The sequence below is a fragment of the Nomascus leucogenys genome, chromosome 16 (assembly GCF_006542625.1).
Source record: "Nomascus leucogenys isolate Asia chromosome 16, Asia_NLE_v1, whole genome shotgun sequence".
NCBI classification, from domain to species: Eukaryota; Metazoa; Chordata; class Mammalia; order Primates; family Hylobatidae; genus Nomascus; species Nomascus leucogenys.
Window position 1 is genome coordinate 62,425,306 of NC_044396.1, and position 72,089 is coordinate 62,497,394.

Genomic DNA, 72,089 nt, shown 5'->3' on the forward strand with positions numbered 1-72,089 from the left:
TGTACAAATTAGCTTTCGGACAGCAACATTGTGGAAAGGATCAAAATGGAGAAGGGGCAAAGGTTATACATACTTTCTCTTTTAAAGTGTGTTCTTGAGAGCTGTTACCATTGTTTCCACTTTAGTCTTTTTGGTCAAAACTTAATCACATAGCTTCGTGGTTCTCTGCTAAAAGAAATTAGGAGAGCAGATATTGGGATCAGCAACTATTACTCTCTGACATAAAGTACCTGCAAAATGGCAGCTTAATAGTCACATATTAGAAAAATAATTAAACATAATTAAAATGTATTAGCTATGAGAAACATGTCTGACCAAGTAAATACATGCAAATCTTATTGCCATAATATGATGATTTTGTAATAGCTGTCTTAAAATATGTGAAAACGTTAAATATTTAAATATGCAAAATAATGTGTAGTTGAAAGACTAGTAAACCAAAAGCATGTGACCTGGGTGATTAATACAGGACAAAATATCTAATTCTGACACTACAAGCAATTTGGATCAGTGGATGATTATCTAGTTGGATTGTCATATTGTGATTTCTGAGACAGTTCTCATTCTGTGCAATTCCAAGTCAAATATAAATTTATTAATTATTCTGATAAATCCATGATGTCAACATTTAGATTAGAGCTAAAGTATCCAAAGATTTCAGCTACTAATGAATTTAAAAAATGTGTTCTGGGAAATGTGGGTGCAATGAAAATATCCTTTCATTCTGTCCTACCACGTAATATAATCCCCTAAATCAGAACTTAGGGCTTCTTGGTCTTTCTTAAAAGAAATCTCCCATCATCAGGATATGGTGAATACAATCAGCCCTCCTATCTGTGGGTTCTGCAACTGTGGATTCAACTAACCAAGAACAGAAAATATTTGCATAAAAGAAATGTTGTCAGTTCTGAACTTTTTCCCATGCCATTATTCCCTCAACAATACAGTTCAACAACGATTTATATACCATTTACATTGTATTAGGCATTACAAGTAATCTAGTGATTATTTAAAGTATATGAAAATAGGTAAAAATAGTACACCATTTTATATAAGGGACTTGAGCATCCTTAGATTTTGGTATCTATAGGAAGTCCTGGAACCAATCCCCCACAGATACCAAGAGAGAGCTGTATAACACTAAAATGCTTTTTCTCTTATTATCTTTCATATCAAATGACATTCAAGTCAAGACCAGCAAACTTTTTTATTCTATTATGGAGAAGAATTATTTATCTCGAGCTGTTAGAGGTATATTGTACATACTTTTCTTGTTTTCATGTGTATTTTTAAAAATAACTCTCCCTTTTTTTAAATATCTGTATGACATTTAATTTATGCTTTAAAGGAATTAAATTACTTGAGTTTTGGAAATCAGAGGATTTAGAATACAGTTTGAATAACTGAGGGCAACTCTAGGTAGTAATTTCTAACTTGAATTATTGTTCTGAGGATTGAAAAATGGTAGTTGATATAAATTCAGCATGTGAGGAAAGGAGAGGAGAAATGTACAAGAAAATGCAAAATCAGTTTCAGCAGTGAGAAAAACATTGTGTATATAAAAGAGGTTGAGAAATTTTTTCTTGTCATAAATTGCGGAAATCCACAAATCATAAATTAGGAAGGTGTAAATTTTTAAACATCTCTGTCTATAGCTTACAGTAAAATATAATCCCAAGCCTTGAAGTTGTTAGCTGCCAATTTAGAAAGTATTGTATCTTATTCCTATGAGTATGGGGGCAGGATGAATATAGCTGTGTAAAATGGGACATCTTCTCATGAAGCAGATATGAAATTTTTCCTGATAAAAGGTATGTGATTTTCTAAAATTGAACATTACTCTTCTTCACTGTTGAGAACTGACCTAAGCCCTTTTGACCATTCAGCAAATGTCAGGGATCTGTTGATAAATATTCACAGTCTCTGGGGTTGAGAGGGAGGTGGGAACTATACTTCCTTTCTTTCAGATCCTTACTACTAGGTGGTAGGTATCAAAAAAGCAAATACTGCCTAATGTACAAATATTTAATAGCAAGTATTCAGGAAATGGTCATATAACCTATCTGGTAGTTTGGACAAGTACCTCTCTCTACCTTAGACATTCTCCCTAGTACTTTGCATGAAGACTCCAAGTTGGACTCACGGATTATTTAAGGAAAAAACTGACCAACCTTATAATGAGGGCAAATTTAACTTCCCTGTGAATTTGGATGTAGAAATGTACCAGTGTACAATGACTCCAGTAGTACTTCATAATAGACACAAATTCTCAATGACATTTAAGAAAACTTAAAAAATATATATTTAGTTCATGTTTCTTAATGTTGGCAGGTTAGGGTGGAATGTCTGGCTGATCTATGTTAAGCTTGGCTGGGTGGCTCTGCTTTAAGTTGTAGCTCCAGCTGGGCTTGGCTCCTAGCTGAGATGGGATTTCCTCTGGGTCTCAGGCAATTGTAGAAGCAGCCCCCTGGGGGAAGCTCATCTTATGGGAATAGTAGACGTAAAAGAAGGCACACTCAATTGGACAGGTGCTTGGCAAGCTTTTGGTTATATCACTTAACACTAATATTCCTAATATTCCTTGGATAAAGCAAGTCATGTGGCTTTATGAAGTAATCAGTAATGAAGAAGCAGAGTAATATACTTCACCTCTTAAGTCAGAAACATAAAAGTCAAATGGCAAAGAATGTGCATATTGGGAAAGGGAAAAATCTAGGCCCATTAAAATAACCCACTACAAGGATCAACAAGGTTTTAAAACTCAAAAGCTGTAGGCCCTACTTTCCAAATTCTTGTACCTAGTCTTAGAAAAGTAACAGGTATGCAAATTTTTCAAATCACTCTTCTTGAACATCACTATTTTACCAGTGATAGTATTTCCGCTAAAATCCCCTTGCTAATGAGCAGACTGTCTGATGTAGATTTCCACAATGATATCTGAAATTCCAAACAGTATTTTGGGAATATTGATTCCTGATTAAGGTAATCCAACGGCTGTCAGAATAATTCTATTGATGTGGACACATACACATCATATCACTTAGACTGAAATAAGTAAGTTACCACACAGGCAATTCAAGAACCGTAGGACTTTCAATGAAACATTACCTACTGACTTTTGTAGGGCGGTCTCAACTCTGTTCTAGCAATACAATCAATCAAATTTTATATTATATATGCTGGGTTAAAGAGAATTTCAGGTTTGTCAAATAACTTGAATTTAGTAGAATCCTAGCCACATCAAACTACTTCTTGAAATTCTTCCTCATAGTTCACTTTCTGTTACCTCCCTTGGTCTCGGGTATCCAGTGTCACCCATTCCTGAAATGTGACCACCCTGATTGATTATAAATTAATTAACAACTAGCCTGGAAACCACTAGAAAGTTTTAAAATCATTGGTAATATCAGAACTACATAAAATTTCTTTTAATAAGGAGTTTACCCTGGAGGAAAACAGAATTATGGTTCTGGCTAGTTAGCCTGAGATGGAAATGGTGAGGAGAGCAGTATCTCAGAAATGAGTGGCAGTTCTTGACTGAAATCATCAGAAAGGAGAAATCTAAGATTAAAAAAAAAAAAGAATCAGAAGGAAACTGCTCTCCTGATGTTTCCTAACGCTGCTATGCAAGGCCAAGCAGGAGGGCCATGCAACGAAAGTTAATTGCCTATGAGGCTTGCAACAAAAGAATAAACCAGAGGGAAATCATTGGATTGAAATCTAAATATAAATGTTCTGACAGGAAATTACCGAATGATAATAAAGTCAAATGCAGGGCAAAAAAAAAACGGTGAAATACTATTAAAATGAGAGCAGACACTTGAAATGTTTCTAAATGTAAGAAAACTATGTCTTTAAGCTATAAATATATTTGTGTACTAATAAAATTTCCAGCAGTTAAAATGAAGCTACTGTTATTTGAGTAATAAGGATTGTAGGTAAAGATGCTTTTAGAACTCATGGGGTGAAAGTAGGAATCACAAAGCATCAGAATTTCTGTGAAGTGAGAAATCTGGAAAATATTACTTGAACCATTACAAAAGTAAAACTACATGCAATAATTCTGAGTAGCGGGAAAATAATCACAAAATATTTCTAAAGAAAAGTATGCTGGAATTTTTCATATAATTTCTAAGATGAGGTCCTTGAAGTTCATGGATATTAGAAAATCTCTAAATATTATAAATTAAATATTTGGTGTACTTATTGCTGAATATTTCTTACTTTGTCTTTGAAAATTATTTTTACTCTTTCTATAAAAAGAAAAACTTTATTTTTTGTAAGCTAACAATTTTTCTACCCGTAAAAATAGATTTTGAGATGTAAAAAGTTGCTATTTTTCCAACATTTCAAAGGTCAACATGTTTAACAAAATGTAAAAAGGATGTGTATATATGGGGGCAAGAGGTATATGAGAAGTCTCTGTATCTTTCATTTAATTTTTCTGTGAATCTAAAACTGCTCCCCAAAATAATGCATATATATAGATATATATATGTATATATAATGCATATATAATAGATACACAGTGTGTGTGTGTGCATGTGTGTGTATATAGCTGCTAAGCTAGATGAACTCCAGGTTCCTAATTGTAAAATATGTATTTTACAATTATGTACTATATATATTAAAATAATATATTATTGTAATATGTGTATTTTAAGATCAGTAACTTGGAGGTCATCTAGCATAACCCCCCTCATACATAAGCACTTTGTACAAGGTCATAATTTCTAGTTAGATATTAGAGTTTTGGACACTCTGACAACTGACCCTGAGCTCCAAAAATCTCAATAATGCTGAGACCAGCTCGGTCGTGGAGACCTTAACCCAGCGGTGCTAGAGGAATTAAAGACACACACACAGAAATATAGGGTGTGGAGTGGGAAATCAGAGGTCTCACAGCCTTCAGAGCTGAGAGTCTCGAACAGAGATTTATCCACATATTTATTGACAGCAAGCCAGTGATAAACATTGTTTCTATAGATTATGGATTAACTAAAAGTATTCCTTATGGGAAATAAAGGGATGGGTCGAAATAAAGGGATAGGCTCTGGCTAGTTATCTGCAGGATGAATGTGTCCTTAAGGCACAGATTGCTCATGCTATTGTTTGTGGTTTAAGAATGCCATAAGCGGTTTTCTGCCCAAGGTGGGCCAGGTGTTTCTTGCCCTTATTCTAGTCAACTGACAACCTTCCAGCGTGGGCGTCAAGGCCATCACAAGCATGTCACAGTGCTGCAGAGATTTTGTTTATGGCCAGTTTGGGGGCCAGTTTATGGCCAGATTTGGAGGCTTGTTCCCAACACAGTAATATTTCAATCAGATAAAAAATGATTCATGTAGATAATAAATGAAAACATAGTCTTTACTGATTGCAAATTGATAAATATTTTTATGACTACATACTGGAACAAAAATAAAATTTAAACTATCATTTTAAACTAAGGAGCAATAAAAAGGTAGCACTTTGTATGAAAACATTAGTATAGCTACATTATTCCAGTGAAAATGAATAATTTAAATACCAAGAATAAAAAACTAAGGGGCTGGCCATTGCGGCTTGTGCCTGTAATCCCAGCTACTAGAAAGGCTGAGGCAGGAAAATTCCTTGAGCCCAAAAAGTTGAGGGCTGCAGTGAGCTATGAACACACCACTGAACTCTAGCCTGTGTGACAGAGCAAGAGCCTGTCTCTAAAAAAATAAAAAGAACTAAGGTACTTATTTTTAAGGATTTAAGGATATGACAATAAAGTGAATCAAAATAATAAAAAGAGAAAATTCACCTGAAAATGTATTGAATTTAATTGAAAAATAAAAGAATAGGTAAATAAATTCTAAAGTTGGTTTTTAGGAAACAAAAATGCCAAAATTTTTATAGTAATCTGATTTTAAAAAAGAAGAAGAAAGAAATATATAAAAGTTTAGGAATTAGTTTGGAAATAAAATTACGTATAGAAGACATTACAATAAGTTATAAAGTTTATGAAACAATCAAATATTTAAACAACTAGAGAAAGCAAGTTTCAAGTAATTTTTCAAAATTGGCCCAAGAAGATTTTAAATCTTGAATACCTTTCTTAGCAATGAAGAGATAAAATTGAAGATTTTGAAAATTGATGCTTTAGTCTGGGCATGGTGGTTCACACCTGTAATCCTGGCATTTTGAGAGGCAGAGGCAGGCAGATGGCTTGAACCCAGTAGTCCCAGACCAGCCTGGATAACATGGGGAAACCCGTGTCTACAAAAAGAAAAATTTGCTGGGTGTACTGGTCTGCAATTGTAGTCCCAGCTACTTGGGAGGCTGACATGGGAGGATCCCCTGAGCCCAGGAAGTTGGCACTGAATTGAGCCATTATTGTGACACTGTACTACAGCTTGGCCAACAGACTAAAACACTGTCAAAGAAAAAAAAACAAAAAACAAACAAACAAAAAAACAAATGTTTATACCTGAGTATTAAATAACTTTTTTTTTTTTTTTTGAGACAGAGTCTCACTCTGTCGCCCAGGCTGGAGTGCAGTGGCGCGCTCTCGGCTCACTGCAAGCTCCGCCTCCCGGGTTCATGCCATTCACTTTTAAAAGCAGGAAATGTTAATGCTCTTCACAGTTTTAGACCTACAAACACATGAAAATTTCCACAATTCATATAATGCAGCTAGCATAAGCTTAACATCAAAATATGTTTGAGATAACTAGAAAATATAGTTACTTCCCATATGAATGCAGATGCAAATATTCTAAGTAATATATTAACAAATATAGACTAATGATGTGATGAAATTTGATTATATTATAACCAAATATAATTCACTTCAGGAAACCAAGCGCAATTCAATATAAGGAGATCCATTCATTCAATCTTTCTAGCTTTATTTAGCATCTAACATTATTTTAAAGATTTTATCTAATATATTGACATTAGCATTCTTTCATTCTTCCAGTATTATATAATTGTGGTTTTCAAAAAGGCAAGATTGAAGTGACAATCTATCAGAAGCATTAAGAGAATTTAACATGACCGCTGAATGCAAGCCAAATATGCAAACAATAAATTGTTTTATTCTAGCGACGACTTGCTGGAAGAGAAAAGTTATTTAAAAAGATCCTTAGTAAAATAATAATGAACATTAAAAATATCTGGTAATACAGGTAACAGATATTTAAGATTTATGTGAGAAAATGACATTATTTTATTGAAATACATAGCCAAGAAATATACAAAAAATTCAATATATGTTTAGTGGAAATCTAATTTGAATCTTATGATGTTTTTTACAAAAATCAGATAAAATAACTTTAAAATTCATGTGGAAGAAAAAAACATCTAGTAATACCCAAGCTAAAATATTATACAAAGTAAGATTATTGGGGAAAGGGAGAGTAGTTTTAATACATACTAAATTTTACCTCAAAAAGGCAAAATCAAAAGAGTATGGTTTTGGAATTGGATGAAGATGTATACCAGTGGAATGGATATGAGGGTCACCAGGATGCTACTTTTTGGATAGTCAATTTGAATCAGTGCAAGTTGTCTATCAAAAGCCTTAACTATATTCACATAGTTTCATACCTCTCAAAGAAAAAAATACAAATTTTGAAACATACAAACAAATTTTAGACTAAGTAGAAATTATTGAAAAGCTGAGAGACTAATTTCTTAAAATAGATATTGTATAATCAAACGATAAGAATTATAAAATATTAAAATATTAAATATTATTCAATGATATAGGATAACATAACTATTGCTGAGAAAATGCTTAGATAAAAGAAGTTAACAAATAATATACAGATAATTAACATAATCTGAACTATATGGAAAACAATAAAGCTTCTTCATAGACAAGACTAGAAGAAAATATTTTTAAAAGTTAATGTTAGCTTTCTTTGGAAATAGAATAACTATGAGTGCTTATATTACTTTTCTTCTGTGTTTATTTGGAAAAGGTGTACTAGTTTCATTTTTATTAAATTGCTTCTCAAACTTGCCTTTTAATATTAATATACACAACATTATGGCAGGCTATTATCTTGGACCATAATTAAACTTACAAATATAATTTTAAATTGTAAGCATCATTGATGAAGTGTTCAGGCATTTTATATGCCTAATATTATTGTATGAATATGATATTAAACCTTACCTTGCATGGAAAGTGACTGACAGTTTCCCTATGTCCTTGTCATTCCTGTTCTCTCCTCCCTCCTTCTGTTCCCTTGACCTCCCTACCTTTTTAATTTGAGGGGAGCCTTAGGTGTTGAAGGTTGAGTAATTATATTCTTATATTAATCTTTTATTATATTTTGTTTGTTTGTTTCAATTATCCAGACATTTTTCTCCTTAAATAATCTCATGAATAATCATTGTTCTATGTACCCCTGTTTATACCAACAGCACACTAAAATACTAACTTTACAGTATGTTGACATTGGTTATGTAAATAACACAGTCTTGTTCTTCTTTTCCAGATTGATTTGTCTACCTTGTTTTTATATTTGCATATAAACTTTAGAAGTAATTTGTAATTTTAACAAACGTGTCACTGAGATTTTGATACTAATTTCATTGATACTATAAATCAATTTGGGAGAATTGCCATCTTCATAATATTGTTTTCAAATCCACTGACACGGAAAATTTCTCCATCTAATTAGGTCTTGCTAATTTATCTCAGCAATGTATAGCTTTTAGCATATAAATCTTGTACTTTTGTTAAATTTATTTATAATTTAAGTTTTCTTTGAAATGCTATTTTGAGTGAAATTGTTTTCTTTATCTCACATTTGGAATGGTTCTGGATGGTATACAGAAACATTAAATAACAACTGATTTTTTTTAAAGTATTGATTTTAATTCCTGAGACCTTCAAAAACTTCATTTGTTCTAATACTTTTATTGTGGATTCCTTATGACATTTAAATATTCAATCATGTAATTTTCAAAAAATGTAGACTTTAACTTTTTCTTTCCAATTAGGATGCCTTTGACTTCTTTTTTTGTTTGTGTGTTTCATTACACCTGTCAAACTCTATCAAAATGCTGAATAGAAGTGGTGAGAGTACATCCTTGCCTTTTTCTGATGTTAGGAGGAAATAAGTCATTTTATCTCTTTTAAGTGTGATGTTAGATACAGGTTTTACTTGGGAGATTTCTTTTTATATCCAGTTGAGAAATTCCCTTATGTTACCAGTTTGTTGAGATTTTTAATCATGGATTATTGCTGAACGTTCTTGATGGCTTTTTTTTCTGTCTTTTGAGGTGATCAGTTGTTTTTTATCCTTTAATCTAGAAATATAAAATATAATATTAATTGAGTTTTAGATGGTAAATCAACCTTTAATTTCTGGTAAAACATCTACAAGGTCGTCCTGTATAATTGTTTTGATGTGTTGCTAAGCTTGATTCGCTAATAATTTGTAAGGACTTTGGCATCTATGTTCATTAAATATGTTGATCCTTGTTTTATTTTCCTTCAGTGCCTTTTTGTTTGAGACCAGTGCTTCATAGAATGAGTTGGGAAATATTCTCTCCTGAAGTTCTAAAAGTGTTTTTGAAATTTTACATTACTTCTTTTTGAAAAACTTGACGGAATTCACCAATAAGTCCCTAAGATTTTCTTTGTAGAAAGGTTTTCAATTACTAATGAAATATATTTACCATTCAGTTTTTAAAATTTTATTCATAATTTTGTTCTGGTAATTTTGTCATTTTAGAAAAATTTTATGTCATCTAAATTGTCTAATTTGATAGCATTTTTGTTCAAAATATTCCCTTAGTCTTAATATCTGAAGCATCATACATAGTAATGTTTTCTCTTTTATTGCTGATTTTGGTAATTTGTGTCTTATTTGGTTAAACTGTCAATTTTGTTGATATTTAAAAAAGAATCAACTTTGATTTCATTGACTTTTTCTGTTGATTTTGTTTTCTATTTCATTTATCTCCCCTGTAGTCTTTAAGATTTCTTTCTTTCTGTTTGCTTTGGGTTTAGTTGTATTTTTGGAAAGAGGCTATGTTGATCTATTCACCCCATTATGCCAGAAATGAATATCTTTAAAAGTAGAGATATATCATTCCAGACCTCATTAATCAGAATCTCTGGAAGTGCTTTCATTGAGTGTTTACTTTATAAAATCTCCTTAGGTAAATCTGAAGTTCATGAAGATTGACATCCAATTATAATAGTTGACAGGTGTATGAACATAATTAAGCCTGCATTCAGAAGTGATTATTATGATTATTATGATTATTCAGATTCCTGCCATGTGATAATAAAGCCTAATTGATAGCATGTTTAAAATCAATAAAAAAGTAATTTGTGTGATGTGTGTATGCACACCCATACACACATACATGTGATAAGTAATAAAATTGCTGTGTATTATTATTGAACTATCTTATCAGTTGCTTATCACCTTTCTGAAGGCAAATTTAAATATGAAGTTAAATTGTAATGTAAAGGTTGTTCAGCATGAATAATTAATTAGGACAGAGAAGGCTAGGTAATTGATTAATGGCTAATTTGATTAGATTATGGGAACCTAGTATCTCCATCTAATGATTACACTCATAGTGAATTCAAATATCTGAGGCAATCAGTCAGTCTTTAATGGACAGTACTAGAAACATATTGACAGTTCTTTCTCTTTGCTTGCACCTATTTTAGATTCACTTCAGATCTTTAATTAGCAAGAATCGCTTAAGTGCAGGATTAGTTTTAATTATATGATTCAGTTTGCATATTTACGAAGTCTTTGCACGACCACATATTTACTCATCTCAGTGTGGGCTATTTCTTTATAGACCTTCCTTATGAAGGTTGTGGCATACTATCAAATGATATTAAGATCAGAATACAGAATGTTTTCACTGATGTCTTAGCAGCATTCTAGGTAAAAGAAATAAATTACTTTTTCTAACATCGTCTGGATAAGGATTAAAATAATTTTGATATAGTTTTATATCCAACAGAAAGCTTAAGTCACTATAAATTTGGGTGACAAATTGTTGTGCATGATCTACCATTCATAGCATATATACCTTATTTAATTTAGTAACGTATTAGTAGAATAAATGATAAAATTATTCTGTTTATGTAGTAGAATAAGAAAAATTTCAATCAGTATTCAAAATGGATAAAAAAGAATACAGTAAAAGTTATGAGAAAATAATCTGGTTCCTTCACTAAATATTTAAGTGAGTCCTAATTGAACACCTGCTTTTGTTACCGGTTTTCATAGTTTCATGTATAGCAAAAATCTACAAGTACAAATTCCTTGCCTTAAGGACATCACTTACATTTCCATATTTTTGTTTTGGCTATATAAACTAGAGGTTATAATTTGGTAGCTCTGGGATGAAATGGGCCCAGACATCTGCCTTTTTGTTTTCTTTTGGCCTTCACAGGATTTTTAAAAATTTGTGTGTGTGTATAAACCCAACATTTAAAAATGGAGAGATTTCACATCGTCTTGCTACTCCCTCCCCACCAAAAAAACAAAAAAAACAAAACAAAACAAAAGAAACAAAGAATAGTAACACTCTAATGTCATATTTGCTGCCACTGAAGTTGAGAAATTGCTGACTGGGTAACCATAATCCCTTTTCTCCCTACTAAAGCTGAAGTTTGAACCAGTAACAATAAATGTTCATTTTATTTTTAGAACGATAGAAAAATATTTTATATGCCTATATCTCTGTAATACATGGAAAATTCAAAGCAGGAAGTGGAAGAGAAGGAAAGAAAGAGAAATTCATGTAGGCATTTGACTTTAATCTTTCCTCAGATCAGTTTCTTATCTGACATATCAGCCGCCAAAAGTAGCAACAGTTGATTAGGTGGCAAATTGTCATGTAAGTAGTGCACACAACCACATGATTCTCTGGACCATTTTAACACAACAGAATTCTTTACACTTGTCTTGATTTCTTGTGTGTTTCATTAGAAGAAATCAGAGTCTGAATTTTTTTTGATAACTGGCTCCATCTTTCACTTCAATTTGCATTAGTTGGAGTAGAAATGTTCCCCAGCCATATACAACGCCCAGAGCGTTACACCTGCTTATTCTGCTGAGCCTCAAGGAAAATAAACAATCATTGCATTTATACCATAAAGGGCAATTAACATTGATTTATATTTTAAACAAGACATTCTTAGGAATAGTGAAATTCAATGTGTTCTTGAAAAATAATCTTCATATTTATTGTAGTAAAAAGTCAACAGTAAGTAATCCTGTCTTCATGTGGTCTTACATTTATTTAGACAGGATTTCCCATTAGCAAGGCAAGTTTGCCTCAACTAAATTACATAGAGATAATGCTTAAAAGACTCCAGAGAAAGCAATCCCAACTGAATAATTCCAAGCCGGTTTTCACATAGTGACCCATAGTCAATAGCCTAGCAGTATTTTACTCAGCTTGATTGTTGCTAAGCAACAAATAGGGGGATAGGGGTTAAGCTTCTAGAATCACTTACACATTAATTATAAGCCAGTAACATTAGAATAATGTAAGTTTCAGTAATGAATAGTATTATATATGTTGTCACAGTATGCCTTTTTTCCTACCCAAGAAGAGAAAGATCTGTGGGCTACTTGTCATGGGGAAATGACATTTCATTAACATTTGAAGGTACCAAGGGAGTAGGTTTTAAGAGAAACAATTAGGTGTTTTATTACTATCTTTCCTTTTCTTGGAGGTTTTATTTCCTAATTGCTATTGACTTTGCATTCTTTGAACTACTGAAGCGAACAATAGCGTAAGTAGGTGTTAAGTTTCCTAGTTAAGAAGTTGCTGAAGTGTTTTGATGATTGCATGGTTGCCAAAGACTTTTAGATGCAAGGGAATTAAAGACCATTAAATGCAAAGAAATCAAAGACCAATTTTTGTTCCCTATACTTAGAGATCTTTATCAGAATTTAATTTTCCCAGGAGGAAAAAGCAATGTTCTGAAATCATAGAACATCTCTATCCACAGCTCTCAAAGCAGTTACACTGCTATCTACAGTTACTCTCCTTTGTGAAGTTATGTTGCTATATGATTTTTCTCTCTTTCTAAATGGAACACGTGTTAGCTTAAGCAAATACTCCTTTCACTGTCGTTTGGTAACATGCCAATGTTTGACCAGTAAAATGGACTGTGGAATACCTGAAGTGCTGTTGGCAGTGAGCTGCTGAATGTCTTGTTTATTTAGACTCGAAAAGACTAGACTATTGATCACATACTGTGGGCCTCTCAATCAGCAAAACCTGTATATGAATGGCTTTAGTTGCACTACAGACTATCAACTAAAGCCATTTAAGAGACCTGCTACATTAAAAATGCATTCGGCCTTCACGTGTATACAAATTCTTTGGAGAAGTTGTATAGTATAGTGGAAAGAATGTGGCCTACATTCAGATAAAGATGAGTCTGATTCCAAGCTCTAGCACTTGATATTTTCATGCCCATGGATCAGTACTTTACTGATTTCTTAGCCTTAATTCACTCACATATAATGTAGAAGGGGTGAGAAGGTGGAGGACAACAATAACTTACCTAAAGGGATCATTTTATGACAATAGAAATATATTTCTCGACCAACCACACCTATCACTCTGTACCACTTATTTTTCCTGATAGCATTTATTATTAACTGCTATATGTAAGTATGTATGTTTGTATGTTTATATCTATCTATCTGGAGGGAAGGAAATGCAGCAGTGCAGGAGTGCAAAAATGACTGTGAAAGCTGAACGCATACAAAATGATCTCAATGGGAGAAATTACAATTGTTTCTGAACTTCAGACATTTTTTTCAACACATTAAAAGTTATCTTACTGTAGGTATTAGTATATGTAGATATTAAAATTAGTAAAATTAATATTTAGTACACTGTAATTTTTTTATTTATTTTATTTATTTATTTTGAGATACAGTCTTTCTCTTTTGCACAGGCTGGAGTGCAGTGGTGCGATCTCGGGTCACTACAACCTCTGCCTCCTGGGTTCAAGCGATTCTCCTGCCTCAGCCTCCCGAGTAGGTGGAATTACAGATGTCCCCCATCATGTCCAACTAATTTTTGTATTTTAATAGAGACGGGATTTTACCATGTTGGCCATGCTAGTCTCAACTCCTGACCTCAGGTGATCCACCCACCTCGGCCAGGCGTGAGCCACCACACCCGGCCAGTACACTGTTATTTAAAATGGAAACACTGGGAAATAAATTGCTTTATTTCTTGTAAAAAAATCTTATCCAACATAGTTGGAGCAGTGCTTTTCTTCTGCATTTGTCTTATAAATTACAATAGAGCGTTCTCCTTTTTAAGTTTGGTCAACTTCCAACATTTTATTCTTTGTGCTTTCAATCTTGTGAAATAACTCTAAATGGTTCATTAATGTAAAATGTGTTTTGTTGTTATTGTTGTTTTTGTTGCCATTGTCACTTTCTCTGGGACACAGAGCCTCACAACCCCTTTCCTCATTTACCTAAATAATTTTGCCTTCACTAAGTTCATCAGGCAACATATCTAGAGCCTTAAATGGTAGCAGTGTCAACATACTCACACACAGATTTCTTCTATAACTCCTTTTACCTTTGTTTCAAATTTCCCTTCCAGAATTTTAACTTTTCTTTCCTTTGCTATACTTTCTTTTTTTTATTTTTTATGTTTTTTTATTATTATTATACTTTAAGTTTTAGGGTACATGTGCACAACGTGCAGGTTTGTTACATATGTATACATGTGCCATGTTAGTGTGCTGCACCCATTAACTCGTCATTTAGCATTAGGTATATCTCCTAATGCTGTCCCTTCCCGCTCCCCCCACCCCACAACAGTCCCCGGTGTGTGATGTTCCCCTTCCTGTGTCCATGTGTTCTCATTGTTCAGTTCCCACCTATGAGTGAGAACATGCGGTGTTTGCTTTTTTGTCTTTGCGATAGTTTGCTGAGAATGATGGTTTCCAGCTTCATCCATGTCCCTACAAAGGACATGAACTCATCATTTTTTATGGCTGCAAAGTATTCCATGGTGTATATGTGCCACATTTTCTTAATCCAGTCTATCATTGTTGGACATGTGGGTTGGTTCCAACTGTTTGATATTGTGAATAGTGCCACAATAAACATACATGTGCATGTGTCTTTAGAGAAGCATGATTTATAATTCTTTGGGTATATACCCAGTAATGGGATGGCTGGGTCAAATGGTATTTCTAGTTCTAGATCCCTGAGGAATCGCCACACCGATTTCCACAATGGTTGAACTAGTTTACAGTCCCACCAACAGTGTAAAATTGTTCCTATTTCCCCACATCCTCTCCAGCACCTGTTGTTTCCTGACTTTTTAATGATGGCCATTCTAACTGGTGTGAGATGGTATCTCACTGTGGTTTTGATTTGCATTTCTCTGATGGCCAGTGATGATGAGCATTTTTTCACGTATTTTTTGGCTGCATAAATGTCTTCTTTTCAGAAGCGTCTGTTCATATCCTTTGCACACTTTTTGATGGGGTTGTTTGTTTTTTTCTTATAAATTTGTTTGAGTTCTTTGTAGATTCTGGATATTGGCCCTTTGTCAGATGAGTGGGTTGCAAAATTTTTCTCCCATTTTGTAGGTTGCCTGTTCATTCTGATGGTAGTTTCTTTTGCTGTGCAGAAGCTCTTTAGTTTAATTAGATCCCATTTGTCAATTTTGGCTTTTGTTGCCATTGCTTTTGGTGTTTTAGACATGAAGCCCTTGCCCATGCCTATGTCCTGAATGGTATTGCCTAGGTTTTCTTCTAGGGTTTTTATGGTTTTAGGCCTAACATGTAAGTCTTCAATCCATCTTGACTTAATTTTTGTGTAAGGTGTAAGGAAGGGATCCAGTTTCAGCTTTCTACATATGGCTAGCCAGTTTTCCCAGCACCATTTATTAAATAGGGAATCCTTTCATCTTTGATGGCCAAGTCCCTCTTTTTATTATCCCCTTTTGAAAATGTCACATAGATTTATCAGTGGGAGACAAGAAGGCAACACCTTTCCTATTAGATATCAATAAATAACAACATTTAACTATTGGTATGCAAAGTGAATATCACACATGCAGTGACCAATCACTGAAAGACAAAGAAGTAATGTGATTGGTCACGTATCTGTGTTTGTATTATTTATGTAGATTATGTACTGAAGCAAAATTCTACATTCTAGAAAGAAGCACATTTTGGCATGATAGGACCTATAGGATGAAAAGATGAATGACCTTTCAAGTAAGACATGTCAGAGCCAAAGGTAGGATTCAGGCTGTAAGTCGTATGTGAACAGGCAGTAATTATTTCAGGCTTGGATAGATGGGCTAGTGAGATAATTGTAGAAGAGGTGGAGCTTGAGCTGAATCTTTGAAAAAGAACTTGGTAAAGCAGAGGAAAGGCATGTAAGGACTTCTCATCAGGGGAAATGACAAAAGAATGACAAACATCTCTCATACTTCTCCTGCCCTCCCTCCAGAGCCCATGACATGCATCACTAATGAGCTGTGGCTTTCTCCTCTTCCTGAGTTTAGGGGCAGTTTTCCAATGCCCATCAATAGCTATTTGAATTTCTACTCTCAAAGACTTACTTAGTCATATCTATTACATATTTGTCTTCATGGGACGCTACATGATTTTACTGTTAATACTTAAGCATATATTTGTATATTAATAATTTTAGCATAAACCTTGTAAATCATTTTCCATTTGTCATTTACATTTATCATTACAGGGTTTTGTTTTGGGATTGTTTTCCTTTATGATTAAATTACAAGAATGTGAAAGTGTATTAAAAATATCTCTAATTTCTTTATTATTTCTGCTTCTGATTATCTTTTAAAATAATTTTGAAGACCAAGATATTACAGAGATTCACTTTTGTTTTTGAATAATGATTTCATTTTAAAATAATTTTTAAAAACTTTAACTTCAAATTTATTTCTGTATGAATTTGAAATAGATTTATCCCTGCCCCAATTGGCAAACCAAGTTTGCCCAATTGTATCAATATCTTCCATTGACTCAAAAATGATTTATTTTTACTCCTACTAGGATTTGAATTCTAATGCCATACTAATGTATTTTAATGACTGGAGAATTAAGGTTGTTTATTCAGGAACATAGATTTTAAAAAATTCCAAATGATACATTAACAATTTGGATCTAACATTATTTTATATTAATTCCATAGCATGACCCTTTCTTTAAAAAGAGAGATGCTTTAATTATATAAATCTATTGATAAACTGCATATATATATAAGTTGTATATTTTTATATAGTTTATATATGCATGTACACATATTTATTTAGTTGTTTATATTTTTAGCAGTTGCTCTTGCTACATAACAAATCACTCCAAATCCCAGCGGCCAAAACCAGTGACCATTAATTATCCCTCTGAGTCTGTGGGTCAGCTGAGCAGTGTGCCTGGTCTGGGCTGGGCTTGGCTGACTTTGGCTAGATTCACTCATGCCTTTGTGGTTTGTTAGCACTTGATAACCATACTTATATTACAGGATAGTTGGCTGGTTGTCAGCTCAGGAAGAATCTATCATCCATCCGTCTAGCCCAGACTAGCTCACATGGTGGTGATCCGATTCCAAAAGGAAGAACCAAAAAGTGCAAGTTCTCTTGAGGCCTAGGCTTGGAATAGAAAAATACTGCTTTTGCTACATTCTGTTGCACAGGATAAGGCACAAGGACAGTAGAACTTCAAAAGATCGAGAACTAGACCTCTCCTTTTACTGCCAGGAGCTGCAAAGGCACATTGTAATAATTTGTACATACAGGAAGGGAAGAGAGGTTTTTGTCGAGGTTCTTGCAATCTGTCACAATATTAATAAAGGAGAAAATAACAGTAGGATCATATTAATTATACCTGCTGAGAAGTTATTCTAGTTAACAAAAGTAGTATAAACTTTATGTAAAAGAAGAATAGAAGGATATTTCTTAAACTTGATGAAGAATATCTTTAGAACCCTAAAGATGTCATCTTCCCTTAGGAAAAGCTACAGTCAACACATGTATTTGTTTTCTAGGGCAGCTGCAACAAAGTACGACAAAGTAGGTCACTTAAAACAACAGAAATTTGTTCTCTCTCAGTCCTAGTTTGGAAGCTGAAAATCCAAAATCAAGGTGTTGGCAGGGCTGGTTCCTGTAGCAGGCACTGGGGAGAATCTGCTCCTTCCTTCCCTCCGAGCTTCTGGGGGCTAGTGGCATTCTTTAGCATCCCTGGGTTTATGTTAATCTCTGACTCTGTTTAATGTGATGTTTGTCCTGCTACGATAGCCTCATCTTAGCTAACTACATCTGTAACAACCTTCTTCCAAAACAAAGCCACGTTCTGAGATTCTGTAAGTTTTGTCTATGATTTTTCAATAGACAAAAGTAATTGTTTATTAGTTTTGATGAAGATACCTTAAGGTCTTTTATTTCTGAATTCAAAATGCTAAATGTTTTAACATTATAATACAGCAAAACCACTAGGAGAAAATGTATTTGTATTCTCTAGTAGTGGTTTATCTTCAGCCAGTTACAATATCAATAATTCATAAAGGAAATGATTGATAGTTTTGACCACATGAAACTTTTGTAATGTCTTTACAGAGAGAAAATCATGAATAGATATGAAAGGTAAATGCCAAGATAAAGGAAAATTATTGCAACAACTATAACAGACTGACTTCCTTCAAATCAATAACTAAAAAACATGCAGCCTAACAGAAAAATAGAAAACACCTCTGAAGGGGTAACTCATAAAAGAAAAACAAATGACCAAAGGCCAGCTACGAAGATGCTTAAACCTGCTATTGATCAAGTAAATTGAAGTGAAATAATTTAAACCATTAATTTGATGAAATCTGAAAGACTAGCAATACTTATGTTAACAAGAGCATAGTAAACATTCTTAGATACTTGTTCTCAGATACATAGAACAATAGCATAGTGGTTAAGAGCTGGTCTTACGAAATGAGATTGCTGGGCTCAAATCTCAGTTATGCCACTTCTTGTATTGTCATGGACAATCTAATGGACTTCTTTGGGCCTTAGTTCCCATCTCTGAAAAGGAATAATAATAATGACAATAATAATAATAATAGCAAATGCAACCACCACCTACTAGGGATTTTATTGGGATTACACAAGTTACTACATGAAAAAAAAATCTGGAACACAGTAAATGTTCAATGGATATTAGCTGTAAATGTCATTCCACATATGAGAGACTGTGTGATAAATTCTTTTGGAGGGACAAATTTGTATCTGTGTGTATACAAAATATTATGATCCTATTAAACTGAATTGGATAACTTATATTAATATAAGTAATTGACAATTTAATTATGAATAAAATTATACATTTTCCTATAAAAATAGACAACTACAAGAGTATATGATGATCTTATATTTTCATGTACACATATAGAGAGAAATTCATAATCAGAAAATATTTCCATAAACATCTAGCATAATTCTGGCAGACTAAATAGTGACTTAGAACCTAGAGAAATTAGTTGCATTGCTCAAAGTCTCCTAACTAGTAAAATAAAGAAAAAAGAATAATTCTTGAACCTTTTGATTTCAATGTATTTTTACTTCCCTTGTCTATACGTTTTTTTGCCACAGTTTAGTGGTATATCCCCATCTTCAGTCATTAAATTCCAGGGAAAGTTTTGAAGGAGTTGTATCAACTCCCCCAATTCTCAGCCAAGCACTGTGGTTGGAAGGGATGGATGCTCTTAGTGGCTCTTCTTGGACTAAGTATTCAGGCCTATGTGTAGAAAATGGGAGAAAATCATGGGAGAGTAGGAAAGAATAAATCCTCAACATTGGCAGAGCTGTTATAAAAAATGCTGAAATGATTTCAGAAAGTTAAAAATAGATGAATATTACATTTCCCACTCTTTTTATTCATCTTCATAGATATATATCTATTTATATATCATATATCCCTGCTTGCTTCCTCACATATGCAAACATACACAATTAGTATTATTAATACATATCTTTCTCTTTTCAGTTGACAGATGATTACCTTTTTCTATGTAATTGTAAAAGCAACCCATGATAATTAAGGCCTTTCCTTGATAATTGTTTTGTGAATTAATGGAAAATCTTAAAGTTGATCTTTTAACTGCCTCTATATGAATTAAAGAGTTTTGAATTTTTAAGTGATGCTAACGGAAATGGAATCTTTTGTGGTGAGTGAGATAAGTAAATTTTAGTCAGAGATGCAGTGATTTTTGGATACAGTTGCATTGTTCAGTTAAATCACATCAAAATGGGTCTTGTAAAAATGACTTTTGAGACACTATGCTTCAGGTTAAATTTTACAATAATACTTTATCATATTATGACACTTTTAAAATCATTCCTTCCACTTTGCCTTTTGCAAAAAAGCTAACAAAAGCTAGACATGAGAAAGGAAAAACAAATTTGACTTATGTCTAGCTAAATTTGTTAATGATTTTGTTGCCTTAAATCAAGGGTTTATAAACTACGGCCCTTGGCCAAATCCAGACAGTTTTTCGTGTATAAGTTTTTATTAGCATACAGTCACACATATTGGTTTGTATGTTATCTATAGCTGCTTTTGTGCTAGAATGACAGGGTAGTTATTACAGAGATCTTCTGGTTCTCAAAGCCTAAAATCATGAATATTTAGCATTTTACAAAAAAGATTTTTGACCTCCGTCTTCTACACTAACCCCTCAACATAGCCAATAATTAAAACAGCTTCCTTGCCTTACACAGAGTGCTCCGTCAGTGTCTATTTTGGTAATTATACTCTTTTCTTTTCTGGTCACTTCTCAATTTGTATGTGTAAAACTATGTCTTATTTCTCTCATATGAGAGATTTTTACAAATGACTGTATATTAGTTCATTTTCATGACACTGATAAAGACATACCTGAAACTGGGCAATTTACAAAAGAAAGAGGTTTAATGGACTTACAGTTTCACATGATTTGGAGGCCTCACAATCATTGCGGAAGGTAAAGAGGAGCAAGTCACCTCTTACATGGAAGGCAGCAGGCAAAGAAAGAGAGCTTGTGCAGGGGAACTCATCTTTAAAACCATCAGATCTCATGAAACGTATTCACTATCAGGAGAACAGCAGAGGAAAGACCCCCCCCCCCATGATTCAATTATCTTGCACCAGGTCCCTCCCGCAACACGTGGGAATCATAGGAGCTACAATTCAAGATGAAATTTGGGTGGGATATAGCCAAACCAAATCAGACTTTTAATGTATTTCTCATTGCTAATTTAGCTTTTCCCTGGGCTTTAAGGACATTTAATGCCAAAAGTTCCCTCAATTAATTTAAATGACATATATATGACATATATATATATATGTATCTTTTATTTGTTTATTATTATTTTTGAAACTTCAAGCAGCCACTGAACCCAAAAGTAAATTAATAGAACTGAAAAGACAGTAAGCTAATGGTACAAATTAGCACAAACAACTTATTTATATGTGGAACATTTTTAAAGCCTTCATTGGGAAAGTGTTTCACCAATCACATAGAATTTTCAGACATTTTGTCATATTTAACTCCCACAAAAGTATGAGATATATGAATGCTATTATTTAAATTTTATAGATAAAACCTAGAGAAATGAGTTGCATTGCTCAAAGTCTCCTAACTAGTAAAATAAAGAAAAAAGAATAATTCTTGAAACTTTTGATTTCAATGTATTTTTACTTCCCTTGTCTATATGTTTTTTTGCCACAGTTTTAGTGGTATATCTATGTATCTACCTACCTAACTATATGGTATTGCGTTGTGTCCCTCAAAGAAGATAAATTAAAACCAGAAACTGTGTTTCACTTATGCCTCATCAATTCCACAGCATAAATTATAGCATGGCTTTGAACCCAGAAAAGCTCTGCTTTGAACTCAGTAAAGTTTTAAATAAAATATTACTCCATCATTTGGTAAAAAGCTACATTTAATTGTGGGATTAAGTGGTAACTATGGTTATGAGTCTATTGCTTTATCTTATTAAATTGTAAGCTCTTTGAGACACGTGTCTAGATGATGCCATTTGCTCTATTCTGCCCAAGCATCTTCCCCCTTCTCATTAACACCCTTCCCTTTATTGGGAAAACACCCTACATCTTTTAATGACCTCCTATGGAGTTGATTCCAGCATCATATTCCAGTTCATGTGGCCTGGGCTTGGCCAATCAGATCGTTATATCCTTCTGACTCTAGCAATGAGTTCAGGCATGTGAACTTATGGAGTGCTTAGGAAGAAGGTCCATGTTTTCCAACAGATATTGCTGGTAATAAAGATGGTTCAAACCAGGGGTGGTTAAGGGCCTGGGAATGGAGATAGAGAAAAGCAGAATAGAGAGACAGAAAGAAACTGGAATTCAGTAACATTATTTAATCCAGCAGATCCAGTCATACTTGTCTCTATTAAAATACTTCTAGGGTATATATGTTGATAAATTCCTGCTTTATAAAAAATATTATTTTCATTTTTTTTTGTAAACCAAAGAAGTTGTGGCTGGCAAACAGCCTTAGAATAGTTGCTCACTAGATAGTAATGTAAACTGAATGAAAAATACTACTGTTGAAATATGTAAGTGGCTATAAAAATGTTTTCATTTTGTTTTCTCTAAATATCTAGTTGTTATAAAAACTCTGTCTTGAGTGTGTAATTAATTCTATTTCTTTATTGCACTGATTTTAGTGCATTTAATTTAATTTTTACTGCTAGATATAAGAATGTTTCTTCAAATTTTATTTTAAAATTTCAGCAAATTACTCTTCATAGTATCTTAAAATATTTATTTCTCCATTAGAGGAAATATCAATTAATTATCCATGGTCCCTATTTTATGTCCTAGAAGTCTTATTGTAGAAAGCATAGTATGGATTCGAGTCCTGGCACTAATTCTAGCTTAACTAATAATAACATATATTAATAACTTATTTGGAGCATGTTGCTTTATCAGAACAATAAGGATTTACCAAGAATCAAAATATTGCCTTTAGTCCCACCTCAACCATGAGCAATCTGTGTAACTTTACAAAGCCACTGGCCAGTTATTCAGCTCAAATAATTCAACATGAGATACAACATGAGAATCTTAAACTCTTTAAAACTTTATATTTTTATTACTGATTTCCTATATCAACAATGATGGGTCAATAGGATAGGATGAGGAGTAATGGAAAGAACATGGGCCACAATGCCTTTCAAAACTGGCTGTACTGCTGGCTGTACTCATTAATAGTTATATGACAGAGCAAGTTGCTTACATTCTTGATTGCTGGGTTTAAAACATATAGTAATCAACATCCCTCAGTTTTTTAAGGACTAAATAAAATAAGTGAATGTGGTAGTTGGGAGCTGCTTTATATTTAAAGAACTTAGGAGATGTTAAATATAATTCTGTAAAATTATGTAACATTTGATCTCTCTATATAACATTATATATATAAACATATATACATATAAAACATATATAACACCATTTATATATATAAACACGTATATGCATATATGTGTGTGTATATGTGCATGTGTATATGCCTACGTATTCATATAAACTCAGCTTTTTAGCCCCTACCCTGAAAATCCTTTGAGTACTCTGGTCAAAGTAAGCTTCTTGACTCTCACAGAATCTTTACAGATATTGTATTAGTCTGTTCTCATGCTGCCGTGAAGAAATAACTGAAACTGGTAACTTATAAAGAAAAAGAGATTTATTTGACTCACAGTTTCACATGACTGGGGAGGCTTCCCAGTCATGATGGAAGGTGCAAGGAAGAGCAAAGGCACATCTTACATGGTGGCAGGCAAGAGAAGCTGTGAAGGAGAACTGCCCTTTATAAAACCATTAGATCTGGTGAGACTTATTCACTCTCCCGAGAACAAGAGAAAACCCACCCCCGTGATTCAATTACCTCCTACCAGGTCCCTCCCATGACTCATGGGGATTATAAGAACTACAATTCAAGATGAGATTTGGTTGGGGACACAGCCAAAACATATCAGTTATATAAACAGTTATTCATCAACAGGCCTTGACATTCCCAATCCCAGAAGCTCTATTTAAAAGAACTGGAAGGAAAGCGCTGCATGAAAACTAAAACACTGATTCACTGGGAATGTCAGCCTCTCTGCTAAAGAACTCCTTTTCCTCCTCCCCAACAATTTCTGAAAGAAAAATGTACTTCTTTTCAGGAGAGAGGATGAGATGTGGAAATCATAAGAAGGGACAGCAATTAAACTATTGAGGAAAGTAGCAAAGAGAATAAAGATGCCTCAAGTATCAAGAAACAAGAAGTAATCAGTGGCCATATGTGGGGTACTGAATTAGTCTGTTTTCACACTGCTGATTAAAGACATACCCAAGACTGGGAAATTTACAAAAGAAAGAAGTTTAATGAAGTTACAGTTCCACATGGCTGAGGAGGCCTCACAATCATGGTGGAAGGCAAAGAGAAGCAAGTCACATCTTATGTGAATGGCGGCAGGCAAAAAGAGCTTGTGCAGGGAAACTCCCATTTTTAAAACCATCAGATCTCATGGAGACTTATTCACTATCAGGAGAACAGCAGGGAAAGAGCTGCCCCCATGATTCACTTATCTTTCATCAGGTTCCTCGCACAACACGTGGAATTCAAGACGAGATTTGGGTGGGAACCTGGCCAAACCATAGCAGGTACCCCAGCAGAAACAGTGGCTGTGTCAGTAAACAAACCTACAGATACAATGATCTTCCCTAAGTCAGGCTCATACATTTGTGAGGCCTAAGGAATATCCAGGTTACATGCACACATTTGAATTTGTTTCACATTATTCAAGCTTGGGTTTTATTGGTGCTAATCACATTGAAATAGGAGAGTGTCTTAGTCTGAGAGGCACAACTGAAACCAATACTAACATGAAAAAAAAATACTGAACAACCACCACCACCACCACCACCACAACAACAATTGATAAAACTAAACTTTGAGCTTAGAATGTGAGGCACAACGAGAAAGAGATTGTGTATTATCACTAGATGACTACCTCGAGAGCAGGTGATAATCAGTAAGTTTTCTGACCCACTGAATATCAAAAACTTGATGCAGAGGAGATATGGGAGGGGGTAATGTGCCCCATGAGAAGGAAATACAAATTAGGTTACAGGAATTTGATACAGCCAATCCAAATATAATTTGAGAATTACTGCATCTTCCCCCCACAATACTTTTCATGACAGGTTTGCTGCATTTGAAGATAACTAATAACTAGAAAGACGTACACAAAATCTATGCATAGCTGTTGCAAAGGGAACAAGCATGCAAAACCACAGAGAGGTAAAAATACTTAAACCCACATTGGGAACTGGAATAATTTGTCATCATCTTTTGTCATGCACGTACACAAATTTATGTTGTTAAACCCTATTAATTTATTTCAGGGTTTAAATATAATAAGCTATTCTACTTCCCCCAAAAATGTTTTATGTGAATATAAAAGAAGACATTTTTCAGTAACAGGTACTACATCTTGGCTAGGCTCTAAATATGAAGTTCTAGGAAAGAGATTAAATGTAAGTTTATTTCCTAATTTCACAGGTTTAATTAATTATGTAATGGATTTCTGTGATATTTTCTGAACAACAATCTCCTACTTTTCTCTTTTTTTTTTTGTCTTAATACACTTGTTTCCAAAATGACAGTAAGAATCTCAAGACTTGGGACATTTTTTTGAAGACAGTGTCAGGCTTTTAGCATTCTGCCTGTACCAGGATAAAACACTCCATTAATGTTAGTATAAGGCAAGTAAGATTTCTTATTTAGGCAATAGTAGACTGTGGTTGGGCCTCATTCTATGCTTTTGTCTCTTCTGGACTGTGAAATCAAAAGACTGACACAGTGTAATACACAAGTTGAGAAACAGAACAACATGTCACTAGGTTAGTGCAAGATGAAGATATTTTCCAGCAAATATGAAATCTGATTTCTTTCAAGTTATTGGGTAAATATAAGTGATGCTATCAATTTGGTAGCTCAACTTTTTTTTTTTTCAAACAACCCAAGTAGTGTTATACCCAAGAATATGGTGAAATTGTCCAGGTCAAGAATCCTGTCTTATTCATTTTTCTCTATCTGTGCCTAGCAAATGGTGTGGGATAAATGAGGTGCTTAAACAAATTTATCAAATAATACTGAACTAAAATAAAGTCTCAACAGCAGGTAAATAAATTCTGTTCCTATAGATAGGCCAAACATAACAAATTGATTAAATGCTGCATTCTATTTGATTGAGCTTTGTGCAGTTAAATTAATAATATTGAGCTAAAATATAGTAACGTCTTTGTGTGAATCTTTTAATTTCCACTCTAAACATATTGGTACTTCATTATGTCATGTAGTATTAAAAGAAGCAAGTATCTTTTCTCCTTGCTTTACTTGATCTTTCTATATACTCTTAGTCTTAGAAATCTATGCAACATTTTTTCAGGAAAGAGAGGCAATACCTACAAGTCTTAATTTTTGACTTGGGCAGGGTATTTGCTCCCAAATTTTCTGTGAGGTTGGCTTTGCAATCCTGTTTTATTTTTACTAATATTATTGCTCTAAAACATGAAAATCTCTTTGTGTGAATTTTTAAATTCTCACTTTGTGTATTGATACAATGATGTGGACATAATTGTAATGGAAGCCATGATCTTCCCCCCATACCTCACATATTGAGAGTTTCCAAGTGCAGTCTTTATTCTCCTCTACATGTTCACCATAAGGGATTTTGTCTTTATGCACTGATTCTTGCCAGCTGGTAATTCTTTAACCACTCTGGTGGGGAAGGGACTTCATGAGAATCCACAAGCTAAAAGGTGAAAAAGGGAAGAAAATATAAAAGCTTAAGCATCTTAAAAGTGCAAAAGGTATCTAAAAAATAAACAACTAGAGAAACTAAATGTCTTTTGTTTCCTGCTTTGATTTTATTCAGTTATGACTGAAATGTTTCATATCGCTGAAATTTCTGAAAATTTTTATTTGTAGCATTTTTTAAATTGAGTCTTTGATCAGAGACTAAACTCTGAATTTTAGCTTTGCCTCTTTCTAGTTTGTGACTTTGAGCAAATTAATATAGTGATTCTGTTTTGTCAACAGTAAAATAGATTGCAAAGTCTACCTCATAGGAAAATTGTGAGAAACAAGCTGGACAGAGCATAGAATGTTCTCAATTATTCTTTTCCTTTCCCCTGAAAACATCTTTGAAATTGAAGATTATAAGGCTATTGAATATATTCAAATTTTAATTTGATTTAGTAAAAATCAGATTATATGGATAAATAAGAAAACATTTAAAAAATAATGGCATGTACATCGGAACTACCTTTAGAAAATATTACTATATGCACATGTTAAATATTAAAAATATAGAAAAAATTTGCTCGAAAACATAGTCTCCCTCTCACCTTATAGCTACAAGTTTATTCCACATAGGCAGCTGTGAAGAGTTTTGAGTATCCATCCATGTATTTCTGACTCTTTTTATACCAATAAGACCATGCTATACCGTTGTTCTAGTATCTTTATTTTGATGCCTAAATTTGCTTCATTCTTTTTCATTGCAGCCTATGTACCATAATTTATTTCACTAATGGGCAGTGAAATAAACTACTCTCTAATGAAATAAATCATGGTACATAAATATCAATTGGCACATAAACTTACCTTTTGGTCATTTACCATTTCAGATAATTGTAATATGAATATCAAAGAATGTATGCCTTTGCTTTCATTGACTATGCTTACATATCTAGAGATTGGTATGTCTATTACACATTCTTAAAAAGAATAAAGATAAAACAATATTTTGTTGCAATTGCATTTAGTGACACATGGATACATAGGGGAACAACACACTGGGGCCTATCATAGGGTGGAAGGTGGGAGGAGGGAGAGGATCAGGAAAAATAACTAATGGGTACTAGGTTTAGTACCTGGGTGATTAAATATTCTATACAACAAACTCCCACAGCACAGGTTTACCGATGTAACACACCTGTGTATGTACCTCTGAATTTAAAATAAAAGTGGAAAAAAAGATAAAAGTTTAAATTCGACTTAGTTACAAAAAAAATTGGTTTGTGCATTTTAATCACTGACTGATTTGGCTGAATTGCTCTTCCTACACCTTGTGTCATTTTATCTTTCCACTAATGTTAATAAGATTTTCTAAATTTCCATTCATTTGAAAAAATTAAATATATCAAAATGTTCATTATTTTTAAATCTGGTAGATGAAAAAGTGATCTCCAAAGGATTATTTTAATTTCATTTCTTTGAGAAGTAGAATATCCTTTCAAATGAGCATGAGTCACTTTCTCATTTATTTTTTCTAAGCTACTTATTCATTTCTTTTGATCATTTTTCTATAGTGCTTTTTTCTTTTTGTAACAATATGTAAAAAGCACTATGTAGGATTAGTCATTATTTGTCTGTTATGTATGTTAAAAATACGTTTACTCTTCAATTGTTAGTCTTTTGACTTGGTTTAGTGATTCTTTAGAGGGCCTTTGCCCTTTATGAGAAAGTTGTGACAATCTATGAAGCTGGAGAGGCAGCGGGAGCAAGGAATAAAATTTTGCTAAGGACTAGTCTTGGATACAGGAAAATAAAAGGAAATAATTTATTCTTATTCTTTCTTCTTTATTTTGAATTTAATTTAGAGAGATGGTACAGTCTACATGGCAATCTAGGGGATGGGGTAAGGACAAATATTGACCAAAGGGTACAATGTTTTAGTTAGCCTGGAGGAATATGTTTTAGTCATCTACTGCACTGAATGGTGACCACAGTTGATAACAATGTATTTTATATTTCAAAATTGCTAAAAGGATAGATGTTTAACGTTCTCACTAGTAAATAATGATAAATTGATGAGGTGGTGAATATATTAAGTAGCTTCATTGACTCTTTCAACATACATAAATTAAAACACCCATTTATTTTTGTATATGGTTAAAGATAGGGGTCCAGTTTCATTCTTCTGCATATGGCTAGCCAGCTATCCCAGCACCATTTATTGAATGGGGAGTCCTTTCTTCATTGCTTCTTTCTATTAGCCTTGTTGAACATCAGATGATTGTAGCTGTGCAGCTTTACTTCTGAGGTTTCTGTTCTGCTCCATTGCTCTATGTGTCTGTGTCTGTACCAGTTTTGGTTATTGTGTACCAAATTTGGTTATTGTGGCTTTATAAGTATAGTTTGAATTTTGGTAGTGTGATTCTTGCTTTATTCTTTTTGCTTACAATTGTTTTGGCTATTTGGGCTCTTTTTGGTTGTTCCTTATGACTTTTAAAATACTTTTTTTCTAATTCTGTGAAGAATGACTTTGGTAGTTTTATAGGAATAGCATTGAATCTGTACATTGCTTTGGGCAGTATAGGCCATTTTTACAATATTGATTCTTTCACTCCATTATCATGGAAATTTTTCCACTTATTCATGTCATCTCTGATTTCTTTCAAAAATGTTTTGTAATTCTCCTTGTAGAGATCTCTTGTCTCTTTGGTTAGCTGTATTTCTTGGTATTTCATTTTTTGTGCATGGCTATTGTGGAATTATTTCCCACAATTTAAATTTCCTTCTGTCCCTCCAAAAGCCTATATTTTATTGAGAATACATATAGTAAGACTCAAAAACCTCTACTCTCTATACAGATCTCTCCATTTAATTTTATTCCAATTAGTAATATGAGTAGACTTTACAATATCTAATAAATAGGACTTGTGGGAGCTTAAATACCCATCATCTATTTTAATTTTCTTGCTATCAGAAATATCTTTCAAGTTGAAAACAACCAGTTTCCAAACAACCTTTTAGAAAAGAGAAAATATGAAGTCTGCCTATAATGAAATCTGAATTTATAGTATAGAATAAATATAGCTATTTACATTTCCTTTGCCCACTTTTATAGACAAAGCAGTGTAAAGATTAATTTACAGACTCATGTTTCTCTGGAAGGTCTTGATTAAAGAAAAATCTAAGTCCCCTAAAGCCCAGTTTAAAAAATGGTTTAGCCTGTACAATAATTTGATTCAATTAGTAATGATTTGGCAGATCCAAAAGAAAAGTCATTTATTTGTTATTCACCAAATGATGATAAAGTATTGTAATTTCCTAAATATTGTCAGCAACTATGCACACACATAATGTAGACAATGTTCTTGTGGTAAGAAAGTTTTAGCTTATTAAAGAATGTGGAAAATCTTAGATTCACCATTGTTACCTTTAGAAATAATTGCAGAGAATTCTGAATAGAAATCTAATTGCGGGAGTTGAAGATATTCTTAACATTTCTTTCAATTAGGAACCCTGCCCTGGTTGTTTTTCAGTAAAGAATAGCAAAGCCATATTATTTAAAGTGTCATATATTAATTGGTAATGACAAATGCTCAGCAACTTGTCTGAGACCTGAAGGTTGCCTAGCATGGCAAGCACAGCCCTATTTTACTTGCTAGACTCAATTAAAATCTATGTCTCCAGAGCAATTTCTAGGTAGAGACCCAATCAGATCATTAGTTCACATTCTGATGACAAAAAACATTGCCGGAGACATTTAATTTTCAGCACCAGAGGCTTTCTTGATAAAAGCTTTAAAAAATAGTTAGAAAATCTTATTTTAAAAATCAGAAAAAGCATCACTGCCTGATAATTTAAAAGAACAATCACTGAAAGGAGAAGAAAATAAGGATTGTTGTCATCGTTTGACAATACATTTTAAGGGTTACTTGGTACAGTAAGAATCGCTTATACACTCAGAAGAGTAACAGCATGGTGGAACTAAGATTATTAGACCAAATTATACTTAGTCTTTCAGCTTTTATTTTTAGAGACATATCTGCATGTTTATTATCGAAAGTGTAACATTTTTACCAAGGCTTGCTCTCATGATGTTCAATCAGAAAGAGCAAATATTTTAATCATTCTCTAAAGGATAGTTTAAAATCTTGTTATAAAAACAATGATTCAAGGAACAAGTCTCACCCCTTAATTTTAAAAATGTTTTAAAAATATTAAGCCCAAACCATTATGGTATAAGCCATGAATGGCTGGATTTCAATGCTCTTTACCATGGAGCACGCAGAGATTTTACTTATAGCACTGCAGCTTTTGTCCATTTTAGTTCTCCATAGAATTAATGGTCTGAGAAAAATATATTATCACACACACCCCAAAATAACATATTATTTTCTCAGTGAGTTCGATTATATTTTCTCAAGAGGATTGCATAAAATGTACTATGAAGAGTCATAAAAATATAATTGGAAAAACATACAAATTACTCTCCTGGCACTCCTGGAATCAGTCCTACCTCTCTCTGTTGTTTTGCAACCAAGCTTTCTTTTAAAAATTATGCTAACTGTTCTTTTTCAAACCCAGTTACTCCTCTCTTCCAATCCAGCATCTGTTCTCCTACATACACTGTTCTCATTTTGGTCACCAGTAGCCTCCAAATAGCTAGAGCCAAAGAACGTTTATATACCCTGATTTTGCTATATCTCTGTAGGTTTTGACAATGTTGACAACTTGCCACCACTTAACATTTTCTTCTCCCTTAGCTAATGTGACAAAATTCATTCTCATTATGAAAGTTTGTGTTTAAATAGCATCTCCTAGCCCGCAAGGATTTCTCTGACTACCCAATTTAAAATAGCCTCTACTCTAGACACTTAAACTGCTTTATTTTCTTCCCATTACCCATCACTAACTGAAATTCCACTGTGTATTCATTTGTCTCTTTGATTTTTGTTCATACCCACTTTATATTCGAAGCTTCATGAGTGCAGGTACTTCTTCACTGCTGAACCCTCAGCACCTATAACAGTGCCTGGAACACACAAGAAAAGATTCTCAGTAAACAATCACTGATGAACTGAATGAATGAATACTAGGTCTCAGACCTTTAAAGCTAAGTAGCTGTTTTCACTTAGATTTTTCACAAGTACGTCAAACTCAAGTTTTTAAACCTTAATTTATTTTCTTTCTTCCCCAACATGATTTTGAATGCCACCTATAAATCTAAATTACTTCATTTCACCACTCCACTGAAAAAAAAAGAAAACACGTTTTTAGGATATGATTATAATTCCCTTGAATAGATTTCCTCCTGTTTTATTTCTGTTGCTTCTCTCTTAGCCCAGGTGCTTCTACCTACTGCAATAGACTTCTAATTAGTTTACTGTTCTCATGTTTTTACCGTTTTCAATCTAGCCTCTACATTTTTGCATGAACTTTCAAAAATTTAAACCCACTCATTTTAATCCTTAAGTTGATTATGTTTCAATATTTCACTGAAATTTCCACAATAAAGCAGCACTTCCTTTTTTCTCGGCTCTATGAGGCTATTTGTGACCTCCATTATTACACCTTATCGTTCCCCTCTGAGTTTTCTTTGTTCTATAAAGGTACCTACGTAAATTAATTGCAATATGCTCTTTTATTACTCTCTGCCTACATATATGCTGTTCTCCCAAATATAAATACTTCTTGTCATTCTTCTCTTCCAATTCTTCTAGCTGTTGATCACTTATTCTTTTAGTACATCGATTTTTGAGTCCCCTTTATATAACAGGCACTCTGTTAGGTACAGAGAATATAGCAATGGGAAAAAAGCCAGACATCACCTTTGTTTTTCTGAAGCTTAAAGTGTGGTGAGGCAAAAGGCTGTATGAAGAGACTGGGTCCAGAGCAAGGCAAAGGCTCACACTGGGTCATTTTTTGAAATGGTTATGTATCATATTATAATCAACTCAAGGAAGTTTCTATGTTACACCAAAACAACCCAATGGCACAAAAGAAAGATCATTAATTTAAACTGCTTGTGTTATTTGGTATGACAACAAAATTCATAAATATTTCTTTGTTTCTTTTAACTCAACTTCTATTTTCACTCCGCAATGGCTTGTGTGGTTTTTCAATGCTTTATCACCAAGCAAAAGCTTCCGTGTTGCCTTAGCCTGTATACAGATCTCTGCTCTCTGATACTTGAGAGGAGAGAGAGGGTAGACAATAATATTTGAAGAAATTATGGCTAAAAAGTTTCCAAATTTGATGACCTCTCTATTCCCTTATACCCAAGAAGCTCAATAAATTTCAAATACAAGAAACATGAAGACAATTCTACCAACATACATGATATTCAAATTACTCAAACCAGTATAAAAGAAAAAATAATCCTAATATTAGTTAGAGCAAAAAAAGATATGCTATATAAAAAGGAACTTGAATAAGAATGACAACATATTTCTTGCCAGTTACAATGTAAATAAGAAGATAATTGAGCAGCATCTTTAAAGCACAAAGAAAAGGAGGAAGATAATAACCTAGGAAACTATACCTAGTGAAATTGGCTTTTAAAATAATAGCAAATGAGGACTTTTCCAGACATACATGCAAAAGCAGAAGTAAGTCATTACCAGCATAGCTAATTACAATATAATAATTTCAGACTGTAGATAAAAAGAGAAAGAAATATGGATCTTCACAAGGATAAATATTCTGATCTTAGTTCTTTTTTTAGATAGCATATCTATTTTATCCAATTTTTCTTGTAACAAATTGTAAGATTACTTATTATTAGTTTAATTTATTTTGTCTTTCTCTTTCTTTCTTTCTTTCTTCTTTGTTTCTTTTCTTCCCTCCCTCCCTGCCTCCCTCCCTGCCTCCCTCCCTCCCTGCCTCCCTCCCACCCTGCCTGCCTGCCTGCCTTCCTTCCTTCCTTCCTTCCTTCCTTCCTTCCTTCCTTCCTTCCTTCCTTTTTTTTTTGATCTCATTCTGTTACCCAGGCTAGAGTACAGTGCTATGATCATAGCTCACTGCAGCCTAAAACTCCTGTGCTGAAGTGATCCTCTTACCTCAGTCTCCAGAGTAGCTGAGACAACAGACGTGTGCAACTACATTTGACTAACTTTTTTTTGTAGATATGCGGGTCTTTCTGTGTTGCCCAGGCTGGTCTCAAACTCCAGTCTCAAACGATCCTCCCACCTTGGCCTTCCAATATGCCGAGATTACAGGTATTAGCTACCACACCTGGCCACTTTCTTTAAAAAAACAATTGTTAAACAAAAATAATAATGTATTGAAGTGTTTATAACATATGTAAAAGTACACCACTCAATTTTTCAGGGAGAAATGGAAGTATATTATTGTAAGATTTTTATAGCATATATATATATAGAGAGAGAGCATATAATTCTCAATGTCAATTATACCTTAATAAAGCTGTTAAAAATATTCTGGATATCCAAAGTAGCACTTGATGCCTATAATTTAGATATTCATATTGCCTAATAGAAAAGGTTGAAGATGAATAATTAACATGTATAACTTTATTACTCCCAGGACAAAAATCTGTGGAATTGCAATAATAAAATGTAAACTTTCTCTCTGCTAAAATATTCCTAAAACTGGAGACTCTGTAGTATAATGTATCAAATATGTAATCAATTTAAAAACAAATTTAATCCTATGAATTACTATTTATACATCTTTAAAAAATATCATCTAGTTAAATTTGCCTTGTGATTTAGGGAGTTTAGTATCCTGTTTTTGAAATGTAAAGAAATTTTAACTGTCATAATGTGATAGCAAATATTGCTAATACAATAGATATAATATGTGCCAAACACCAACCTGAATACAGAAACATTTCTTTTTCTCCTGTAGCTCATGATGCAATTTGAATATGGGATTTACATTTAAATATCACTCTGCTGTGTTCAGAATGGGGTTATTAGAATTGCAATATAGCAGAAGGTCCTTCCTCCGCCACTGTCAACTAACAGCCTAGTATTCCAGGTGAGAAGATGGTGATTTGGCAAAGGAAGCAGTAAAGCTTAAATGAAACAGATGAATATAGGACGTATGTCTGATGGAGAGCTAAAATGTGCTAAGGAAATGAATGAAAAGAGTAGAGAAAAACAAGAAATCAAGAATGCTTCTTACGTTTTTGGGTTTAAGCAACTCTATAAACCTTGATGCTACAAACCAGTTCTGTAAGAACCAACGTGAAGGACAGAAAACAAGTATCTTAAATGTTGTTGTCTACCTCATGTTTATTACGTAAATCACTTGTATGGTCTTCTTGACTGATATTTATCCAGCCTGGATTTAGAAACACGAGTGATAAAATTACCTGGTGAGATAAGGCACTCCTGATTTCAAATTAATGTTGAGGCATATCTGAGACAATTTATGTGTTGCCCATTGTAGTTCTTAACTCAGTTCCTTGGGACACACTTATTCTCGATAATAAATTCAGAGAGATTCATTCTAATTTGTTTTGAAATTTAAGTAGTTTATAGATTTATTAAGTTTCTTGAAATCAGTGGACATTAGCCACCTTTTATCTTTCAAATGTTACTTAGATAATATGAATATAGAAAAGGACAATTTATAATTTTTAATTTTGATATTACTAACTCAAATGAAAGAAAGAAATATCACAGTAGCTCATGAAACAATATACTTCTACCTATGACTGAACAATTTTATTTCGGCTGTGATCTATATTTATTTTACCAGTAGGTGCCAGTCTCAGCTCACAAAACTGAGACTCAAGCACTTGCTTATTGGTAAATTCCATTAGAGGGATTTTTTGTTTTAAAAAAAGTACAGAATAGCAGAGATTTTTCTGTCAAGGCAAATGACTATTAATGGAATTTGAATGCATAACACAATACAAGTTCCTGAACAAGCATACAACTATAACAACTGGAAATAGCATTAATCACTCTTTCCAGATTTTTTATCTTGATATTAGAAAATACCGTACCCATAAGAAAGGAGCAAGGAATAAAATGAAAGGAAAAATATAGGTGTCACTGAAATGATTTCATGGCTTACCTTATCTTCCCTCTTGTCTTTATTATTTTGATTTTTTTTTAATGTGGAATAAACATAGATGATACATTAAAACCAAAAAGAATGGATTTTTCTGTACTAGATTGTAATAGCCTGAAGTTCCTGAATCAGACATCGAGGGTCCCCAGTTTGTCACTGTCTGCATGTTGTGAGTTTTCTCTCACTAAAGCAAAATGTATTTGTGTCATCAAGATTTAGTACAGTCGTTAGATCATTGCTCTGTGAGCACCACAAATATGCCCATTTTTAGCCCAGTCAGGTACTATCAAGACTTAAGATAAAAAGGTACTTGTGATTATAATTTGAATCACAGGTGTGAATTTCAAAGTATTTGTTAAATGGATTATTTAATAGATACTTGTATGGATTATTAATGCTTTGTGTGCATGTCACAGTGTCTCAAATTTTTCTCTGCTCACTAACCTTGTAAAATTATATGGGTAAAAACTTAAGAGAGGACACAGAATTTACAATCAAAGATCACAATAGGGGGCTTATTTGCTTCAGAAAATCCTAAAGCCATTTTGGATAGAATCTATATTTGGAAAACACACAAGGGGAACCCCCATACATGGAAGTATTAATTGTATACATAAAAATATTGCTGTTAGCAAATGCCTAAAAGTATACATGCAGCTTGCCAAACTAGCTTTCCTTAAGAGATAAGGGGAATGGTAAAGCACTGGACTGGTAAATCATGAGGATGGTACCTCCCTTCCACTGCATTTGAGGACTTGTATGGATGTGCTGATTGCCCAGGGTGTGTATGCACAATGTGGAAATAACTCATCCTCATTAAATAAAATATCTCTACCCACAGGCACCTCATGTATGACGCAAAGAAGTAGCAGCTCAGATGGGAAAAGAGAATGTAAACTGTATATGCTACCCGTAAAGCAGCATCATAATTTTAGTGCCTAGATTGGCTAAAACCAATATGGCAGTATCTGCTGTCCTTACAGAACTTCCTCTAGGTTTCTTACACATTGTATGTACTGCTATGTCACTGATCTAAGGACTTAACAGTTTGTTTTAAAGAAGTTAGGATACGATGGAATATGGAAAAAAAAAAAACAGGAGTATCTAGGACCCAAAATACTATTTCTAGCAAACTATAACTTCCCACTTAATATCCATTCTCTACTTGCTTAATGTAACTTCTATTTTTATTTGGGCAGCAAGCGGGTGGTTAAATGACCACGTTTCCAATATTTCCTGTAGCTAGGAGTGACCTGTGACCAAATTCTAGCCAGTGAAATGCAAAATGAGAAAGACATAGGAGCTGCACTTCAGTGAGATGGATACTTTTCTTTCTCTCTTCTGTATTTTTGCTATCTGTAATATGCGTATGATTATGTAAACTACAAGTTTCCTGGACTATATTGTACCCTTTGAAAAGAAATCCATGCAGTCAAGATGATAAAGCAAAAATACTGAAGAGATCTTTGCTTTATGGGAGAAAAAAAATTGACTTTATTTAAGCTACCATTGTTTTGATGTTTTTGTTGCATATGGTTAAACCTAATCCTGTTCTATCTAAAACATTATGTATCATTAGCTGTTTAATTGTGTCATTGATAATATTTACTCAAAACTTCATTCTGTAGCAAAATGTCAGCATGTGTAGAGCTGCTAAAAAGTTTATAGGAGGCTGGGCATGGTGGCTCATGCCTATAATCCCAGCACTTTGGGAGACCGTGGTGGGCAGATCACCTGAGGTCGCAAGTTCGAGACCAACGTGACCAACATGGAGAAACCTCGTCTATACTAAAAATACAAAATTAGCTGGGCGTGGTGGTGCGCAACTGTAGTCCCAGCTACTGGGGAGGCTGAGGCAGGAGAATCTCTTGAACCCGGGAGGCGGAGGTTGAAGTGAGCCGAGATCGTACCTCTGCACTCCATCCTGGGCGACAGAGTGAGACTCTGCCTCCAAAAAAAAAAAAAAAAAAACAGTTTATAGGTTGGTAAATATTGTTGGATTCTCAAAAATATATAAAATCTAACTATGGGCAAACATTTACTCTAAAGTAAAATTATTACGTTTCTTAAGCATAAGGCTATAAAATTCAAAATCACTATCTACTTTTTGAAGACCTTATACAGGTTTGATTTTACTGCATTTGCAGTTCACAGTTTTCCTTGGCCATTTTCTTTTTTCCAACTGCAAATGTGACTTTTATCTTCTAAGTCACCAGTTAGCAGTTAATCTTAAGTTTTGATGTCATGTTTCATGGCTAAATTGTAATAGTGTAGAAAGCTTTCTAATTAATATGGCAAGATATTGGGGGATGTGCTTAACAATTTTGATTTCACATATCAGCTGCAAGTTACAGCTGATTTGGCTAAAAGACAATTTGTCCACATGAATATAAGAATAACTTTTACCTGTCATGCAAATTTATTTTTTTATGATAATTCCTTGATCTCTCATTTGATTGTCAATCTATTTCAGCCTGTTACTAAAGCTCATAAATATGCCACTCAATCTAATTAATTTGCATTTCTGTTCTAAGTGCATATTAATTGTATGTACATTCTGTTGTAAATATAGATTTATCACACATAAGAGATAAACATATTTTCCCTGCATCTCCATGAACCAATCTTTGATTCAAAGGTAAAGCTCTGGGTCATAGTATTCAGCTAAGGAGATATTTGAAAAAAGATGTTTCAAATTCAATTTTGCTAATATCTTTATCTTTAATATTTCAGAATTGTCAGATTTCTACTGAATCCAGGCTGGTTGCAGTGGGGAGTTGGGGTGTGGGAGGGGACCTTTTACAAAATGTGTTTCTGTAGCCTGGGGCTGTTTCCGACTGTTGATTTGATGATTGATCGTGGTTCATCTCTATGGTTGCACTAAGGAAATCTTACATACTAATGTTAATCTGTCCTACAGGGCCATATTGACAATGTCCTAGTCCTATATTTAAAAGGGCATATTCTAAGTCAATTAGCCATTGCATAGATTTTTAAATGTCATAAAAATTGTGTGTGGTGATCAATGATAATAATTATGGTAACCTAACTTTGCAAGATAGATGAACTAAATTAGCCAGTGTATTTCAACTAGGAGTGCATATTGTATTTTATTTGCATTGTGATTATTTCATTGATGCTTGTACATCCAGGTCTTGGGGTCATTTGAAATATATTTGCACAATAGTGGCTAATCACTTATACTATAGGCAGATACCTTCCCAAAAATAGATTTGTTTCATAAATTTCTTTGGAAGACAGTTATTAGGAACATCAAAAACAACTTCACACAGGCTCAAGTTTTAAAACTATGCCTTAGCTTATCCTGTGACAGAATATTTAAACTACACAGTAGTTGAAAATTGAAATATTAAAAAAAGCCATAGAAAATGAATAATACAAAAAAATTGAATAAAGTTTTTTAATGTTTTGCAGCTTAATGTTTTTACAACATACTGGCAGTTTGATGCACTTGGACAATGTAATATCTTCAAATACATGTACAGCATATACAAACAATTCCCTTCAAATATATGTATACATTCAATCTAAAGCATAAATCTCATATGAAATAAGTAATTTGAAACATTATTATGGTACTTACTAACAAATTAGTTTGCTACAGAATATTCTGATGATATACTGAAAGCTCAGATGCAGACAACTTCAAATACATAAATTTTTTTGAGATTTTTCCTTCTGTAAGGTAGTGTACAGAGCACATTTGAGTATTACATAAGAAAGTAAACACAAAACATTTCACACCTTGCTTAGCAAATACTTATTCAAAAGCAAACACTTCCAGAAATAAAATTCACATTTGTTTTGATGTCATAAAACTTTAATTTACATAAAGACTTCAAAATGTCTTTCTGTAATGGATTTTTTGTGTGTGTTAGTATTTCAGGTATTATACAAATGACAATGCTTTAACCGCAGAAATGGTTTCATGTGTCTAATTGTAAATGACCCTTTTTCAACTGTTATGACAGTCAACATTCCACTGAGGAGAAACTTTAATGTCTCTTTTAAAAATAGTTATGCTTCAAATTGCTAATCCATTCTGACTGCCTGTTGTAACCAGGTACTGTCATGAGGGTAGGAGGAATTGAATGATATGATTGACCAACTCACACTTTTAGAAGGTATGAGATAAATTTCATACATAAACGAAATTTGATTTTGAGTTAAGGACCAGTCCTGTTTTACTCAGGTCATCTCCAAACACAAAATCCTAGAGAGAAATGAGTATTGCCTTATTGACTAACACGTAAGTAACTGTCACCTCACAGTAATTGCACTGTAAACAACAAGACTTGCATTCCTTTACTTTTACAAAAATGGAAAAAAAGCTATTTCTATAATCTTGTCTGTGCTCTTGTTAATATGGTACAAACACAAAAGTTTTTTATGTAGGTTCATTTTGACTGATAAGAGGATGTAAAGGCATAAAAGTCATTATTACCTAGGCAGTTATACAAAATTTATTCTTTTTAATTAGTTTCCATTATCTTTCATGAAGGAGCTGCCTATTTTTTCATTTTTATTTTTGGACAATAGTCAAAACCACTGGTTCTCAAAGAGCAGCTCCAGTTTTGCTTTACCTGTCTGAGATATGTAAGTGTTTCAGAAAATTTTGGAGCTTATCATCCCTAAGACTATAGAGCTGTTGACAAATGACAAAATGCTCTAAGGATAATGTTTTTTTGAAAATAAAGTTGACTGTATATCCTCCCTTTTCACAGGTCATTTGCAGCTCTTAAAAAAAATACCAAAATATATTAGGCTCAAGGAAAGCTGCTCAGTCCACTTTTGATGCTCTCTGCATCTATCCATACAAAGAAAAATGGGTGTAGTAAAACATTTTCTGACTAACACATAAATGCTTCAGCTCTTATCTCCTAGAAAATCTGTAGAAAAAACCTGTATTTTAAGTGTATAGACACCTTCTTACATTTTTAGTATTATCTACTGTCATATATTCATCTTCATACTGGGCAACTCTACTGGTCTATCTCAGCCTCATTTCTTCCTTTTCATTTATTTATGCTTGTTTTTAAATGTCACCTACGAAAATAACTCATAGAAAGTGGAAACATTCTGTATGCTTAGTGTTTTTGTTTTTGTTTGTTTGTTTGTTTTAGTTTCTCCTTACTCTAATTTCCCTGTGTTACATGGTCTTCTGTTTGGCACCTTTTGGATTGTTGTTTTATACTTTGTGACTCATTTATGGGCTTTTAAAATATAGATATATTTATGTAATATGTTCTTTTGGGGAAGGCACCAAATCTTATACTTACTTTTCATTTGCCCTGATATATATTTTGGTTTAGGAAATAAAATGGCTTCTTCATGATTAATTTATTTCCTTATATTTTGCCTTAATAAATGGCACCTGTGATGGTTAATTTTAGGTGTCAGCTTGACTAGATAGCCACATAGCTGGTAAATCTTTATTTCTGGCTATGCCTGTGATGATGTTTCTTTAATAGATTGACATTTGAATCAGTGTACTAAGAAAGTTTCACCCTCACCAATGTAGGTGGGCACCAGCCAATTAGCTGAGGGCCTGAATAGAATAAAAAGACAGAGCAAAGGTGAATTCCTTTTCTCCTCTCGGGAGATGGGAAAACTTTCTTTTCTTCCCTTGGACTTTGGAACTCCATGTTCTCTGGCTCTTGAACTCCAGGGTTTGCCCCAATAACCTCCAGGTTCTTAGGCCTTTGGCCTTAGATTGTGAGTTACACCACTGACTTCCCTGTTTTTAGTAGGCAAACGGCCTGTCTTGGGACTTCTCAGCCTCCATAAGCATGGGAGCCAATTATCCTAATAAATTCTCTGTCTATCTATCTTTCTATCTATATAAATATCCATCTATCATCTCCTATTAGTTATGTTTCTGTGGAGAACCCTGAGTGATAAAGCATTGAAACTATGTCAAGTCTGCAGCAATATGCAAATTAAGGACAATCCACAATCTTACTGTTGAAAATCGTTCTGGCAATCCAAGCTGCCAGATACTAAATCTCGTATTTAGTCATTTAACTTTCACTTAGCCAAAAGATACTGGGCACAGGAAAGATGAGTGACTAGGTATTGGAGAAAGTGGGATGATATCTAGAACTCACTTTTTGGCCTTTTGCTTTTTCAGATCCTTGTACTACTATCTTTTAAGCCAGAGGAAGTTAGTTAATAGGAAAAATGTCCAGATGAGATAGCTGGATTGGGATAGTTCGTATTGCCAAAGTAAGTTGTTCATTAGGATCTGCGAAGAATGACAAATACCGAAGGCTTTCCAATTAATCTGGGTTGATGAAGATGGAATTTGTTGAAATCCTCTTGAAATTACTTCAGTCAACATGGGGGCTATTTTTTTAGCTGTATTTCTTTGCTTATGTTTTTTCACTTCCAATCTGTTAAGCAATGGAAAATAAAATAGGCAATGATAGGGACTCAGGGGAAACAAAAAAATGAACAAACAATGCTGGAAGTGGCATTAAATTGTCCTTGCTTGTTTATCTGTTACTGAGGAAAAAATTACATTTAAAAAACCAGGAATGGTTTAAAAAATTTAATTTACCAGTTTAGAAATTATGTTATAGCATAACTGTCAATATATGTGTATTTGAATCTTCTGATACTCTAAATCAAGCAAACAATAATACTTTTTATTGGATGCCTACTTTGTAGCACACCCTGTACTAAGGGCTTTATATTATTAATCCTCACTAGAAACCTACTTAGGTGGGACTATTATTATTCCTATATTGCATTATAAGACAACTGAGGCTTAGAAAAGTTAAGGCCAAAATGGTAGTAAATGACGGGACTAGAAACAACTATCCATGTATTTATGGTCAAGCATTTGCTTGTTTGGCTCATATTGTGGCTGTTTTTCTGGTACAGATGCTTCATATAATTTTAACGTTAGTTCAAGGCTAGCATTTCAAAGATGAAAATTTATTTTTCTGTAAATGAAATGTAGGCATAATTAATAACTATAATTCTGGATCAGTCACTGTTTACATGAAAAAGTATATATGTTTAGTATATGTAAAAATGCTAAATGACGAGTTAATGGGTGCAGCAAACCAACATGGCACATGGATACATATGTAACAAACCTGCACATTGTGCAACATGTACCCTAAAACCTAAAGTATAATAATAATAATAAAAAAATGCAAGCTTCCTATTTGTATTGTCTCCAAGAGATAATAAAGTATGTTGGGTTCTGAATAGATTTTCTGTTAATTTTATGTATGTGGAATTGTCCATAGGAAATCATACTTCCTTTCCACCTCATCACTTTTCCCCCTTTATTCTTTCCCCAGTAATATTAAGGTGACTTAAAGTTGACTTTTGATATTCAGTGATGCTTTTTCATTTGCCTTAACTTTTCTCATAGCATTTGTGTGATACCCAGGTAGTGGGAAAATGCATTCATATGAGGGGCTTCTTTAGCTATCTCTAATATAACTCATTAGTCTTCTGAGAACATACATAGTACAGAGAGCACATGAGACTGATATTTGTAAGGCTAATGAGCCTCTGATTGGCATCTGAATAGTTATAGTTAGCAAGACATGTGCCCTCCAGTTATTTATGGTGGTTAACATAGTCCAGGATTCCTTCTCATCCTTGAAATGTGCCTTATCAGCTACCTTAAGGTACACACACACACATATACACATACGTATACACACACACACTCACACACTGTCTTCTGATTTTCTTCATGGTAAACAGAACAAAATCTAATATTTTGTTTAAAGTTTTCATTTAAAATTTTATTTAAAATATTATATTTTGTTCTGTTTAGAAGAAATTATTTTCAGTAAATAAAGTGTTTTTGTTGAAATATTCTATTAGGAAGAAGGAAACAATAAAAATAATGTCATTGTGTGGGATATGATGGTAATCAGGAAACTGCATACATAAAGGTATTCACACAATGTATACTTTCAAAAGCTCAGGCTAGGTAATCATGGATCACTATTGAGTCTTGAGTTAAAATCATATTAATCCCTGAATTCATTCAACAAATATTTACTGAGACTATGCCATATGTCTTACACTGTGTAAAATTCTAGGAATATGACCAGGAACAATATAAGCATAGTCCTTGTTAAAAATTGTATACAGTCTGGTGGGGACAGACAGGTAATTAAGTAAACTATGAACTGTGATAAATGTCGTGGTAGGAAAATTGCATACCAGGAGGAAATATTCTATTTGGAGATCAAGAGATTTTTATTAGAGAAAACAGACAAAAAATAAAAAAAAGAAAGGTAATCAGTGAAACAACAATGCGGGGGCTCTGTGTGTGTGTGTGTGTGTGTGTGTGTGTGTGTGTGTGTGTGTGAGAGAGAGAGAGAGAGAGAGATAGTAGTGGACACCTGCTGTTCTGCAAGTCATTTTCTGAAGCTATTTTATTATTTGTACCATAAGGCAGTTTGATTTCTGCTTAGAAAAATGATACGTGTCTAAACTATGAAATTCTAAAAGCAACATTACACAAATGAAACTAAAAGAGCCAAGCAGTCCTAATACTTAAGCAATATACTGCCTGATAAAAACTTCTACATTTTAAAAATTTACAGCAGTATTTCTTTTGAACCAATGAGATAATAGAGTCATTTCCGGATGAGTATAAATCTTAGAGTGTGATAAATGCTTCCTTAACATTTAGCAAATTTCTATTGGAATAAGCTAAATGATGTTCTAGCCTTGAATGAATGATTTAAGTCTCAGAGGTGCATAACTTTCCATCATGGGGCAGTGTGCAAAGTGACAGATAATGGTTCTTACGCACCTGAGAACAACCCACTTGCTCGAAATAAAATCAAATTGCATGCAGAAAATTAATTTCATAGAACCCAGCCTGTAAGAAAGACCACCTTTCATGCTGCAGAGATAATTTAAATAAAATTCAGAGAGATTTAGACCAGCAGAATCAGGCCTATTACAACTTCAAATTCTTAAGTTTCTCCTATCATACCATTAGTCTACAATCCTGGCAATCCCTCACTTCTAGAAATCTGAAAACAAGGGAAAAAGCCCAGTAGTAATGGCAAGATAGCGAAATTTTCTGGTTTGCTCTTGTGTGGAATGAACTTTTCATTGACGTCATTGGACTAAACTCAATGTCAGAACTACCCAAATAAAGGGCGTTGACTCATAGCAGATGGACTGAGAAGAAACCATTTCCCAGAACACTGGAAATACTTGGGTTTCATTATTGTTTGTCAACATGTAGGCACTAACTCTACTTTCTCTCTCCAAGTGAAGGTATGACTTTGTTGATCTGAAACTAGTTCAAGAGACAAGAGGTTTTCTCTTTGAATTATTTTTGTGCAAATATCTGGTAGTCTTCCCTATGATATTAAATACCTTTATATTTAGTGTAATACAATATCATTTAAGTAATATGCTTATTTTTAAAAGAATGCTTATTGTATTCAAAATAATTTAGTTTTAATGATGAAAGTTTAAGAAAAAGTGTCAGTTCTTTGAAAATACTTGTCTATGCATGTTCTTCAACGAACCTCCTACTTTTCTTTGTAAAGATAACATGACATGGTGAAGAAATAATACTTGGGTACATAGTGTAGCATCAACATTACTAGCTCTGGCATGATACTGTCATAAAAACAGACTCATAGACCAAATGAACAGAATAGAAAGCCCAGAAATTGATCCATACATTTACAATTAATTGGTTTTCACCAAAGGTGCCAAGAACACACATGGGGAAAGAACAGTCTCTTCAATAAATGGCTTTGGGACAACTGGATATTTATATGCAGGAATAAAACCAGAACTTTATTTCACACCACACATAAAAATAAATGCAAAATAAAGACTTAAATGGCAGACTGGAAACTGTAAAATTACTAGAAGGAAACAAGGAAAAACCTCCATGTCATTGGCAATGTTATTTTTGGATATAAATCCAAAAGTACAGGCAGGAAAAGCAAAAATAAATGAATGGAATTACATTAAGCTAAAACATTTCTGCATAGCCAAGGAATCAATCCACAGAGTAAAGAGACAGCCTACAGAATGGTAGAAAGTATTTGCAAACAATGTATCTGGTGAAAAGTGAATATCCAAAATACCTAAGGAATCCAAACAACTCAGTAGTAAGAAAACAAATAACCAGGTATTTTATTTTTCTTGAGACAGAATCTCACTTTTTCGCCCAGGCTGGAGTGCAGTGGTGCGATCTAGGCTGACTGCAGCCTCCATCTCCCAGGTTCAAGCGATTCTCCTTCCTCAGCCTCCTGAATAGCTGGGACTGCAGGTGTATGCCACCATGCCAGGCTAATTTTTGTATTTTTTTTTTTTTTTTAGTAGAGATGGAGTTTCACCATGTTGGCCAGGCTGGTCTTGAACTTCTGGCCTCAAGTGATCCGCTGCCCTGGCCTCCCAAAGTGCTGAGATTACAGGTGTGAACTGCTGCACCAGGCCTAGATTTAAGACAAATGATCTGACTGGTTATTTCTTAAAAGGATAAATACAAATTGCCAACAGAGATATAAAAAATGCTCAAAATCACTAATCATCAGAGAAATGTAAATTAAAACCATAGTAAGATTTCCTTTCACACCTTTAGGAATAGCTACTGTGAAGAAGAAGAAAGTGAACAAGTTTTAGTAAGAATGTGGAAAATAGGGAAGTCTTGAACACTGTTGGCAGGAATGTAAATTGGCACAAAATTATGAAAAACTGTATAGTAGTTCCTCAAAAAAAAATATAAATATACGTTCCCGCAATCCCTCTACTAGGTATATATTCAAAGGAAAATACAACAGTATGTCAAAGAACTATCTAAACTCCCATGTCCATTGAAGCATTATTTACAATAGCCAAAATACAGAATTAACCTAAGTGCCCATCAATGAATGAATTGATAAAGAAAATTTGGTATATACACAATGGAATACTATTCAGCTTTAAAAAAGAAGGAAATCCTTTTATTTATGACAGCATGGATGAACCTGTTGGACATTATGTTAAGTGAAATAAGTTGGGCACAGAAAGACAAATACTGCATAATCTCACTTATTTGTCGAATCTAAACAAGTTGAACTCAAAGAAGTAGAGAGTAGAATGGTGCTTACTATGGGCAGAGTGAGGGGAGAGCTGGGGACATGTTGGTCAAAGGATACACAATTTCAGTTAGATAGGAAGAATAAGTTCAAGAGATCTATTGTACATCATGATCACTGTAGTTAATAGCAATGTATTTTATTAAAAGTTGGTGAGAGGGTAGATTTTAATTGTTCTTTACAAAAAAAAGTAAAGTAATACATATGTTAATTAGCTCAATTTAGTCATTCCATAATACATACATATTTTAAAACAACATGTACATGATAAATATATACAATTTTTATGTCTTAATTAAAATTACTAAGTACATATATATCTATATAAATAAATAAATAGCTAACTTACTAGCTCTGAGGTTCTGGGCCATGCATTTGCCCTTCCATACTTTCAGTTTCTTTTTTTCCACATGAGAAAGTAAAATGAGAAAGTTAATAGTTAAAAAATCAGAGATTATCATCTGGATTGAATGAAATGATATAGAAATAGAATTTACCATAGTAATCAAAAAATGCTCAATAAATGTTAGCTATTATTTGCACAAATGTAGGGGAAACAAGAATAACCAAAAAACAAACAAACAAACAGAATAAGATTAAAAAGAGCATCAACATTTTCATAAAAATTAACCTGTTTTTTAAAAAAAAACACTTCGGTCCCTCTTCCCATCTCATACTCTGCCCACAAGTTGGAGAGAGGTTAAATTTATACATTGAATTTTATGTAATTTTATGTAAGACATTCCCATTACTATTAGTCAATTAGAACATCTATAAAGTTATTGAAATGTGTATTTATGCCATAAGCATTCAAAATAAATATCTGTAATAATGATAAACATTTCTGTCCAATTTTATTTCTAGTTATTCATCTTTAACAATTTTAGGAAATAAAAATAAAATTCGCATTTCAAATAGGCTCCATTTGGGCCCAACGACATCTCTTCCCCAAGTAAGAGATGTTGTGGAACATCATATAAAACCTCACTGTGAGGTAAACTTTTGTTGTTGTTCAGGAAGACCCGTTAGAAAGTGAAATAGCTTTGGTTTTGCATCATCTGCAAGGGTAAGCAGCAATAAGACAATGTGATGCACTCAGTCCAGGACTGGCTGGACGCAGAGCGAAGGGATGCTGCAGTCAAAAAACAAGTTATGAGCAGAAAGAAAAGCAATGAATATAATTAATATTATAATGTGCACTGTAAAGCTAATTGCATTCAACATTTTACCATGTAGAGAGAATAAATATGTCAATAAGAAACCAGATTCTTAATGGTCAGTAATTGAATATTAATCTAAATCTTAAACCTTGCTACAGACGTATTTGATCTTTCAATAGTTTTATTCTATACGAATAGTTTTATTTTACCCTATTCATCTTATACCTTAAACTTTCATCTGCATAATTCTCTGCATAATACAATGTACATAATTCTCTTGTACATTGTAGTGGAAAGACATTAATTTAACAAGATGCAAAATAGCCATTAAAAGCTTTGGAAATATTTTGCAAATCAATTTTCAATTATGTATATTTTAAACTTTATATTTTTAGTCCCTATTATGTGATGGACAGTGTATCAAGAGTACTACATGGCGTATAACTTCGTTTTAGTAGCAACTGTTTTAGGTAGATTATATTATATTAATTTCACAGATGAAAAAGTTAGATTCAAAGAGTTTGAAAATATTGTCAAAGATTTCATAGATAAATTTGTACAAGATAAATTCATATATAAATCCATAGCTTTGTCTGCCTATGTATAAGTTATATTCTGTTTGATGGAAATAAAATTAGATTTAAGTAGTTATATATTCATATAAAGAATATATAAAAATACTTATATTAGGCTGGGCGCGGTGGCTCATGCCTGTAATCCCAGCACTTTGGGAGGCCGAGGCGGGTGGATCACAAGGTCAGGAGATCAAGACCATCCTAGCTAACACAGTGAAACCCCGTCTGTACTAAAAATGCAAAAATTAGCCGGGCGTGGTGGCGGGCGCCTCTAGTCCCAGCTGCTGGGGAGGCTGAGGCAGGAGAATGGTGTGAACCCAGGAGGCAGAACTTGCAGTGACCCGAGATCCTGCCACTGCACTCCAGCCTGGGTGACAGAGCGAGACTCCGTCTCATAAAACAAACAAACAAACAAACAAAAACAAACAAACAAAAACATATTTTTATATAAAGTGTTAAATAAAAGTTCAAGGTGTGTTACATAAAAATAGCATCTTCCCAGCTTCCAACTCCCTATAGGCCATCATATTCAAGTCTTTAGCTATTTTGGTATGTAGCTCTAAACACTTAAAAAATTATACTTTTAAACTTTTTAGTGTTAGATATTATCTACTGACTAGCCACCACTGAAGTTGTGGTTATACTTCTTAAAACATTCAGATCCAAACACACAACACGTGTTGTCTGTCTCCCCTTCCCACTTCATTCATAAGTTATAATTTTGGCTAGAAAAGTGAAATTTATATTATTGTGATTAGGTAAATATTCATATTTGTGATGAACAATGATAATTATTATTATGAATATGTTTATTTCTTGTTCAAGATTTTTTTCATTGATCAAATGTTTCCATTTGCTTTCTTTATTAGGTACCTACCATTAACACTCAAAATCTCCCCACTTGTGAAAAATCTACTGTCTATAAGTTTAAAGCTATATTATATATTTCAATTTCTTCTGACATGCTTCATTCTGAATTTGTTTCTCTCTGGCACTATGGGGTTTCCTTTTGCCTCTTTTTTTTTTTCTCTGCTTGGATGCTACATCTTATTCTTTAATGATTTATTCCCTTGTTTTTGAGAAACACATATATCAATGGCTGAAAGAATTCTTAGGACTTAGTGTTTTGCTGTCTAGAAGCTGAGAGGATCATTTTTGTTCATGCTGTCTTGAAATTTCATATTTGCTTTGATATATGTGTTTATTTTCATCCACTGCACTGGGCATGTGTTGAGTTGTTTTAAATCTGAAAATCGATATCTGTTCTAAGGGTTCTTTTACTCCACCTTTCCAAAAATAGAAGTCCTCTCACCCACTTTAGAGAAGTATTATGATGTACTTTTATGATCTACTCTCCTCAATCTTTGACCATTTTGCTCCATTACATCCATTAACCCACCATAAACAAAATATCTGACTTTCTATCCCTTATCACACATAAAATAGAAGACATGAGATAGGAGAGCAATGTACAGACTAAGTGTTTTCTAATTTTTATTCCTATATGAAAGTTTTATTGTTTCCTCTTTCACATTTCAAATTGACTCTCACCTTGAGACACTGATATGCCACCCTCCTTGCTTACTGCTTTTCTGAGCTTTTGCTATCTGATAATTTACTGATTGTAACATATAGGCTGCAATGCAATACACATGCAATTTACACAGAGAGAGCTCTAGTGTCTAGCTGTGTAGCTTCTCAGGATATCAATCTTAAATTTTTTGCACGAATAACACAGAACATGCCAGCAGATACTGAGTTCTGGTCAAATCAATGCAAAGACCTCACATTCTGCTCCACTTTCTACTACGGACATGACAGAATGACAGACACAATATCAAAACAGAAAACCAAGATATTATTTCTGTTTGCAAATATCATATCACATTTTCACAAAACAAAAGCAGAATAGAAAGGTAAAGAAAACTATGAAACTACCAGACTCCAGGTTGAGAGTTAGTCACTAAAGCATGTCTGTGGAACAGTAAAGATTAAACAATTTCCAAATGAGTTCGATCTAGATTCAGATTTATTTCTTAATCTAAGGACAATTTTGGGTCTCTTCTACTTTGAAAAAGAGACTGAACTAAATGCTTCGCCTGGTTACTTGAAGTGCATCTTATAGTGAGTTGCAGCCTTAGTAACAGAGACATGAACCTTGTTTCATTAAGAAAAAATGGAACTAATTTATCCAGTCAATAGCTTTATTTTTAATATCCTTTCTATGACAGGAGCAAGAACTTCCAATTTCCATAATAAAATATATTTACTTTTGAAATAGGAGCCCAAGTCCTAAGATAAAACTGTTTAAAATCAAGAAATAAAAAAGAGTGAACAAAGAGAAATGAGAGGAGAAATGAGAGAGAGTGAGAAAGAGAGGGTTAATCTCAATCTAACAATAAAATTCTAAAATATATGAAGGCATTTAACACTGAGAAAACAGTATCTTCCCTAAAAAATCAACAACCACACAATAATTTATGTAAGATAAAATTAAACTTACATACAAATTTGAGAGTTGGAGGAATTATAATTCTTTATGCTTATGACATAATTACATTGATTAAAAAAGAAACACTCAAAAGGAAGTAGGGAGGAACAAAAACATGTAAATATGAAAAAGTTAGAATCTTAGAAATAAAGCATTTCACAACTGAAATAAAAGTACTACACTGGAAGGATAATCCTAGGATAAACATGCAAAGAAATATTGACGAATCAGAATCTAATAGGGAGGAATTCCCACAGATTACAGACAAGAAATAAGAGATTTAACAAATATGAAAGAACAATTAAGGACTGTGGAGAATAGTTTGAGAGTCTTCAGCATAAATCTATAGAATTTTTGTCCAGCATAAATCAAGAAAAAATATCATAACAAACACAAAATATAAATAGATTATAAAAACAGAAATTAAGAGAATTCACTTCCAGCAAGCCCTTATTAAATATTAAGAAGTATAGAAATATATGAGATATGAAAAGATGTTAAGAGGAAAATTTTACAAATAATTACATTTAATTAACACTTACAGTTAAAAAAATTCCAGTAGGGTACGTGCATTTTTAAAGTTATAAAAATGAAACAGGGACATTATAAAATTCTGATGGTGGGTAAGAGATAAAAGTAAATAAATAAGGCTAAGATTGTTTTTTATCATAATTCATAATTTAATTATGAGCAAAATTAAATTATAATTTTAATAGACAAATTGGTAGAAACCGTTAGTACTATTTGATGTTTTAGAAAATTTTATGATTTTATGCTTTGTTAGAAAATTTTATGAGGTATGTAAGTTGAAAAAAGATAACTATAAAAATATTGGAAATATACTCAATAACTACTAAACCAAATGTTTAGGAAGCAAAGAAAAGATGTTTTTGATCCAACCAAGGTTGGAAAGAAGGAAAAGAAAAGCAGTAAAGAAAAGAATGACTGATGGGGTGGGGGGAATTATATAATTAATTAGAATGGAATTTCACAACTTAAAAGACATACATTTGCTAAAATTATTGAAAGTGGAAAACCTTTGAAGAAAATTATGTTCACACACTCAAAATCTAACTCCATAAGGTGCTTATTGGTTATGAGGATTTCAAAAAAGAGTTTAAACAAATAAATGAATGAAAGTAACCATTTAAATACACAAATGAAAAAAATATTCATCAATTTATTACCTTATCAAGTATCAAACTTCACCAATGATGGGGCAAATTGACACAGCGTTTTCTATGTAATGGTATAACAAGACGATTTACATTAATTGGATCTTGGGGAAATAATGAGTCAAATGTAAATTTTGAGGATTCTGGAGAATAAATGCTTTGGATTTTCAGAAGGTGTCCATGTCATGAAAGAAAGGATGGTGGATGTTAAAGTAGGTTAAAGTAGTCTAAAGAGTCATGAAAACCAATTAGAATGACTTTTGAATCATTAATGTTTGTTTAGCTATAATGCATATTATTGTGACACATGGGAAATTTTAATATGGTCTGTATAATAAATAACAGTATTTTAACATGTTAACTTTTCCAACTGAAAGATATTTATTTTACTCATGTAACAGTATGCCTTCCTTGTTAAGGACATACTTCTAAAGCATTTCGTAACAGACTTTTGTATTATGCACAAGGACTTTTCTATTAATCACTTTGGGAGAAAATTTGACATCATTTAATAGACCGAAATATGCATGCACATGCCTTCCTGGAGATAGTTCAGCACACATGCAGCAGGCATGTTGCAATAATGCTTATGTCGGCATTGTTTTTAATAGCAAAAACTTGAATAAACCTAAGTGTCCATCAACAAGATTCCGAATACATTGTTTGGTGTATTCTTAAAATAGAATACTAAAAAATACTATACAGAAGGGGAAATGAAGGAACTATACACTCTTTAACATAATAACTTAAGAATAATTGAAAAATAATTAGAGGCAAACTGTGTATATACATGTACACACATAGGTAGATTATTCAAAACATACAAATGTAATGTGTTATAAAACTATAATGAAGAGCACACACATATTAAACATAATATTCAGAATAGTGATTATCCTTGGGGAAGGAGGAAGAAAAGAAGATAACACTGGGGAGGAATATAGTAGAGGCTTTAGCAACATTGTCATGTTTTCTTTTTTCTTTTCTTTTTCTTTCTTTTTTTAAATTATACTTTAAGTTCCAGGGTACATGTGCACAACATGCAGGTTTGTTACATATGTATACATGTGCCATGTTGGTGTGCTGCACCCATTAACTCGTCATTTACATTAGGTATATCTCCTAATGCTATCCTCCCCCCTCCCCCACCCCACCACAGGCCCCAGTGTGTGATGTTCCCCATTCCATGTCCAAGTGTTCTCATTGTTCAATTCCTGTCTATGAGTGAGAACATGCGGTGTTTGGTTTTTTGTCCTTGCAATAGTTTGCTCAGAATGATGGTTTCCAGCTTCATCCATGTCCCTACAAAGGACATGAACTCATCCTTTTTATGGCTGCATAGTATTCCATGGTGTATATGTGCCACATTTTCTTAATCCAGTCTATCACTGATGGACATTTGGGTTGGTTCCAAGTCTTTGCTATTGTGAATAGTGCCACAATAAACATATGTGTGCATGTGTCTTTATAGTAGCATGATTTATAATCCTTTGAGTATATACCCATTAATGGGATGGCTGGGTCAAATGGTATTTCTAGTTCTAGATCCCTGAGGAATCACCACACTGTCTTCCACAATGGTTGAACTAGTCCCACAAACAGTGTAAAAGTGTTCCTATTTTTCCACATCCTCTCCAGCACCTGTTGTTTCCTGACTTTTTAATGATTGCCATTCTAACTGGTGTGAGATGGTATCTCATTGTGGTTTTGATTTGCATTTCTCTGATAGCCAGTGATGATGAGCATTTTTTCATGTGTTTTTTGGAGGCATAAATGTCTTCTTTTGAGAAGTGACTGTTCATGTCCTTCGCCCACTTTTTGATGGGGTTGTTTGTTTTTTTCTTGTAAATTTGTTTGAGTTCTTTGTAGATTCTGGATATTAGCCCTTTGTCAGATGAGTAGATTACAAAAATTTTCTCCCATTTTGTAGGTTGCCTGTTCACTCTGATGGTAGTTTCGTTAGCTGTGCAGAAGCTCTTTAGTTTAATTAGATCCCATTTGTCAATTTTGGCTTTTGTTGCCATTGCTTTTGGTGTTTTAGACATGAAGTCCTTAAACATTGTCATATTTTCTTAAAGTAGTTGATGAGTGCCTAAACGATATCTCTCTCTCTGTCTCTCTGTACCCCTCCTCCAATAGTTTGTAAAAATAGTCACAGAAAATATCCAGTTATGGGAACTTTTTAGGGAAAAACACACAGACACACGCGCGCATGCTCACACACATATACACACACACACACCAATTTCAGATATATACGACTTATGGAAAACATGCCCAAAACAAAACCACACATGAAGAAATGAAAAGATAAAATATTAAACGTTGTATACTATGCCAATTAAAAAATAACTCCCTAGAAAATATAAGCATCCTAAAATGTTATGTATCTTAAACTCTTAGCAAAGGCAAATTAAAAACTGACTCAATTTTAAAAGGAAATTAAATATTTGGCATTTATGGTGATAAATTTACTTTTATTTCTTTTTTTAAAAATAATTTCAACTTGTATTTTGAATTCAGGGGGTATATGTGCAGGTTTTTTACCTGGATATATTGCATGATGCTGAGATTTGGAGTATAGTTGATCCTGTCACCCAGGTACTGAAAGCATAATAACTCAACGGGTAGTTTTTCAACCCTTCCCCACTTCTTCCCTCTCTCCGCTGGTAGTCCCCAGTGACTATTGTTACCGAATTTATAAGTATCCATTGTTTAGCCCCAACTTATAAATGAGAACATGTGGAATTTGATTTTCTGTTCTTAACATTAATTTGCTTAGGATAATGGCCTCCAGCTGCATCCATGTTGTTGCAAAGGACATGATTTCATTCTTTTATAAAGTTGTGGTACATGATAATATTCTATTGTGTATCACATTTTCTTTTTTTTTCTTTTTATTATTATTATACTTTAAGTTTTAGGGTACATGTGCACAATGTGCAGGTTTGTTACATATGTATTCATGTGCCATGTTGGTGTGCGGCACCCATTAACTCCTCATTTAGCATTAGGTATATCTCCTAATGCTGTCCCTCCCCCCTCCCCTCACCCCACAACAGTCCCCGGAGTGTGATCTTCCCCTTCCTGTGTCCATGTGTTCTCATTGTTCAATTCCCACCTATGAGTGAGAACACGCGGTGTTTGGTTTTTTGTCCTTGTGATAGTTTACCGAGAATGAGGATTTCCAGTTTCATCCATGTCCCTACAAAGGACATGAACTCATTATTTTTTATGGCTTCATAGTATTCCATGGTGTATATGTGCCACATTTTCTTAATCCAGTCTATCGTTGTTGGACATTTGGGTTGGTTCCAAGTCTTTGCTATTGTGAATAGTGCCCCAATAAACATACGCGTGCCTGTGTCTTTATAGTAGCATGATTTATAGTCCTTTGGGTATATACCCAGTAATGGGATGGCTGGGTCAAATGGTATTTCTAGTTCTAGATCCCTGAGGAATTGCCACACTGACTTCCACAATGGTTGAACTAGTTGACAGTCCCACCAACAGTGTAAAAGTGTTCCTATTTCTCCACATCCTCTCCAGCACCTGTCGTTTCCTGACTTTTTAATGATTGCCATTCTAACTGGTGTGAGATGGTATCTCATTGTGGTTTTGATTTGCATTTCTCTGATGGCCAGTGATGATGAGCATTTTTTCATGTGTTTTTTGGCTGCATAAATGTCTTCTTTTGAGAAGTGTCTGTTCATGTTCTTTGCCCACTTTTTGATGGGGTTGTTTGTTTTTTCTCTTGTAAATTTGTTTGAGTTCATTGTAGATTCTGGATATTAGCCCTTTGTCAGATGAGTAGATTGTGAAAATTTTCTCCCACTTTGTAGGTTGCCTGTTCACTATGATGGTAGTTTCTTTTGCTGTGCAGAAGCTCTTTAGTTTAATTAGATCCCATTTGTCAATTTTGGCTTTTGTTGCCATTGGTTTTGGTGTTTTAGACATGAAGTCCTTGCCCATGCCTATGTCCTGAATGGTAATGCCTAGGTTTTCTTCTAGGGTTTTTATGGTTTTAGGTCTAACATGTAAGTCTTTAATCCATCTTGAATTAATTTTTGTATAAGGTGTAAGGAAGGGATCCAGTTTCAGCTTTCTACATATGGCTAGCCAGTTTGTGTACCACATTTTCTTTAATCCACTGTTGATGGGTACCTAGGTTGCTTCCATGTCTTTGCTATTGTGAATAGTGCTGTGGTGAACACACAAGAGTATGTATCTTTTTGGTAGAACAATGTATTTTCTTTTGGAAATATACCCAGTAATGGGTATGCCAGGTCAAATGGTAGTTCTAAGTTGTTTGAGAAATTTCCAAACTGCTATCTCACAGTGGCTGAACTAATTTACCTCCCCACCAACATTGTATAAGTGTTCCCTTTTCTTGCCACCTTGCCAGCATGTGTTGTTTTTGACTTTTTAATAATAGCTCTTCTGACTGGTGTGAGATGGTATCTTGCCATGGTTTTGATTTGCATTTCTCTGACGATTAGTGATGCTGAGTAATTTTTCATGTTTGCTGCCCACATATATGTCTTTTGAGAAGTATCTGTTCATGCCCTTTGCCCATTTTTTGCTGGTTGCTTTTTTGCTTGTTCAGTTGCCATCCCCTGGAAGCATCCAGGAAGGGGGCTATACCCTGCAAAACCACAGGGGTGGAGCTGTTCAAGACCATGGGGACCCACCTCTTATATCATCATGACCTGGATGTGAGACATGGAGTCAAAGGAGATCATTTTGGAGCTTTAAGATTTGACTGCCCCACTGGATGTTGGACTTGCATGGGGCCTCTAGCCCCTTTGTTTTAGACAGTGTCTCCCATTTTGAATGACTGTATGTATCCAATACCTGTATTCCCATTGTATCTAGGAAGTAACTAACTTGCTTTTGATTTTGCAGGCTCATAGGTGGAAGGGATTTGCTTTTTCCCAGATAAGATTTTTGACTGTGAACTTTTGAGTTTTGTTTTTTTTTTAATTGAGACGGAGTCTCGCTCTGTCACCCAGGCTGGAGTGCAGTGGCGTGATCTCAGCTCACTGCAAGCTCTGCCTCCTGGGTTCACACCACTCTTCTGCCTCAGCCTCCCACGTAGCTGGGACTGCAGGCACCCGCCACCAGGCCTGGCTAATTTTTTGTATTTTTTTAGTAGAGACAGGGTTTCACCGTGTTAGCCAGGATGGTCTCGATCTCCTGACCTCATGAGCCGCCCACCTCGGCCTCCCAAAGTGCTGGGATTATAGGCATGAGCCACCGCACCCAGCTGAACTTTAGAGTTAATGCTGAAATGAGTTAAGAATTTGGGGGACTGTTGAGAAGGCACAATTGGTTTTGAAATGTGAGGACATGAGATTTGGGAGGGGCCAGGGACAGAATGATAGAGTTTGGTTGTGTCCCCAACCAAATCTCATCTTGAATTCCCATGTTTTGTGGAAGGGACCCGGTGGGAGGTAATTGAATCATGGGGGCACATCTTTCCCATGCTGTCCTCATGATAGTGAGTAAGTCTCATGAGATCTGATGGTTATGATAAGGAGGAGTTTTCCTGCCCAAGCTCCCTTTGCTTGCTGCCATCCATGTAAGACATGATCCTCCTTTGGCCATGATTGTGAGGCTTCGCCAGCCATGTGGAACTGTAAGTTCAAATAAACCTCTTTCTTTGGTAAATTCCCTAGTCTTGGGTATGTCTTTATCAGCAGCATGGAAATGGACTTATATATAAACTAAATAATTAACTATATGATATATAGAATATAAGTCACAGCAAATTTCCAAGAATAATTATCACACATATTCTGGATAACAGTTGAATTAAATTAGAAACTAAAAATAATGAGGAGATTTTCAAACTTTTTTAAATTCATTTTCATTTTATGGATTCAAATTTTTTAAAGTAATGTTTAGATAAATACAATTTTATGGTTATTGAATGTTCTTGGTATTATTCCATTCCTTTCTGTTGAACATTTTAGTGGAGATCCCAGCCAATGATATACATATATAAATAATTATAATAATGAAATGTGTTTCAGTTGTAAACTAAGCCATAGAAAATCCTAGAAGATATATAAATTTCCACAGAAAATCCAAGAGAGGCTATATATTGAAATTAATAATTTACCTAAATGATTAGTAAGTTACATTATGTAAAATTAAATGTTTTAAATCAGCAATATTAGAATTAAAAGTGAAACAGACAGGCCAGGCGCAATGGCTCATGCCTGTAATCCCAGCACTTTGGGAAGCCGAAGCAGGCAGATCATGAGGTCAGGAGTTTGAGACCAGCCTGGCCAACATGGTGAAGCCCCGTCTCTACTAAAGATACAAAAAATTAGCTGGGCGTGGTGGTGTGTGCCTGTAATCCCAGCTACTTGGGAGGCTGAGATAGGAGAATCACTTGAACTCGGGGGGCAGAGGTTGCAGTGAGCCGAGATGGTGCCACTGCACTCCATCCTGGTCGACAGGGTGAGACTCCATCTCGGAAAAAAAAAAAAAAAATTGAAATAGGCATATCCCATTCACCGTTACAACAAAATGTATGTATAAATAAATTAAGACTAAATTAAGGTGTTTAATTAAGTATTATAATACATTATAGAAGACTATATAATTACTGAACAAAATGGTGAGCTGTGTCTTGTTTAATCATGGGAAGTGATATGGTTTGGTTTTTGTCTCCCAAATCTCATCTCAAATTGTAACCCCCACATTTCAAGGGAGGGACCTGGTGGGAGGTGACTGGATCATAAGGGTGGTTTTCCTCATACTCTGTGATAGTGAGTGAGTTCTCATGAGATCTGATGGCTTTATCAGTATTTGGCAGTTCCTCCTTCGCTCTCTCTTTCTCACCTGCCTCCATGTAAGACTCACCTGCTTCCCCTTCTGCCATAATTGTAAGTTTTCTAACGCCTCTCCAGCCATGAGGAACTGTGAGTCAATTAAATCGTTTTTCTTTATAAATTACCCAGTCTTAAGGAGGTTTGATTCATTTTAAGGAATTAGCTCTCATGATTTTAGGGACTGTTAAATTAAAATTTGTAGAGCAGGCCAGCAGGCTGGGAACTCAGGCAGGAGTTAATGTAGATAACTTGAACATAATTTTTTCTTCCCTTGCAAAAATCTAGGTTTTTGCTCTTAAAGCCTTTCCCTAATTGGAAGAGGCCCAATCATATTATCCAGGGTAATCTTTACTTAAAATCACCTGATTGTAGGTGATAATCACAGCCACAAAATATGTTCACATCAATGTCAAGATTAGTATTGGATTAAATAACTGGATAGTATAACCTAATTAAGTTGACACATAAAACTAACCATCACAGCAAAATTATACTGAATACATAGTTCAAAAAAATAACAGATACCCTTCATCTACCAATTAATATATTCTATTTACTTCTCTAAGTAATTTATATACTTTAAACATTTAATTGTCACAACAATCCTATGAGACGATTTCAATATCAATTTTACTGCTAAAAATGAGATTTAAAGAAATTAAGTAGTATAGTCATGATGGCTCAGGTAATAAGTAGCAGGTGTAAGATTTAAATGTATGGTGTAGCTTTAAAAAGCAAGCTGTTTTCATGTTAAATCTGCTCTGTAAACACCAGCATGTGCGTGTGTGTGCACACACACATGCACACATACACACACCCCAAATTAGGAAGAAGAATCTACTGGAATCCTGGTTAATTATGATTGTATTTTACCAACAGTCCTTTCCCACCCCGAATCTATTCATCATAGGACATTTATTGCATAGCACACTATCTGGCACATAACAAGCACACAGTAGAATTTGTCCAATAAATGGTTTTATAAATAAAAGAATGGATGAAAAATTAATGACATGCTCATGGATTGTGTTATTATCTCAGTGAAAGATGACAGTTGTTTTGGATGGACAGTTTTCCTTTTCAAGGATGAAGGGAAATATTTTTCATTTTTAAGACAAAATGGAATTTCATCAGTTTATGATCTAACTGTCCAAACGCACTATAAAATTTAAGGAAATATGTTAAATCTTTATACCAATATACTGTTTTACTAGACTATTAATATATGCCTTACTTGTGTAGTAGATCTCCAGAAAATTATATTTCTTTCCACCTATTTTAATAAGAAAAAGCACATTTCACTTCATGCTTTTAGACCAAGCTATTAAAATAAATATATAACTGGTTGATAAATAAGCATAAATAACGATTACTCAAAAGATGATGCTGATCAGCAAGTTCCTTGGCTTGTGGGGCAGTGGGCTGGATTAAAATGTTTGAAAGTACAGCATGGAATGGCAATGAATTAACAAGAAAAATGAGATGCATTAAAGACTAACTTAACAATTATGTTAATTTTTTAAAGAGGTACTTCATTTGGTATGGCCCTGTGTATACATTTTACAAGGATTGTAGGGCAGTTCTAACATAATACTCAGCTATTAAGCCCAAATAAGGACCTTAATAATATATAATAATTTATATCAACAGAAAGCCAGCATGCTTGTACGAGTGGAATTTCTTTTCTTGCACCAAGCTTGGGTGACTACTTCTTCACAGTAGCTTTTGTACATTGGTTTTGAGTTTTAAAATAAAGATTATCAGTTTGATTTTTGTCCTGGTGTTAGCCTCTGTTACTGGTGATTGATGAGAGGCTTGAAATTTAGTCATAACACACACACACACACACACACACCCCTCAATATGCATATATTGAATTCACAAAAATAATTTATTTTATTGAAAAATACCTGCAATATTATATACATCTACATTTCTCATTTTCTCTTTTCAAATTCTATTTTAACTGTCTTACTTTTGACTCATAAGAATAAAAATTCAGGAGCATATACACCATCTCATATGAAGACAAATTTTCTGATAGGGTAGGTTCAGATATGCAGATACAAGATTGATGCCCAGCCTGGAGCTCTTGCACAATGGCTATAATAGTACACTCTGTCTTTTTAATAGTCCCTGCAGCTGTTGCTTCTGGGCCTTATATGCTACTGATTTTGTAAATAGTATAATCGTTTCTTTAAAAAGAATGTCTGGTTGATTTGGGAAAGTTCCGATAGAAAATTTCTAAATTTTCACATCTGGAGCCAAAATTCTAGGTTGGGTTATAAAAATTCACTATGCTGAAGATCATGATCTCCTTTCAGTTTGTTTTAGAAAGTGCAGCTGTGATTCTTTCTTGCATTTGTTTTTGTACCTAAATATGATTAGTCAGGTAAACATTCTTGATGATAACTCTCTGAATATTTAAATTTTATGTGCAATGAGTCCTTGGAGCGGACAGCATCACTAGATGAGAAAATAAACAGCGAATGCATTATTTAAGTTAAAAAAAAAAGTGCTCAATGTGGTCTAGAATTTCTTCCAAATCACAGCACTTTCTGGTGATTGTCTAATCCGAGTTTAGCCTCGTGATGACTTCTCTTTTTCTTTGATAAATAATACGAAGGATTGGGTCCCCTGATGCCTTTTCTTATTCACTCTCTTAAAAGAAGTGCTGATGAAAATAAATACAATTTATAATAGGCATTACTGGTTCTTAACCATCTATTTAGTCTGATGAGAAGATAGCAAGCCGGGCAAGTTTTGACCAGCATAGGGCAGGGAGTCAGTGCCTGGAAAATCAATTAGGAATATGTAAGAATCCTCTCCCAGCCATTGAAACCATAGGATACACTGATGTAAAACCCTCTGCCATGTTGACTGAAAGATTAAATGAAAAAAGAATCTGTTAACTCTTTATTCCCGCTAAAAAAAAAAGTCAACTCCCTCACTTCAGCCAGCCTTATTTTTTTTTAATGGTGAAATTATTTGTGGAATACTTTTCAAGTACATGGATAAGATAACTGATTAGGGCAGTTGTAGTGCATTGGCTTTTTCTCATAGCAAAATTTGGAAGGGAAAAACATTTCTTCATATCTAATTTTTTTCATGAATTCAATAGAAATATATATAGTTGTATTACCTAGAATTCTCACATAAAATACCAGGAAGGCCATTAAAGTGGAAAGAATTAATTATTTAAAATCAAAGATCTCTGTTACCTAAATGATGCAGACATTTTCATGCCTAATGTTTGAATAGATTTCATCTGAAAGAACACTGAATTCTGTTAAGAAAATTGAGACACAGGGTTTGATATGCAGTTGAGTTTGGGGCTGCTGTTAATATTTAACTTTGTATTTATTAGCATTGTGGTCATATAACACCACAAGTATGTCTTTAACATTTGATTTGAAGAGGCACAATATTTTAAAAATGGTAAAACTTAAGGAAACCTTAGTTAATCTAGTACAAACGCATCTGAACATTCAGGTTTGGCATTTAAATTCTGATTTTTGATAGTTTACCTGAGGAAAGAAAGATACCTTAATCTAGTGTTATTTTATGATTTAGACAGCAAAATACTTGTTATTTTTTCCTTTGTAGTCCATTCGTCTTTGATATTTCTTTCTTTTTGCTCAAGTAACAACAGCAACAACAATAAAAAACAAAAATAAAAAGCATTAGTACCTATTTGAAAGGATAAGTTGTATTTTAGTATGTTTATTTTTGTTATTAAATTTGAAATTCAAAATCAGGTGACTTTTTTAAGTTAATATAATTAAAATCCAATTATACCCCATGGAAGTAAAAGAAATAAAAAGACATTTAAATTTTTTGTAGCAACAGGATTTGTGGAAGATTAATAATTGTGATTTACATGCACATTTTACTTTGAAATATAAATTAATGAGTTATTAATGGCATTTAAATGAAAAGTAACATGATCTTAAATAACATCCTGGTAAATTTTCATGAGTCACTTTACAGACTGACTTTTACATTTGTTACAAAATTGTAATTTCCACCAATAAAGATTTAAAATAGAATATTATCAAACAGACAGTGAAATTATTTTTCATAGAAATGTTAGAATTTGTATTTAAAATGGTTTTATACTTGAATAATCAAAGAAGTCATTCATTTTCCTTTTCAATAATGTTTTCATCAATGGTTTTGGATCAATCTTCTGAAGTTGAAGTTCAAAACATCTATATTCCATTTTTGAAATGTTTATATATATTACAAAACATATTTTGTGTTTTGATTAACTGGGTCAAAATTTTATTTATTGTGTTTGCTTCTCAGTCACTTTTTAAATTACCAGACTTTGAGTTCCTTTTCAATGAAAAAAAGATGTGAAATTACTACATGTTTTCAAAAGAAAGTGTTTATTTATTAAATATTTATTGAACATCTGCTTCTTTCTGCCACTGTTGTGTCATTGGGAATACAACAGTAAACAAAATAGAAAAAAAATTCCAGGCATCAAGGGAACTAAAATTCTAAAATAGTAGAGCAAGACAGTCAATTTCAAAAAAAAGTACAGTAAATAAAAATTAGACAATAACAATGGTTAGATAAAGAGATAAAAAGTTTCAAGATGGGAGTTTATGATTTTCAATGGAGTGATCAGGGCAGTCATTCCTGAAAAGGTAACATTTTAACAAATATCTTAAGTGAGATAATAAGTGAGCCATGCAGACAACTCCACCAGAGAATTTTGAAAACAATCAGCAAATGCAAAGACCCTGAGGCAGGAGCAAGCCTTCTGTGTTTCAGGAAGAATACAGAAAAGTCTATGTTCATGATGCATTTGTATTTTTTCATAGAAATTGGAAAGTTAATTTGTAAACTATTAGTTAAATTGGTATTTGCAAATAACGTATCAACAAAATAAGGAGAATGTACATATATAATCTCAAAGAAAATACATTCATTTTCTTTTTTATTTATTTATTTTATTATTATTATACTTTAAGTTTTAGGGTACATGTGCACAATGTGCAGGTTTGTTACATATGTATCCATGTGCCATGTTGGTGTGCCGCACCCATTAACTCGTCATTTAGCATTAGGTATATCTCCTAATGCTATCCCTCCCCCCTCCCCCCACCCCACAACAGTCCCCAGAGTGTGATGTTCCCCTTCCTATGTCCATGAGTTCTCATTGTTCAATTCCCACCTATGAGTGAGAACATGTGGTGTTTGGTTTTTTGTCCTTGTGATAGTTTACTGAGAATGATGGTTTCCAGTTTCATCCATGTCCCTACAAAGGACATGAACTCATCATTTTTTATGGCTGCATAGTATTCCATGGTGTATATGTGCCACATTTTCTTAATCCAGTCTATCGTTGTTGGACATTTGGGTTGGTTCCAAGTCTTTGCTGTTGTGAATAGTGCCGCAATAAACATAGCAGATGTTGCTTAAACAGAAAAATAATATCTAGAAGAAAGGGAGGTTAGAGTTATATGCTGCTTAATATTGGTCAGTCTTCTTCTGAAGTATTGTATGACATCTTAAGTATTTTGTTTTCAAAAGGCTGCAAATTACTAGAAGCCTAACCTAGAGGAAGAGATTATATGCTAAGAGAACATCATGTAAGACCACATCATATAAGGAACGATGTTGGGTCTGCAATTTAAAAGACTTCCAAGGAGGAAAATGAACAGAGAAAATGATAGCTCTCAACTATTGAATATTTATTTTCACCCAATTAATTTTTTTATTGAATGGATGCAAAAGAGAGAGAAATTTGTTACTGAATACCACTAAAAAGATTGTTTGGAAACATTTAATGAATAAGTATAATGTATAATTCCTTTTATTAAGCTATACATGTTTTTTTGAATGCATTATTTCTGGGAATGAATACCAGAAAGAGTGAATATTAGAAAGAGTTTGAGATCTTAGCTACATCTCATTTGTGCTTAGCTAATGGATAATTATATACTTCATAATATAGTTATAAAAATAATGTAAAAGGAGAATCTAGTATAATTTTGGAAATATTAGGTACTTAGTGTCTGTTGAAGGGAAGTAGTGTTGAAAGGAAAGGAGAAATGCAAGGGAGAAAAAATTCTTGAATATTTTATCAGCAGTAACCATGAAACTTTAAGTCTGGAAATTATTCCTGAGCTATGTAACTCAACTCCTTACTTATACAATGCTCTTATGTAGCTCAAATTATAATTTGACTTTTTACAGGTCACCCAAGAGTAGTTACTCTATCAATATGGTTTTAGAACTCTTAATAAAGTGCTGTTTTAAAATCTCAGTTAGCTCATGCAGTTACCTAATGAAGTTGTAATTATTTCAGAGTTCTAACAATGAAAGCCATCTGAGATTGGAGGTACTAACCTCAGAAGGAATAGAAAGTATTATTACTTTAGGTGGTCAGTGACAGACTAGGTCACTATTTGTTGATGATTCATAATTCTAAGGTCCACATACTAATGCTAATGATTTGTGATTGTAAGTTGTATATGTGTAAAAAGAATCAGAATTCTTTATGGTCTTCTTTCTGGTATATGTAGAGATAATCTGCTTTTTAATTCTATATGGGTTTTTGCATCAATTTTGTTTCATTTTCACAGATTGCACTCTTAGTTATTAGGCCTATTTTCCCAAATCAAAATTGATAGGTTACTCACACACACAAAAAGATCAAAGCTAGACTTTTTGATATGTATTCATTATTTTTGAATTGCATTAGAAACTAAAGACATATCCTAGTGAATATGCACGTTAACATCTAATGATAGCTACTTTATAAAAGGTTTATTTTTCACATTACCTAGAGTACTTGATTTACCCAAGTTACTGCAAAATCTATTCCTTGCATCTCTCTCTTCACATGTTGAGACGTTTGGTTACACATGTGGATGCTCAGGCTTTCGAAAGCCAAAACACTTCTCACTAAAATATTGGAATACATTTTCCAGCCCACCTTTTATAAATTGAGCCCTTCTTTGTTGTTATGTTAGCTCGATTCTCTCTGTTTCTAAGTGAACCACAGCAGGAATCCTTACCTGCTGCTTAGATTCGCCCCAGAGAATAGAAACTTCAAAGATGTGTACTTTTAGGTCTAACACAAAAGGGAGACATAGGTACATATTTTATAAATGGTATTCAACCTATGCATGACAGATCAGAGCTTGACAGACACCTCATTAGAAATGTTTCTGCTGCTTGGTTTTCTCAAAATATAGATTTCCTTAAAGATTTTCTATTTGCTCTAATTTTCCTGTGGTTGCCCAATTATCAAATAATGTTTTTTCACTCAGAAGTATGTTCTTGTGTCTTTTGCATGTATGAGAATATAGTCTTTCCAATTAAAATGAAATAATATTCATATGCATATGAATGAATTCACTTATTTATTCAATATATAGGTTCAAGGCCTCTACCTGCTGATTTAGTTTAGAGATCTCTCATGAAGCTTATTTTTTTTCCTGTCCTCACTATGTGAGTCTAGATTAAAAAGCCCTGTCCTTTGCTTACTTACAGGACAAGTAAGAAAAGCACTCTTTTGTTTGTCTACAAATATTCACTGAATTATTAAGGAGAAAAGGATTTTTCCCACAACAATGAAGATGCTGTGTTAATTTCTAGATATCCCTCTCTCTGAAAGCTGTTTGGCCATTTAAGCTGCTGGGATTCCAGCTTCCCCCCATGTTGTTTGCTCTCCCCATTCCCAACTCTTCTTGTTCTCCAGCATCTACTTGTGTGTTACTTCTTTCTGAAATCCTTGTCCATTCATATAGAGATGGCATTTAGGCATCTCTCTCTTTCTTTTTCTCTTCAATTCTTAGTGTTCCATAGCATGCAGTTCCCATCTCTCTTCCAACAGAATCTTTTAGTGGACCAATGACCTAGATGTAGTCTATATAGGGTTTGGAGTTTTGTTCATTTCATTTAAAATTATTATAAGTCATGTGGTATGAATACAATCGTGCTATAGTTAACTTTGATAATTTTTTTATTATACTTTAAGTTCTAGGGTACATGTGCACAACGTGCAGGTTTGTTACATATGTATACATGTGCCATGTTGGTGTGCTGCCATGTTGGAGTCCCATTAACTCGTCACCTACATTAGGCATATCTCCTAATGCTATCCCTCTCCCCCTCCCCCCACCCCACGACAGGCCCCAATGTGTGATGTTCCCCTTCCTGTGTCCAAGTGTTCTCATTGTTCAATTCCCACCTATGAGTGAGAACATGTGGTGTTTGGTTTTCTATCCTTGCGATAGTTTGCTCAGAATGATGGTTTCCAGCTTCATCCATGTCCGTACAAAGGACATGAACTCATACGTTTTTTCTTTTGAGACGGAGTCTCGCTCTATCGCCCAGGCTGGAGTGCAGTGGCACCATTTCGGCTCACTGCAAGCTCCGCCTCCCGGGTTCATGCCATTCTCCTGCCTCAGCCTCTCCGAGTAGCTGGGACTACAGGCGCCCGCCACCACGCCTGGCTTTTTTTTTTGTATTTTTAGTAGAGTCGGGGTTTCACCATGGTCTCGATCTCCTGACCTCGTGATCCGCCCGCCTCGGCCTCGCAAAGTGCTGGGATTACAAGTCTGAGCCACCGCACCCAGCCTAACTCATACTTTTTTATGGCTGCATAGTATTCCATGGTGTATATGTGCCACATGTTCTTAATCCAGTCTATCACTGATGGGCATTTGGGTTGGTTCCAAGTCTTTGCTATTGTGAATAGTGCCACAAAAAACATAAGTGTGCATGTGTCTTTATAGCAGCATGATTTATAATCCTTTGGGTATATACCCAGTAATGGGATGGCTGGGTCAAATGGTATTTCCAGTTCTAGATCCTTGAGGAATCGCCACACTGTATTCCAGAATGGTTAAACTAGTTTGCAGTCCCACCAACAGTGTAAAAGTGTTCCTATTTCTCCACATCCTCTCCAGCACCTGTTGTTTCCGGACTTTTTAATGCTCGCCATTCTAACTGGTGTGAAATGGTATCTCACTGTGGTTTTGATTTTGATTTCTCTGATGGCCAGTGATGATGAGCATTTTTTCATGTGTTTTTTGGCTGCATAAATGTCTTCTTTTGAGAAGTGACTGTTCATATCCTTTGCCCACTTTTGATGGGGTTGTTTGTTTTTTTCTTGTAAATTTGTTGAAGTTCTTTGTAGGTTCTTGATATTAGCCATTTGTCAGATGGGTAGATTGTAAAAATTTTCTCCCATTCTATAGGTTGCCTGTTCACTCTGATGGTAGTTTCTTTTGCTGTGCAGAAGCTCTTTAGTTTAATTAGATCCCATTTGTCAATTTCGGCTTTTGTTGCCATTGCTTTTGGTGTTTTAGTCATGAAGTCCTTGTCCATGCCTATGTCCTGAATGGTATTGCCTAGCTTTTCTTCTAGGGTTTTTATGGTTTTAGGTCTAACATGTAAATCTTTAATCCATCTTGAATTAATTTATGTATGAGGTGTAAGGAAGGGATCCAGTTTCAGCTTTCTACATATGGCTAGCCATTTTTCCCAGCACCATTTATTAAATAGGGAATCCTTTCCCCATTTCTTGCTTTTGTCAGGTTTGTCAAAGATCACATGGTTGTAGATGTGTGGTATTATTTCTGAGGGCTCTGGTCTGTTCCATTGGTCTGTATCTCTGTTTTGGTACCAGTACCATGCTGTTTTGGTTACTGTAGCCATGTAGTATAGTTTGAAGTCAGGTAGGGTGATGCCTCCAGCTTTGTTCTTTTTGCTTAGGATTGTCTTGGCAATGCGGGCTCTTTTTTGGTTCCATATGAACTTTAAAGTAGTTTTTTCCAATTCTGTGAAGAAAGTCATTGGTAGCTTGATAGGGATGGCATTGAATCTATAAATTAACTTGGGCAGTATGGCCATTTTCACGATATTGATTCAGTGAATGAGAGTTCACTCATGATTTGGCTCTCTGTTTGTCTGTTATTGGTGTATAGGAAAGTTTGTGATTTTTGCACATTGATTTTGTATCCTGAGAATCTGCTGAAGTTCCTTATTAGCTTAAGGAGATTTTGGGCTGAGATGATGGTTTTCGTTTGTTTGTTTTTTGAGATGGAGTCTCGCTCTGTTGCCTAGGCTGGAGTGCAGTGTTGCGATCTCCACTCACTGCCAGCTCCACCTCCTGGGTTAATGCCATTCTCCTGCCTCAGCCTCCAGAGTAGCTGGGACTACAGGTGCCCACCACCACGCTCGGCTAATTTTTTGTATGTTTAGTAGAGATGGGGTTTCACTGTGTTAGCCAGGGTGGTCTCGATCTCCTGATCTCATGATCCACCTGCCTCGGCCTCCCAAAATGCTAGGATTACAGGCATGAGCTACCACACCCGGCTGGGGTTTTCTAAATATACAATCATGTCATTTTCAAACAGGGACAATTTGATTTCCTCTTTTCCTAATTGAATGCCTTTTATTTCTTTCTCCTGCCTGATTGCCCTGGCCAGAACTTCGAACACTATGTTTTTGCCCATTCATCCCAGGGATGAAGCCCACTTGATCATGATGGATAAGCTTTTTGATGTGCTGGTAGATTCAGTTTGCCAGTATTTTATTGAGGATTTTTGCATCGATGTTCACCAGGGATATTGGTCTAGATTTGACTTTTTTTGTTGTGTCTCTGCCAGGCTTTGGTATCAGGAACTAGAGAAGCAAGAGCAAACACATTCAAAAGCTATCATTTTTTACTGCATCTATTGAATTCTTCTCTCTTTTCTTCTTTATTAGTCTTGCTAGCAGTCTATCAATTTTGTTGACCTTTACAAAAAACCAGCTCCTGGATTCATTGATTTTTTGAAGGGTTTTTTGTGTCTCTATCCCCTTCAGTTCTGCTCTGATCTTAATTATTTCTTGCCTTCTGCTAGCTTTTGAATGTGTTTGTTCTTACTCCTCTAGTTCTTTTAATTGTGATGTTAAGGTGTCAATTTTAGATCTTTCCTGCTTTCTCTTGTGGGCATTTAGTGCTATAAATTTCCCTCTATACACTGCTTTAAATGTGTCCCAGAGATTCTGGTATGTTGTGTCTTTGTTCTCATTGGTTTCAAAGAACATCTTTATTTCTGCCTTCATTTATTTATGTACCCAGTAGTCATTCAGGAGCAGGTTGTTCAGTTTCCATGTAGTTGAGCGATTTTGAGTGAGTTTCTTAATCCTGAGTTCTAGTTTGATTGCACTGTGGTCTGAGAGACAGTTTGTTATAATTTCTGTTCTTTTACATTTGCTGAGGAGTACTTTACTTCCAACCATGTGGTCAATTTTAGAATAAGTGTGATGTGGTGCTGAGAAGAATGTATATCTGTTGATTTGGTGTGGAGAGTTCTGTAGATGTATATTAGGTCTGCTTGGTGCAGAGCTGAGTTCAATTCCTGTATATCCGTGTTAACTTTCCATCTTGTTGATCTGTCTAACGTTGACAGTGGGGTGTTAAAGTCTCCCATTATTACTGTGTGGGAGTCTAAGTCTCTTTGTAGGTCTCTAAGGACTTGCTTTATGAATCTGGGTGCTCCTGTGTTGGGTGCGTATATATTTAGGATAGTTAGCTCTTCTTGTTGAATTGATCCCTTTACCATTATGTAATGGCCTTATTTGTCTCTTTTTATCTTTGTTGGTTTAAAGTCTGTTTTATCAGAGACTAGGATTGCAACACCTGCTTTTTTGTTTGTTTGTTTGTTTTCCATTTGCTTGGTAGATCTTCCTCCATCCCTTTATTTTGAGCCTATATGTGTTTCTGCACATGAGATGGGCCTCCTGAATACAGCACACTGATGGGTCTTGACCCTTTATCCAGTTTGCCAGTCTGTGTCTGCTAATTGGAGGACTTAGCCCATTTACATTTAAGGTTAATATTGTTATGTGTGAATTTGATCCTGTCACTATGATGTTAGCTGGTTATTTTGCTTGTTAGTTGATGCAGTTTCTTCCTAGCATCAATGTTCTTTACAATTTGGCATGTTTTTGCAGTGGCTGGTACCGGTTGTTCCTTTCCGTGTTTAGTACTCCCTTCAGGAGCTCTTGTAAGGCAGACCTGGTGGTGACAGAATCTCTCATCATTTGCTTGTCTGTAAAGGATTTTATTTCTCCTTCACTTATGAAGCTTAGTTTGGCTGGATATGAAATTCTGCATTGAAAATTCCTTTCTTTCAGAATGTTGAATATTGGCCCCCACTCTATTCTGGCTTGTAGAGTTTTTTTCTGAGAGATCTGCTGTTAGTCTGATGGGCTTCCCTTTGTGGGTAACCCGACCTTTCTCTCTGGCTGCCCTTAACATTTTTTCCTTCATTTCAACTTTGGTGAACCTGACAATTATGTGTCTTGGAGTTGCTCTTCTTGAGGAGTATCTTTGTGGCATTCTCTGTATTTCCTGAATTTGAATGTTGGCCTGCCTTGCTTGGTTGGGGAAATTCTCCTGGATAATATCCTAAAGAGTGTTTTCCAACTTGGTTCTATTCTCCCCGTCACTTTCAGGTACACCAGTCAGATGTAGATTTGGTCTTTTCACATAGTCCCATATTTCTTAGGAGGCTTTGTTCATTTCTTTTTACTCTATTTTCTCTAAACTTCTCTTCTTGCTTCATTTCATTCATTTGATCTTTAATCACTGGTACCCTTTCTTCCACTTTATTGAATTGGCTACTGAAGCTTGTGCATGCATCACGTAGTTCTCATGCCATGGTTTTCAGTTCCATGAGGTCATTTAAGGTCTTCTCTACGCTGTTTATTCTAGTTAGCCGTTCATCTAGTCTTTGTTCAAGGTTTTTAGCTTCTTTGTGATGGGTTCAAACATCCTCCTTTAGCTCAGAGAAGTTTATTTTGACCGATCGTCTGAAGCCTTCTTCTCTCAACTCAT